Source organism: Mercenaria mercenaria, chromosome 16 (genome assembly GCF_021730395.1).
Source record: "Mercenaria mercenaria strain notata chromosome 16, MADL_Memer_1, whole genome shotgun sequence".
Classification (NCBI taxonomy): Eukaryota; Metazoa; Mollusca; class Bivalvia; order Venerida; family Veneridae; genus Mercenaria; species Mercenaria mercenaria.
In genome coordinates this window covers 6,626,548-6,698,636 of record NC_069376.1, presented here as the reverse complement: position 1 = coordinate 6,698,636, position 72,089 = coordinate 6,626,548, and the positions used below count along the sequence as shown (strand labels likewise).

The window sequence follows — 72,089 nt, the reverse complement described above, 5'->3', positions numbered from 1 at the left end:
AGAGCTCTACCATGGTTCCCAGGTTCGTCTCGGGTACCATGTCGAACATCTGATGAATCAGAATGATTGGTGATAAGATACGTTATGTTACCTTACGGGTAGATAAGGGGAGAAACTCGCATATCTAATTTGTCTTATCAATGGTAAATACAGGGTATTGTCCCTTGATGAAAGAAGACTTTAGTTTGACATGAGGAACATTTTCACAAAATATACTGCATGTCAACACAGCATCTTCTAAATAACGAGACAACATACTAACAGAACGTATTTAAGTTACATCTGTATAGCATATCAGAAGACATTATTAAGTTTGAAAATGTCTGAAGATCTACACTGATCTGAATTCTTTCAAATGCTAATATATCCGGGTGTGCATCCTCACTGTAATTACCTATCATGACAGAAGGATTCCGATATCACACACGGAGAATTACGTTATCTCACGGAAATCCCCCGAATGTCATCACCGGTACACTACTTGATTCATAGAAAGTCTATACAAATAAACCGCCATGTCAATTCCATTGGTATTTGGTGACACGTTTCCGAATCCTGTTGACATCAGTGACGTAAACGTAAAATATAACGCTGTGATGGAATACGTCATTATGCTGGGTCCACTATCTGTAACGTTGGCAACGTAAGTTTCAATGATTCTCGTGGCTGCAGTATCTAACCATCCTAGAATACCAGAAATACGATAAAATCTTTCCATACAAAAACATGAATATATACAAATCAGGCGTCACGATTACGTTTAAAACATTAAGTGCCTTCAACAGTGCACGTTTTGTAGCAACATTCATACTGAAAAACATTTGCCAGTATTCAGATATTTTTTAAACAGAATAAAAATGTTAAAGATATTTTATAAAGCATATCTGACATTCATAAAGCGAGATATCCAAATTATAATTTATTTCATATAAATATTTGATTTAAAAAAAAACAAACAAGTGAAGCCATCTGAAACTGAGCAATAGACTTCTTCTTTAATAAGTTGCCGCATGACCTATAATTATGCCGTTGTGGCGTTATCAACAGTGAACACAAAAAGGAAAAGTGGTATCCATGAATAAAAGCATTTCTCAAAAATAATATCTGATGAGAATAATATCATTAGGTCTTCAAAATCATGTGTTCGTCAGCTAGCTATTAGGCGGGCTACCGACTAGATGTTATTTTTAAAAGCAATTGTCCGTGGAATATCTGACTATAAGATCTATAAGATGTGTGTGTACTGAGGATTGTAACCGAACATGTCTGGTGTAATTAATTTAATTTCAAAACGGAACGGATTTAATACAGAGTTAATAATTTAACTTTACATGAAATACCCACGGTTAATTTAATCCACACCATAAGCATTAAAACTTACCTCATATCGCTGTACCAAATATGTTACTGTAACAATCTCCAATGAACCGCATGCAGATAGAGAGCTGTCAGTATATCACCCGGATGTAGCAATGTGTCACCAGGGGGCGTACTGCATAGATAAGACACGAAGATATCCTGAAAAAAATGTTCTAAGTGGCATTTCATTTCATATTTAAAAGTTAAGAAATATAAAAGCTAAGCTGTTCATATGTTAAGAGGAAAAGTCTTCATTAATAGCAATTTATAGCAAATCAAATATTGCTTTTTCTTTTCAAACAGAAAATGGCGAAAAAAGCTTTTTTTTGTTCAGTTTCTGTAAGAATTACATGTATGATATTTTGTGTGAAAACCTTATCAGTTTTTGAGATAAACAAATAAAGAGTTTCGTGCTTCTATTCTGTTTGAAAGTCACATTTGCTATTGACAGCAATTCGAATATCTCGCCACACGATCAGAGTTTTATAAATGCTAGGACGGGCCTACATGCCCGAGTGGCTACGGTCTCTGTCTTCACTTCCCTCTTGCCGATATAGGTTCTAAACCTCGTTGTGGAGTAGAATTCTTTCATGTGAGGAAAACATTTAGTGGACTTTGTGAATGTGCGAGGTTCTATTAAGTTGTCCACTCATGCACAAAATAATGCTTGGAGTGGGTACCTGGGATATTCCTTCGAGCCGGAAAGTCGCCATATGACCTATACACTTGTCGGTGTGATGTTACAGCTAACACAAAGAAATAACGCTATATTTTTTATAAAAGTACCATCCAGTTGAAGAAAATTTCTTTAATTAAGATGAAGCATTCTTGTCTTTTTCTTTAGTGCTTTTGTAATTAATATCAATACACATATTGCAATCTCTGCTAAAATATACTGAAATACCTGTAAATGCCTTCTGGAACGCTGGGCACTTATTCAGCAGGCCTTTGTTCAAATGAAGTTATATATTTGCTTTAAGGCACTCCGAGAAACTCTGTAAAACCTACAACATAATAATTATGTCTCTAACATATTAGTTAAACGCATTTATAATTACACAAGTTTGATACAAGTTTGATACAAGTTTATTATATTTCATTCCATTAGGCTAAGAAGCCCATGAGGAAAAACATTGCATGGTAGTAATATGACGAACAGTGATATTAACAAATAATATTGAAACTTAATGACAAATGTTCTAAATAGCCGGAGAAGGTTACATGTAATTTTGCTAAATATGCAATTCAAATAACAAAAGTGGTATCTACATAGACACATAATTATATGTAACCATACTACAAGAAACATTCTGCCATGTTCATAAACAATGTCATACCTAGAGAAATATATACATATACATATACATAATTAATCATACCTCAAAAACAAGATCACCGTAAACCTTTCACGAAAGCAAAAAGAAAGGTCCAGATGATTATAACTTTACTGTATAAAATATTCCAATTAGTGTTAACCTTTTCCCAAAAACGAATAAAAGGTTAACATTTTGGAAATATTATATTGATTGAAACATTAACATTTTCAAAATTTGTTTATTTTGTGTTATATTTAATATATTGGCTTAACTACACTGATAAACTTCAAATCGAAGTAATGATAAAAGTAAATGATGATTTTAGTACCTTGGATTCTTATCTAAACAAATAGTCATTTCTTATGGCAAAAGCATTGTGTATAAAAGAACCTAATTTTCTTATGACTGATTTATTTTCGGTTTTTTATAAGTTCAATAAACTTTATCATATTCGGTCGTTTCCAGTATCTTGAACTAATAAATTGTTTCCTTAAATCAACATATAATGGACATTCAATTATAAAGTGATACTCATCTTCAAGTATATTACAACAAATACATTTCCTTTCATTTACTGGTATACGAATTGGTCTTGCCCATCTACCAGATTCAATATTCAATCTATGTGACGATACCCTTAATCTAGCTAATGACTGGCAGAATTTGCTTACAGTGAAATAATCTAAATATGGCTGAAATTGAAAAGATGCAATGTTCCTATAGAATAAAGCTCTACTCGAGCCATTAATTCTACTGTTCCAGTTTTGAACAAACTGATCTGTTATTCTTTGTTTCACTACATGTAAAAATAGATCAACATTACCAACATTTTGTTGGAGCCAAGCATCATAAAAACCTAATGTACATAACAAATTTCTTACTGAAGAGCACCAGTTTACCCGATTCGGGTTATCTTCATAATCATGTTTTAGCATATTATAAACTCGATATACATATTTGTTTTCTTTTGCATGTAGAATTTTTATCCAATACTTAATAACATTGTAATAATGGATACATTTATAGTTTGTTCTACCGATTTCACCATAAATAAAATCATTTTGTGTCGTTTTCTTGACACCTAACAATTTCTTACAAAATTGAAGATGTACTCGTTCGATGGACATATCATTTGCAAAACCACATACTTCACTACAATAATTTAAGATAGGTGTCACCAATTTATCAAATAAATCTAGTTTGTGCTTAGGAGAAATATATGTAAACTTGTATAAATATTTATTTAATCTAAAAATTGCTTTTTGTGCTTGGCCTGACAATGTATTCTGAGTTGTACTAAGTGATCCACCACACGTAAAAACAATTCCTAAATAGGAAAATTTATTTACTATTTCAATTGGCTCACCATCGTAAAAGAATTCAATATTTCTTGGTAATGTACCACCTTTTCTAAAAATCATAACTTTTGTCTTAGAGGTGTTAACTTTCATTCTCCAAGTCTTACAATAATCACTTAAAACATCGATACATTGCTGCAGTTCTTCAGCTGAATTAGCAAATACAACAATATCATCTGCATATAATAGCAAGAAAACTTTAAACATATTAACGTCAATGCCCTTTGTTCCACTTTGTATAAAAACGTCTTCTATATCATTTACGAATAATGAAAAAAGAAAGGGAGATAAACACTCCCCTTGTCTTACCCGAGCATACATGTATATTCTTCGCTAAGTTGATTTAAATACTTTACTCTTGACTTTACAGATTCATACATAGATATAATAATGTCTAACATTTTACCACGTATACCTAATTTTATCATTTTATACCAAAGATTATCTCTTACAACGTAATCAAAAGCCTTGCTAAAATCCACAAAAAGGGTAAAAAAGTTGCTTCCCTTGATTTAAGACATGATTTATCAAACCATTTAATACAAAAACATTGTCAGTAGTGCTCATATTTGGCCTAAAAACCGGCTTGGGCTTCTACATAAACATTATACTTTTCCGCCCAACCTTTAAGCCTGTTATTTAATATACGTGTAAACAGTTTTCCTAAACAACTAAGCAAAGTAATGCCTCGATAATTATCGACATTATTTATACTGCCTTTTTTATGCAAAGGTATAACATATCCTTCAGTCCATTTTTCTGGAAAATATTTCATTTCAAAAATCTTATTGAATAATACAAATAAAACTGGTACAAGTGCATCTTTACCAAACACGAAAAACTCATTTAACATTAAATCAGGACCTCCTGATCTATTATTTTTAAGTTGCTTTATTGCTAAGTGTATTTCATTAATGGAAATCATTTCATTAAGCTCATCAAACATGACTTTAAACTCATCATTCTGATATCTATTATTAAAAAATAAAATATCTTCGTCAGGATTATAAAACCTATCGTTTGGATTGTTTACAACTTTAAAGTATTGTTCAAAAGTTGACATTTGTATATTCGACTGTTTAATACCTGCTGATTCTTTTAACATAGACCAATATAATTTTGCATTTTTAAATCTAGCATTCAAAAGTTTTGTAGTATTTTCCTTATCATAAATGTACCGACATTTTCTGACACATGCCTTATATTCCTTCCTTGATGTAACCATATTTACTCTATTTACATTTGTTGGATTATCACGAAATTTATTCAGTGAGTGAAGAAAATTATATTTCTTTTCGTGACAATCGTCATTAAACCAGGACTTATTGCTGTCAAAAGAAATAGTATTGTCTACATTTCTTACATTAATTTTTTTCTCAAAAATCGGCGCTGCAACATTACTTATTATAGTTTCAAAACTACTCAAACAGCTGTCCATTTCAGAATGAGTACAACATGACAAAATATCATTTGATAAGACATCTAAACTTTGTGACACTTCATTTGCACTCAATCTGTCAATAAATTGCATTTTTAATTCATTTTTCCATACATACTTGGACTTAACGTAGTCTGACTCTATATCTTGTGTCATATCATTGTGTACCGTTACTAATCTATCAAACCTAAAACAACATGATACAAGGCAGTGATCTGATAAAATATTTGGATCATCAACTTCAAAATGATCAATCATATCAAACATTCCTGGTCTACATAATACGTAATCAATCACGCTACAGCCCCGATTATTTACAAACGTGTATTTACCTAAATTCGAGTCTTTACCTACTCTGCCATTCAAAATTCTCAGACCGGTTTGCTTGCAAAAATCTAACAGGAGTAGACCATTATTATTTACATGACCCCGGTCTTGTGATGTACGTGAAATTTCAACATCACTAATATATTCCTCGGGTAGCATAGTCATATGAATACTAGTATCATGTGAAACATAATCAGGAAGAGTAGAAGTGCGTGAATTGTAATCACCAAATAAAGACATATAACAATCATTACAGCTATTCTCTACATGTATAACTGAATCTATCATTCTATCAAATATACAATTTTCAACCACAGTTTGTCTGCTACTATCATCGGGCAGAACATAACACAATCCTAAAAAGAAATCTTTTTCAATGTTTAGTTTCTCAGCAGAGATTCTGATCCAAATGATATCATCTTGGCTAGTAAAAAATAATGTGTTATCAGATACAAGACTGTTTTTAATGTAAATAATAATTCCTCCGGAATTACGTTTACTTGTACTTTTAATACATGTCCTATTTAACACGAAATATTCAAATCCTTCTACATGTAAATCGGAAAAATCATCAGCCCAAGTTTCAGTAAACATAACTACACTATTTCTTTTAAAAACATTATTCAAAAAGTCAGATTTTAACTTATTTGACCTTTTTGTAACTAGTCCTTGAACGTTCAATAACACACCCTGGTACCGGCGCTCCCAAGTACAGGTGGCACTCACACATACAGCGCTCGATAAGCGATTTTGGAGGAGCGGTGGTGTAAGTATTTCTTATTGTATCTCCGGTAATTCAAAAAATTTTGTAAAATGAAAGATATCTGCGCCCTGGTGAATAATTGATGACTATGTTCTGTGAGTGTCACAACATTTCATCTTGAAATAAACAAACTACGGCGAGTTAAACCTGAACGTTTGACTCAAAAATGTCAAATGTCAAAAAAACACATAAAATACTCAGTAAATACACCAAATGTATTCATTTTTGATACAGTATCGTATAATCTTATCTTCCTACAATAACCAGTTCCAATTCCAAGACTTAATTTGTTATATTTAAAGAATTACTCGTGTTTAAAGATGGTAAGGGGTTTCAAAACGGCACTCACATGGCACAGGTGTGTATTTTTTTGACGCTCACCAAGTACAGCTAGAGAAAGGTCTTCAGAAATGTGGAGAAATCGTCAGCTCTAAGGCAACTACAACGGAAAAGAAATGAATCGGACTGGTTAGTTACGTGTGGTAGAGATAACACCACCAAGAACAGTCTGATGTTGGATTAAACAGTAGTTAATGTAACTAGTCATCACGTCTCATGTCTGCTATTAAATCGGAATGACCCACATCAATTCATGAGAGAGCCAAACAAGAACTCATTAATTGATAAATTCTTTGAATTAATAAGATATTAAAATATGAGAGTCTTTTGAACCTAATAGACATTTTAACAAAATTCTTTTATGGCTGATATATGCCATTCCGTCTTTCCGCTAATTTTGGGCGCCGATTTATAACGTAAATATCGACTTTTCGCTCAGCGCCCCCACTAATTATCATGTTTTCAATCCACGCTCCCGCCCTTTCTTATTCCTAGTATTTTCTCTATGGAGAATCGCAGACAAAAGTTTAGATTTAATATGTAAATCGTTGGGGGGAGTCGAGCGAAAACTGGCTGATCAGCGGGCTCCGAGCAAGGAGTTGAGGTTTGAAAGGCATAACATTGGTGGGCACCCGGGCACCCAACCGCTTTACATCTTGAATCTCACTCAACGCCAGCACCCCAGCACCCCAGCCCCCCATCCCCATAATCGTGTTTTCGCTCTGCTTCGAATTTTTGCTCGCTAAACACTCCGCGTTTAACTTTTTTTAATTCTCGTGTTTTCGCTCGACGGGGTCGCGTGGCGAACTGATGAAATGGTATAAATCAGCCACCGTAAAAATCTTCCATTTCTCTGTTATGAGTGTTTACTGCATCTTAAATCTAATAATACAAGTAAAATATTGTTCGTAAGAAGTTCAACATTTATTATACATTCAATGTAGGTGTATGGTAAGTTGTTAAAATTAAAATAAAGAAAAGAATAGAAAACTTGTCAGTCCGTTATAAATGAGTTTTACTAACTCTATAATCAAACATTTATTCCACAACCCAACAAAAAGTATCGATTTGGCTCTCTCTCTATATATATATTTCATACGGATGCTCATAGCATTATACTGGTACTCAAAAACGTTGAGATTGACCTGAAATATTGTTTAGTAACGGCGTTTAACCAAACGCATACGCACGCACAAACGCACGCAAGCACACACATATCTTCTTGCAAACCTTACCGTCCACTGATCCCACTGAGAATGTTTTGAAGCACGTTTTTTATTTTTCAACGACATCCTAGGACATATCAAATTTCAGCATTTATCAGTTTTCAACAAGCTTTTTCATAAAAAACGATGTTAAAATATTGTCGCCGTAAGTTTTAACATAAAAAGGTCGACTTCTAGAGTCAGTTTTTTAACGGTATAAAGATTTATGATTAAACAGACACAACATTGAGAGTAAACAACAACAAGGTCTACATTTCTGAAGACTTTTCTCTAGCTGTACTTGTTGAGCGCCCAAAAAATTAACACCTGTGCCATGTGAGTGCCGTTTTGAAACCCCATACCATCTTTAAACACGAGTCATTCTTTAAATATAACAAATTAAGTCTTGAAATTTGAACTGGTTATTGTAGGAAGACATGACTATACGATACTGTATCAAAAATGAATACATTTGGAGTATTTATTGAGTATTTTACGTGTTTTTTGACATTTGACATTTTTTAGTCAAACGTTCACGTTTACCTCGTCGTATTTTGTTTATTTCAAGATGGAATGTTGTGACACTCACAAAACATAGTCACCAATTATTCATCAGGGCGCAGATATCTTTCATTTTAAGAAAAGTTTTGAATTACCGGAGATACAATAAGAAATACTTACACCACCGCTCCTCCAAAATCGCTTATCGAGCGCTGTATGTGTGAGTGCCACCTGTACTTGGGAGCGCCGGTACCAGGGTGTGAATAAGGCACATTGCAACTGAACCTTCTCCGAGACGTCCTATTTATTAACCGCTTGATCAGCGGAAGTTGGTTTTTCCTTAGTTCTATTTATAGCGACTGGGGAATTCCTATCTTTACTGTGTGATGCACTGCGATATGGACTTGCCGAGACTGATCTCCGTATACTACGGTTGTTTGCACGGGAAACATGTGCAACACCTGCCTGCTTTACTAGTACATTGTGTGTATTCAATTGACTATTATTAGTCAATGATGTGCTTAAAAGTGTGCTGTCTGATTCATTTGTCCTGGAATTACACGGGTCTTTTGGATTTTTATGTTCAGCAGAAAATGAATTTGTCAAGGTAAGAGTTTCTTTAACATACATATTTTCATTGTTCACAGTGTTAGAGCTGGCAGTGGCAAGCATTGCTGTCTCAGAAAGTGACGTAAGTCTTTGCGTTAACGCTGTGTGTTGATCGTTGCTCATAAATGTAGTTCCGTCAGACGACATGATTTGGCTCAGCGTGGCTGATGCATTTCCAGAAGAAGAATCACCGTGTGCGATACTTTCTCCTGGAAATGCATCACCCAGGAATTCCTTCGATACACACATAACACATAAATTTTCGTCAGAATTAGAAAAAAAAATCTGCTTGGCATAGAAGTAAACACTACCTTAAATATAATTTCAAGGAGATGAAAGGAAACGCTTTCACATTAACTACACTGTACATACATAATTCAGGTTTTCATTACTAGTATCTAGTATTTTTGAGAACAGCTGCAATTCGGACTGGCCTCCTTAGTCAAGTCGTTATAATTAAGGTATCTGACTTCGAATCACTAACCCCTCACCGACGCAGACCCTCGTTTAGGATGTAGAACTCTTCTTGCGAGGAAGCAATCCAACTGGCTATCGGAAGATTGGTGACAGAGGCGAGCCCAGGTCATTTTTCCAGGGCGAGGTTGTCCGAATGGGAGTAGGTGTTGGAGTGGGTACAAATTATTGTTCGGGTCAACGGAGAGCGATCTTTGAGCGTTTTAGAGTAAGTAAACAAGAATCTGAGTCCCATCAAAAATGTAATAATAACTTCGAAAATCAGAAATCCAATATTATTTTACAAATTTTCCCATGCTATAAAAACGAGCATACTAAGTGGAGGTACGGAAGAATAAAGGTAGTGCTAGCATTTTTTAAAATTCTTTTCTTGTATTACCAATTTGAAAACATATCGATAAGAACTTCGATCAATGAAATAAGAAACCAAAATTCGATTTATATCAAGTCAAATACGTAATTTTAAACGCAATTGAATTTCTTAAAAGAAAACTACTTGATGAATGATAGAAAATGACATTCATTGATTTACGTTCAGTATACAATTGCAGCGTTATAGAAAGGAATTTCCCATCATGACAGAAGGATGCCGAAATCACACACGGAGAATTACGGAAACACACGGAAATTGCCGATTGTAAAACTAAACAAACTCGGCTCATAGAAACTGTGTATACTATGTACTATACCATGTTCCATTAGTGTACAGCCAGATGTGTTGGAAGGTCTCTTGCAATCAGTGTGCAGGATTCTTCGGAAGATGATGAAAGTTTTTGTTTTTTTTCTTGGTAGTCATCTGTCCGCTGATACATCCGCATCATTTTAAAAGAGACGTTACCGTCGAAGATTGCAGTACTCCGCAGCCCTATAAAATATATTTAGACAAACATATCAACTCTTTTCAAATATTTTTAGTTTTTACTCCGCAAATTAGAAAACGATCATGATGCTATCTATTCATTTTGACATGTTACAGTTTAGACTGAAAATAATAAGAACTGTAGAAAATAATTCAAATCATCTTAAAAAAACATACCGCATATCCGTAGGCTCGTCTACGGCACAATCTGCACCAACTCTAATTGCAATGAAAAAGTATGTTCCGAAATGATCAGAACGTGTGTGGACTATCCGATGTAAATATTTACGAAAAAAATGGATACAAGCCCAAAAAATGGACTCATACCAATGTAACTCTAGAATTTTAAAGCAAATGGTTCAGAAAAGTCAAAGAACTATGGCCTGTTGGCTACATTCCTAGTCTTATTCAACAGTAAGGCTACGTTCCAAGTTTTTGTGTGTGTGTGTTTTTTTTTATATTTGTTTCTCAATTATTGGTGCTATTCAAAGATTAATCTACATTTACGGATACTGTTCAATAGTTGTAGCTAGATTTGTATATTTCCGGATTTGTTCGTTTATCTTGGTAAATCTATTAAAGATAAATCAAAATTTTAATGCTACTTACAACCAAACAGAACAGCAAATATGGAGAGTATTTTCTCGGCGTAGTTATTTGGTGACACGTTCCCTAAGCCTATTGACGTCAGCAACGTAAACGTAAAATGCTGTGATGCAATACGTCTTTATGCTGGGATCACTATTTGTGATGTTGGCAACGTAAGCTTCATCGAAACTTGTGGCTGCACTATCTAACCATCCTAGAACACCAGTAAAAATGATAAAGCATTTCCATACAGCATAAATAGGTAAAAAGCACACGTCGCAATTATGTTAAACAGACTTAGCGCTTTCAAGAGCGCATTTTTGTTGAAAAAGCATATGCCAATATTCAGATCAAGTTTGCACAGAATAACAGTGTTAAAAATACATAATAAAGACTAGTATGTATTCCTTTTCAGATGCCAAACACTATATATTACATTTCAAAAAAAGCGAGATATCCAAATTACAATAATTATTCATCTCATATTAATAATGAATTTTAGAAAGCAGTTACGCCTTCAAAGTTAAAGAAAAATCAAATCAGATTTGTCCGTCCTCTTCAACTGAGCAACAGACGTGATCTATAGTTAGCTGTTGTATGACCTACAATTTTATAGATGTGCCGTTATTAACAAAAAGGGAGAAAAGTAAAGTGGGTATCAGTTTATAAACGTATTTCATTTCAACCAATAATTTGTCTACTACATTTTTGCAACAGTACTGGCGTTTACATTTTATGAGGTTTCATAATTTCTGTTACAGTGTATTCAAAATACTTACTGAAAAAATAACAGAGGAAATCCGAAATCGCATACAAAGATATAAAATATTGCCCGATTATTCTAACGGGTTCCGCAACCTAAAACTCTAAATGTATTATTCTCCATGTTGGCGAAGAAGACTACCAAAAAGTGAACGACTTTAAGAATATGACATACAGTGCTCATTAAAGCTTTTAAAGGCATATTAATTTTGAATAAAATCAGATAATATTTGAGAAACAACATATAGCTGAACCATGTTTTATCATATTTTTACCACGACAAAGATGCTATAGTCCGGGCGAGTGATTTAGTAATATATGATAATTACTCACCTATGGCTTTTGTCCAAGTGTGGTTGCTCCCAGTATGCGATGGCATAATACACAGTAGCTAATGTTCTGTCAGAAAGAACATAACAATTAACAAAAGTAGTACGGCAGCACCACACTCTGTAAATTATTGAATGCGCATTATCACACGGAGTTAGCGTAGTAATCTGGCTGTCTTTAGAATATCTGCTTTCGTCATTGTCTGAAAGAAAAGTAGCAAATGATTAGTAGTTTTAGTTATTACGTTTCCGAAATACTCATTTTTAAAACCTTACTCTTAAAAGCACTTATAGAAACGAATGGCGCATGCGCAATCAGTTATTTGCACGTGGTCTCGAGTTTTTCCAGTATCATGACCAAAACACATTTCATTTTCATTTTTTTTTGGACAGAATTCATGCCACAGAAGAGTGGAATACGTCTGATAATCTCACAGAGGAATATATAACATTTTTATTGATAATATTGTCAATTTCTAATATGTATGGTTTTAAGTTAATGACTTAATGATCTCATTTAATAATGATACAACGTAAGTGGTAGTTCGTTAATTGCTTGCAAGTCTCAATATTCCATTCACAGGTTCTTAAATATAGTTTACTCCATCCCTAGCTCCACGCGAACATGCAAAGTTAAGGTGATGGAAAGTCATTCCTGAACGTGCAATGTTTTAATCATTTTTTGTATGTTTTGCCCTTTAAACTGACTAGTAAGTTGTGGATCTGCCTCTAATGATTCTAGCAGAGAAGATATTGTAAATAAGACATCAAACAAATGTTCATCCTAAAGCATTCTGGTAAAGTGGATTATAGTATCGTTCTGTTGCCAAGAAGACAAGAAGGCAAGAAAACAAGAAGATAAGAAGGCAAGAAGACCAGAAGGCAAGAAGACAAGAAGGCAAAAATGCAAGAAGACAAAAAGGCAAGAAGGCAAGAAGACAAAAAGGCAAGACGGCAAGACGGCAAGAAGACAAGAAAACAAGAAGGCAAGAAGACAAGAAGGCAAAAAGGCAAGAAGACAAGAAGGCAAGAAGGCAAAAAGGCAAGAAGACAAAAAGGCAAGAAGACAAGAAAGTAAAGAGGCAAGAAGGCAAAAAGGCAAGAAGACAAAAAGGCAAGAAGGCAAGAAGACAAAAAGGCAAGAAGACAAGAAGGAAGGAAGACAAAAGGCGAGAAGACAAGAAAGCAAAAAGGCAAGAAGGCAAGAAGACGAGAAGACAAGAAGGCAAGAAGACAAGAAGTCAAGAAGGCAGTAGTTTTGTTTATATGTTGTGTATTGAAAGGTGAACAAACTTGTTCCGACAGAGTGTGTCAGCAAAAACCCTTTTAACGCGAAGTTAAATGTTTTCCTTCCTTCAGCAACGATTCATTAATATTCGTGCATCAAAATATGTCACAGTGTGGCCTTTAAGAGTGCAATGACCACATGGTAAAAGTCAATGACAGCATTGTTCAATGAGCTCGTATCCATGGTGGCATTTTTCTGCCACGAGATAGCTAGGTAGCTAACACGATAATTTGTAAACTTTCCAGGAAATGTCTGCTTTTTTTGTGAATACATTTCAGCAATACATAATATTTTCTAAATAATTTTACTATTTCCTGCAACTGTTTTAGCGCAAAATTTCGCGTTAATGTTAGGAACTGCCACCAGATGCTCGGTAACTATCTGGATAATATTTTTAACTTTCCAGCAAAGTTGTGCATTGTTCTGAAAACATTATCACAATAATTTTTTTTCTCGATATGTTTTCTTTTTCCGGGAAACTTTAGGCTATTAACATAAACTTTTCAGAAAAGTTCGAAATATCAAGATAATTTCTGAAAGTATCGCGAAAGCTTATCTAGCTAGTAAATGGCAGTTGTGGGCACTAACACAAAAGGTTTCGAGAAAATAATGTAAATTATCGCAATAACATTTCCAGGAAACCTTCCACTATTGGGAAAATCTTTTCAGAAAACTTCGCTTTATCAAGATAATTTTTTGAAGTATCGCGATAGCTACCTAGCTATCTCATGGCAGAAATATGCCACCATACGTGTCCTCCGGATTTTTCTTCTTTTCCGGTCACGTGTATATTCCGATAAGGGACTGTATGAAGAGGGCACATTTCTGGACAGTTCAACTCCTTTAAAATACTCACCATTTTTAAAAAGCTGTTACATGTCTCCGTCTTAGTGCACTTGCAACAATGTACCAAAGCTTACACATTACATAACTAGCTTGAATTTCGTTTACTTTTATTTTTTTACAAATTGCGTTCCTTTTTAAAGGGGGACAACTCTTTCAAGAATAGTTTAAGTATCCAATTCTGCGGGACAGAATGTTCAAAATGTCTGTAACATATAGGTTATTTTAAAAAAATGTTGTTCGTTTTCTAAAAGTTTCTGTGTTTTGAGATATATTGTTCAATTTTAATGTAAGGTTTCAGTACAGCTGTGAAATTTCCGTTTCCCACTTCTCTGTCACTTTTATTTTTCTGCACGACATCAGAATTTTTTTGCATAAATCTTTCACGGACTTTAGCACGAAACTTTTATATCATACATGTTTCCCTTCTGTACTACGAAATATATACAAGGAAATAATACATTTTCTTGTGTAGGAAATCGGCGCGCTGTGTATTATACAAAATTAAAAATATTTAACTGCACGTGTTGTGCGAGAAAATCGCGACTATCCTGTGACTTTCTTGGCTGCGTAAAATGTTCATTGTAGGTAGAACTCAACTGTACAAGTGTTCTTCGCGTACTTTGATTCTTATTATGTAAAAACGCACCAGTAGCCATTAAAACAAAAATAATGAATTTCATATTTTATGAATCATGTACATTGATCACGGTAGGGTAGAAGAAAACACGATGCTGTTGAGGAAGGGCACGTGGAAAGGAAGAAAGATTAAGCAGCGTGAAGTTAGCAGCCTGGCAGCCTAGCAGCCTAAACTTTCCTTGTAAATGAGGAACGAGTCTGAGAAAAAAAAATGCCGTTTCAAGTTCCTGCAATAGCTAATGGTTGTTTCGTTTTGAGAAATTTGAACACAAGTACCACCAGACGAGATTTATTTCCCCTCTTTTCGTTTCAAATGGACGAAAATAATTATATAAGTGAACATATATACTACCTCCCATAGTCATAGCAGTGCTGAGGAAGAACTGATCTTGCTAATTTCAGACTTGGCTTTATATTACATATGTTCCTGTGACTAGCTGGCTGAAATAATGATATTGCTATTCAAGCTATGTTCGATCCCGTATTTTGAGAAAATAACGAGTTATAAATCATTCATTGTAAAACTCTTAACGACTTTACATGGAGCAAAATCTCCATACTTGAAACTTGAACATAGTTCGAACTTAATTGACCGTAATTAAACATGTCAGTCTGTGGACCCAGAATACTTGACAATTACAGACCAGCTGGGTATGTACAATAGATATCGAACAACAAACATAATACACGTATCAACAGTTATTCGTCATTTAATGAAACCAAACCGTAACCAATAAAAACGGAAAGTAAACAATGATTTATTTAGTGCCGAGCAGTCGACACTGACATCGAAGATCGAAAATCGAAATTAACTAGCCAGATTTAAATTTCAAGCCGGCTCGCAGATTGAAATTCAACATCAAATATCAACTTTGTGCTCGCTTTGAACTTCGAGCCAGCTCGAAGATCGAAATTCCAAGTCTGGAATTGAATTTTGATCTAGCTCGAAGGTCGGAATTCAGATTATCAAAAAATGAACTAAAATACAAAAAAGCAAAGCATTTACTGCACTAGCTTTGCACTCCAAGGCGAATAAGGTGATAAGGCTGCTTTTCGAAAGAAACGAGATATCATACACTTGATATCTGTGCAAGTTTTGTCAAAATCAAATAATAAATGTTGTCTCTATCGTATTCACAGACAAATGTGAACGGACGGACAGCCGGACGACATATAAAGGGTGATCACAATAGCTTACTTGTCAATTCGTACAATTGACCTAAAACAGGTTACAAATGTGTTTCACAGGTAAAAATGCACTTTTTTGTTCATTTTTACGACCGAAAATGCCATGTTTCAAATGTGATCAGATGTCACATCAAACATCGGCATCGATCACATTCGTCTCAAAAATTGTTACATAAGTGCTTGATTACTTTTACATATGCGATCTCATTTGTTACACCTGTTAAATATGCGATCTCATTTGTTACACCTGTTAAATATGCGATCTCATTTGTTACACCTGTTACATGTGCGATCGCATTTGTGACAAATGTTACAAATGCGATCTGATAAGAACGGAGGCATACATCGCTGGCATGGCGGGAGAAATCCGTTTGATAAATCATTTTTCAATACACATAAAATGAAGTATTTTTTCTAAATGTATAATAAAATACTATAAATGCAGTAAACAGCCAAACTTTACATTTGGCGACACCACGTCTCTTCATTCTAAGAGTTGACGGTAAACAGCTTGCTGGAGAGGTCTATCAATACCTTCCATATATAATATTGTTGGCTTTCAAACTAGGAGGATTTAGACTAATCTACTAATTTTACGGCGTTAGATTTCACTTTCTAGTGCAAATTGCTGTTAGCCAGTCCATAATGCCCCAATGCGCTTATCAAGCCTTGCGCAATCTTCTAAGAGGTATGAATGCATTAAATGCCTCCGCTACTATTTTCTATGTAAAATTAACAACTTATAACATATTTTATCGAGATATCTAGGTTTTCACTTTTTGCGAGACTTCCCTTGGTCTCATGGGGTTGACCATAATGCAGTGAAAGCCTGTGCATCCGCGAAGTCTGGTCAGGATCCATGCTGGTCGCTTTCAAAGCCTACTAGAATTAGAGAAACTGTTAGCGAACAGCATGGATCCTGACCAGACTGCGCTAATGCGCAGGCTGGTCTGGATCCATGCTGGTCGCAAAGCCACTATGTTGGTTTTCTCATGGCGCGGCTCTTATATAGATATGTATTTACTATTCTTTTTTCGCAGTATTCAAAGATATGCATATGAATTGAATCGGTTAAAATGTATTCCGGTCAATTAAATGAATTTATTGTTTAACTAAAAACTAGTTTAAAAGCTGTTAAGCCAGCTTTGTATTCACCTCTTGCTGAATATTAGCCTTAAATATTTTTATACCCAACTCAGAGCTACGTAAACTAAACTAGGTATTGAATAATACAACATCCGATTCCTATCCTGCTGTCATTTGCATCATCTAGTTGATATTATAAATGAAATACCAAATATCAAACTTTTTCTGTAATCACATTATCCGCATATATATATCATACTTACAGAAATCAGTCTAAGCCAATGTCATTAAATGTACATCAACCCAATATGTTGGTTTCATGTTAGCTCTCGTGTTTAGAATACCGTCGATCTTATTTCAATATATTTTGAATCAGAAGTTCTTATACGCGAACTGGCGGGTTTTACTAATACTAGGGACCGGCCATTTTATATTCTGGTTGTGTGTGTTGAGGGGGTGGGGATGGGGGTGGGTGGGGCAGAGGGGCTGTGATATTCTGGAATTGGAGCGTCTTCTGTGTCTCGCACTATCTTGCAACTCACATTCAGTTTAACAGTCTTCTGGAGGAGCTGCTCTTTGCAAACAAGCAAACAGACTAACCGACAACCATATTATCAGTGTACATATTCAAAAGTTTCATCATGTAACCCAACAGAATGCAGAAATTTGCGTTTAATATATAAAAGCTTTTTCCGGGGAAGGACCCCTTTCCCCCATCGGCATGACAGCATGCTCGGATTTCTCTTATCTTTTATGTTTCAATATTTTAATGTTTGTAAATATTATACCGTGTATTCAAACGGTTTCGTGACAAAGTTCAGTTATACATGTTCTTAATGTTTGTTATTTGAAACATAAAAACAGCTGTACAGTCTGATCTAAATCCATAAGGTGGTACACGTCTCTGACACGCCAGTGACATTAATCAGTGGACAATATAATGTATATGTTCTTTAGTATGTTAGGCTGTCATGCCACTACGGGCACTATGCTGTTAGGCCGCTAATCTACTTGGCTGCTAGGCTGCCAAGTTCACGCACATCAACAGACATAATTTCCCGCCAAATTAACATTTTAGGATTTTCCCTGAGGTTTGAAGCAGTTTTATTCACATCTTATTATTTGATGAAAATACCCGTTAAGATAAACTGATTGCTAGTTACGTTTTCAAAATACAGCTCTCATGTAATATCTTCGCATATTACATCCAAATAATGATTTTGATCAAGGGAAAACCACTGTACAGGAACGTAGGAAGCATTTTCAGATTGGGGGAGAGGGGGGCACACATTATGAAAATCAGCTAAAATTTTCTCGCTGTCAAAAAATTGCTAAGGTAATTACCATTATCTATCAAATTATTGGTGGGTGACCGCCCACCTCCAGCCCCCTCCTCCTGTTCCTACGGCCCTGCTGTATGATATCATTTCGGTTCTTACACGATACGAAGGATAACAACTGCCTACATCCACAAGCTTGCAGCGCGCCAGTGTGGCGTTTGATATGGAATGACGGTATATGTAATAGTTACTGACCTCGTAGTTCAGTATTCCTGAATATGAAAAACCTGCGCACGTGAAAAACGTGAAAACCGAGAGCGCGTAGCAGTTTTTACAGATTTTCACGTGCGCAGGTTTTTCATATTCAGGAATACTGAACTACGAGGTCAGTAACCGACTTACACAACTGCGGACAACAACGCGCATGTCATCATGTCTGACAAAGAATTCGATTCGGATCACAGGCTCTGGATATTTTCGATGAGCATGAATGATGAAGCCAACAAAATCTTTCTGACACAGAATACGTACAGGTAAATTGATATAGCATAGCTAATTATTGCATACTTTTAGGACTATGCTATTTTGAAATGTATGAATCAGGTGGGTGGGGAATATGATACTATTTCTGAGGAATTTCAAAGTTACTGTAAAAAAAAAAAATTATTCCAATGTAACAATGCGTTAAAAACTCTTACTTCAAAAAGAAGACTAAAGTTGGAAAAGTTGTCAGTATGTTTGCATCACAATTTTCGGTACAAGAATTATATGTCATCAAGCATAAAATTAATGCAAAAAGTTATAACATACATAATAAAAAACCTCTATAATTGAGCTAAGCGCTAATTCTCTATTTCCATATATTACTTTTCTAAAATCACATCTACAATTAACCACATGTTGGCAAAATGTGTCATTTTTTTGTGCACATGCTTTTACACATTAAAGAATTCCGGACTATATGGTGTGCGAGAAGGGCCTTGAGCGCTTACGTGGAGCGCATTTACACGGATTGTGCTGCTCCAATAAATATACATATAACTTTACCATAAATATAATTTTTTTAAATTTATAAACTCCTTAAGAGCTACAACGGCCACTAGACTGTTTCAAGATCATAATGTCCCAGAACAATTAATAATGGCCCAAACGGGACACCGTAGTACTGCCGTTTATGGTTACAAAATAGAGAGTTTGAGATTTCAACCTTCGCCTTCCCCTTCAACGTCTCTTGCGAAGTTAACGTATGAAGCTGAAGTTCGATTAAAATTCCTTGAGATTTCAAACATTAGAATGAACCTTACTTCTTTTAATCCGCCCATTCAATTTATCCGTAATTATGATCTTTTTTTTTCGTGCATTTTGATACCAATCGTCCGAAAGGGCAGGAATTTTACAAGAGGCTTTAAAAATGAAAAAATGAAAATTAAATAAAAAACATTTCAATTAATATAATCATCGCATGGATATTAGAGCGATTACCAAATAAAAAAACAAACAAACAAAAAAACGATAAACGATAAAACAATGTGAACAATGTAAAAACTCGTTAGTGTTGCTCCAAACATTTAGGTTTTATATAAAATTATGTCAGTATAGTCAGTATACAATGCACGATTGTAAATCATACATGAGAGGAAATAAAAATGATTATTACATACCTAAAATTATTTTCCACTGGGTTTCAGTGGACCGCGATCGTGCAATATTTTTCCATATCATGACGTTGAACGCTTTCATTTCGGACTAGTCCCAATCCGTGATTCTAGTTACCTCCCCTGACGGTCCGTCCATTGTGGATCTCGTTTCTTTAGATTTTTGTTGCTATTGTGTGATTGTTTAATATGTAATTTATGCAACATTTTGTTTACTTTTACATTTTGATTAATCTGACCTATTAGATACTGGCACGTAGTAATTTATCAGACTGAAATGAAATGAAAGTTATAATTACGTCATGAGTTGGACTAATACAGGACGTGGAATGTTTTCTTAACGTTGGTATGGAAATAATCGCGTGACGTCCATGGCGTCCACGCGCACGTTGCGACAACAAGTTGACGTCATTTTCGCGGGAAATATTAATGCGCGTCAGTTTGATTTGTTTATTGCGTTTTCGGAGAATTTTTTTCTGTATTTTTTCCTGTCTTTCGTGACAGAACGATAATTTAGATATAAATTAATCATTTGATAGTGGATATGTAATAAAAAGGTTATCAATTTTTTATGTGGATATATACACTCATTCTTTCGCGGACAATATTGCGCTCCTAAAGTCGCGCAATATTAACGCTGCAGAACTCGTGCATATATCCACATACAAAGTTAATAACCTATAATGATCATATCAACGTGATAATGACACTCTGTATGGCTCTGTATAATGCCAAACTCTCAGACAGCACAATATGATTTTAATATACTATCCAGGAATTTTGGTTAGAGGGACACCAACATTAAAGGGCAGGTCCCCCATTTCAGGGCAGGGGGAGTAGGGTCACACCGAGTTTCAAGACCGACTTTCTTTGTAAAATGTAAGAATCAAAGGGGGAATTAACCCACAATGTCCCTCTGCCAGGCTCTGGTTCCGTGCATTTAAAGAATGGAGTTATCCCATACGGCTAACAGGAAACGTCTCTCATCATGATATCATAGATCTGAAATTGTCTGATACTTCAGAAGAATTTTCCGCCTTACTAGTACCATATTATGTTTATAATTAAAACGCAATTGTCGTATTAAGCGTCCGACAGAAACAGATTGATTTTATTTGGATGTGAAAATAAAATGTTCCACCAAATGATATTCGCGCGTAATTATTTATTTTTCAAGTAAAATGACTGTCATGCCATGTGCCTCCATCCAGATTTCAGTTTTTGATGCCGAGTATGTGGACAGAGTAGATGTAAAAAGAATGAAGTTTCGACTTTCGTGATATCACATCTTCGGACGTTCAAAACTTCACTTCATACGACAAAAAGGCCAATCTGGTTTAATCGATACCGCCTGGGGACACAATATGCCGTAGAAGTTAAAGTTTGAACAAAATCTCAAAGTTTCTCAAAATCAGTTGATAACTTCATACTTCCAGGTTCAATTCAATGTATTTAGTTAAAATCATTAGCCATACAAAACTTTATTATTCTTATACCTATTGATAGTGTTCCGCATCAAATTTAGTCTAATTATATATATGGATAATCAAATAACTTAATAAGCAGAAATCCTGAAACTAAGCTTTTTATTTCGCATAGTAATAAAGAGAAGTCTTAGGCTTACGTGATATTACATGGAAAACTTTAGTAGAAACGTGTGATATAAATAAAATACACGCATATCGGTGACGTTTTACCCAAAATATATATGAGAGACGTTGAAGGGGAAGGCGAAGTTTGAAATCTCAAACTCTCTAATGTCAGATGATGAACGGAAACAGGAGGTTTCAAAATGTTTACAATCTGAGCGCAGCGAGTTCTCAGTCTCTGGTTCGGGTACATCTACATCTTTGGCGATGTCAAAGGTATTTAACATTACAAAATCAGAAATCCATTTAAAAAACTGCAAGCATTGTGAAATATATCACGTAAGTCACGTAAAGTGGAACTTTTGTTTTTCCTCGCACAGCATAGTAACAACATTTGCAGATTTTATTCGGCTGTTTTATGTCCATTTAAAGGAGGGTCCCAGATTTACAACAATTAAATGGTGTGAATAAGTAATAGAAAGAGCATTGAAACTCGAGGGTAAACGATTTGTACGAGGGGGCGTAGCCCCCGAGTTTAAATCGTTTACCCGAGAGTTTTAATGTTCTTTCTGTTTTGTATCATAGCCTTCCATATATGGTAGTTGTAGGCGGTCCACATTGCCATATACAGCAGTTCAGTGAGTACTTAAAATCCTTGCTTTACAAATGTGTAAAGCCCAGGTAAAATAAACCAATGCTAGAGCAGAAAATCAATAAAATACACTTGCTGTCTACTGTTCCAGACAGCTGGCATACTTTCCTATCTAACAGTGCGGTAACTAGCGTGCGGGTATTAAATACCTGCACACTTTTAGTTACCGCACCCTGTACTTGGAGTATACGAATTACCTGCACCAAATTTGTTAAGAAAAAACACCGAGCTATGATACAATAATTTAAACGGATTGGCATCTTATGAAACTATAAAATATGAATTCACGATCACTGCTTGAATTTATCTATATAGATTCACTGTGACCTGTGACATTTGACATTTCAGGGCCATAGGAACAGGAGGGTCCAGGGGGAGATGCCCCCACCCAATAATTTGACCGATTATTGTAATTATCTTAGCAATTTTTTGACAGTTTCATAATGTGTGCCCCCCCCCCCCCCCCCACCCTCAATCAAATCTGAAAATGCTTCCTACGGTCCTGCATTTTCGGAATAGTGTTTATAAATAATATATAATATAAGGTTTTCAAACCAAGTAGAAGCGTCAACTTATTACCTTTTTATTTGACCGGCATCAAAATAATTCATAAATCATGAAATGTGTTGGTTTTTTTTTAATCTGAAAAGGTCAAATCTCACAGATTAGTGTTGTCCTATAGTTTGTAAAATGTAAACAGTTTAATTTTGGTTGACGGAACATGAAAAAACACTTAATTTCTCATTCAATGGTGTTTTCCTGTATCATAACTCTAGCTAAGGTATGAATGCACGTGCACAGGTTAGTAACTAAATATAAAATACATGTGCACGTGCATAGGTTAGTAACCAAATATGAAATACCTGTGCACGTGCATAGGTTAGTAACCAAATACCTGTGCACGTGCATAGGTTAGTAACCAAATATGAAATACCTGTGCATGTGCATAGGTTAGTAACCAAATATGAAATACCTGTGCACGTGCGCAGGTTAGTAACCAAATATGAAATACCTCTGCACGTGCAAACTCGGGTATTTCAAGTGGGTTATTAACCTGGGCCAAACAAAGAAGCAGTTGTGTAAGTGTCGCTTAAGGACACGTCACGGCTGAGATAGTTTAGTATTATTGCAATACACAATAAGTATCAAAATTGTGTTTCCAATACATGTGCTCATCACATAAATCCTCAATATCTATGTAAAAATAAGTGATGTGTTTTGTATGTTTGCAACACTGTCTGTTGCTCTAATTAGTGACAAATGACTGAAAAAATAGGAATTCTTACGTGACTTGGATAGACAAAACGACAATAAGGTAACAATATATTATCTTATTGTTTTAATTTATGAGTTGTAAGCTACAATATAGAAGACCCATTTTTAAGAAAATGAAACTGGAAGTTAGAAATAACAGAAATTTTTTAATTAGATCATGAGTCATCATACAACTATCAAAATTTGTCATTAGTTTTCACGAGTTGTCAAAATTATTTTTATCTCTCCATTCAGCAAATGCATTGTTTTTGTAAGTATCTTGGTAGGACATTGTAGTGTGCAACCTACTTTAACTTTCCACATTGATATGTTTGCTTGAAATTTTTGCTTTGTTGAACTCACTGTTCAAAGTCACGTAAGAATTTTTATTGTTTTAGTTTATTGTCTGTAATAAGGTATCAAACCTCAACATTAAGAAGCCCGCCCGCTTAGCTCAGTAGGTAGAGCGTTGGTATACGGATCGTGGGGTCGCGAGTTCGATCCTCGGGCGGGGCGTATGTTCTCCGTGACTATTTGATAAACGACATTGTGTCTGAATCATTAGTCCTCCACCTCTGATTCATGTGGGGAAGTTGGCAGTTACTTGCGGAGAACAGGTTTGTACTGGTACAGAATCCAGGAATACCGGTTAGGTTAACTGCCGCCGTTACATGACTGAAATACTGTTGAAAAACGGCGTTAAACCCAAAACAAACAAAATCAAAATTAAGATGTAAGAACTGCACCTTTCTGGTAGGCAAAGGAAACTATTTGGTTGAATCATAGGATACCGGTTTTTGGAGAGAGGATACCGGTTTTTGGAGAGAACTGAATATTCTTTGGTTTTTATCATTCACCGGAAATTCAAAATGTAATATCACCTTAAAGTCATTCTGTTATATTCCTTCTTAAAATATCAAAACAGACTATACCTGAATAACACACTACTCATCACAATTAAAGCAAACATGTTGACACAGTAACTCAGGGTCAAAACTTATAGTCTATTTCAATATAACTTTAAGTACTATATAGTCTTTTAACGAAATTATAATTCGGTCACAGTATTATGAGTATAGGTTGTTTCACAGATTATCATTGATTCACGGTGTCAATCCATAACGGATACCTCGTAGCGCAATTTACCTTACCAAGCCCCTCAAAGCGCATGGCACAGGAGCCTCACAGCTCAAAACATGGACTCTGGCGAAAAAAAGAGTTAATAAAAAGGGTAAAACCGTTAAAAACGACAAGTATAATTTATCAAGACTCTTGCCATATCTCGAGGAACTTCTGATATGTATACTTTTGTAGTATGATATGCTTTTAATTCAATGAAGGGCAAGACAACGTTCTGTATCGAAAATAAATTGCCCATACCATGGTGCATTATGTAAAACATTATTTGGTTAAAGTATGGTAGTTGCAGTATAAATAGCTCTTTATACAAAGTAAAATAGTTGAAAATTAGTTCCACGTACAGTCCAAAATGATCATTCAGACAAGTGCTCCACAGAATGAGGAAAAGGCGTAATTTGTAAGGTACCTATATTTTCACAAGCACGGGTGTCCTTTTGGCACCTGCAAATTGTCTAAAATATATAGCACCGGACACCTTTAAGATGTATGACACCGGACACCTTTAAGATGTATGACACAGGACTCCTTTAAACTATAAAACACATAAATAAGTAAAATGTCATGCTTTTGTCTGATTTTAACACTTTGTTGAGAGTCTGTAAAACACGATGTATAGAACTGGGATAAGAAAGTTCGTTCACCTGATATCATTTTGATTTGAGATTATACGTTGCACGGAATTTAGAGTTGCTGGAAATTTCCACATTCAAATCGCTGCATACTTCGAGATGAATGGAAATTGGTTGTAGTTTTAGATTAGAAACATTATGATTTGCGACGCCAAGTCGTCTGCTTGAACTTCTGTGGATGTAGTCCAGCCAGTGTTTGTTGGCAATGAAGAAATTACACTAATTCCCACATCCTGACTTACTTCAGATAACTGGAACTGATACTTTCGTGATTCGATACAGCTGTGCTTGCTTCATTATTTGGACCCGAGTCGTCTGCTGTATTTCCAGTTGTTGTGTTCATACAGGAGTCTGTAGTCGATACAGATACTATTCTGTTCTCGTAAAACTTATCCAGAGTCCAAAACATACCTGACGGTAGAATAGTGACATTGTTGTTTTCGTCACAGCTAGAATCTTCGTCTGACAGCGGGGTCATGCTAAACATCGTCAACCATTTATCGCGCTCCTTGAATAAAAAATAAATAAATAGTTACTACTTAGAAAGAAATGTGGCCTTAGATATACATAATATATTCGATGTCTCCTTCAGGCAAAGCTCGGGGTAAGATGTGCGAAAGAGGGAGAAAGAAATCGGAGAAGATATTCGTTTGTTTCAGTGTGAGACTGAAATATATTTCACAAGTCTGAATACTAGATGCCATATTTCCACGTGTGGCATGTCACTCATGCAAATGTAAGATGTGGTGTTCAGGAGTGAGTGATAATTTCATCTAACATGTGAAACAAACAAACTATCTAACTCTTTCATGTTTCGACACAATTTACCTATCCAATACTGAATTTCGTACCAGTGGAAAATGCATTTGATATATTTCACTTTGAAATTCCAGATATATTTCTCAATAGTATGCCAATAATTCACTGAAAGCATATATTTCCCCTTAAATAATTTTAGGTTTGTTACATTTTTTTCAAATCACTGTGGTATTCTTGCGTTCAGAAATAAAAGACATTGTTCTTTTCGTAACATTTATTACCGCTGTGTTTACCTTAAATTGTGGCGTCTTACACCTTGGAAAACATACTGTAGTTTAAACATCGAGAGAGCGAAACGAACGAGAGAATAAAGTTGGAAACATGCATGCATTTTACCCTAAAACAGGTAGATGTAAAAAATATATACCCCCATCACACCAAGCTCGTTTTCAGTACGTTCTAAAAAATGTAGCCAAACTGGCTCAAACTGTGTGGCAACGAAAAAGACGTAGTAGCGACGTTCTACATTCTGTCTAAGAACTTAATGGGCTGGCTCAAACGGGGTTGAACGGGAATGGTGCTCCAGAACTTTGAGCCTACTCAAAATTTTCTGCCGATCATTCCGTCCTACAGTTACACGGACTGACAACGTTCATAAAACGAGGTGGACCTACTTAGAACTGAACCGCCGTACTTCGATCGTACTAGAGACGTGTTATGACGTAATGCGATCGGGCGTCAATTCCAGTATGTGTGCACACTGACCGGATCCGTTTGGTTTAACCATTTCACAGATAAACAAGTGAGGTGATAAATACACGCTGTTGCCGTACAGGTTCATGATTTTGACACAAGGTTTAGACAAGCTTATGCCTTTGCTTTTTTTTCTTTGGTTTCTGATTCTGTCCTCCTTCATCCCCGGATAGAGGCTTCAGACGGTGCAGGGAATCAATTACTACGCTCATCCTCACAACTTTCAGGGGCTGACTCAGGAGACTCTGTATCGGCTTCTGTCAGACATCGGTCTTTTATTGCTTAACATTTTACACCATGTTTCTGTTTGATACTTGCCTATAGCTGTGGATTCTTTTTTTTTGTATTGAGACAAACAAGAACTGGGCAAAACGTAATGGCTTTTAATAGCTCACGGGCCAGAACGTGATTGCAATTTACGTTCTGAACGTACTAGGGAGAGATAAGGACGTAATCAAAACGAGTTAAACTATCTGTGAACGAGTTGGTCGAGTTATAAACTAGATAGAACGTACTCGGGACGAAATAGGACTAGTTTCGAACTTCTTTAATCTGACTACAGACGGACATGGACTGCCTACAAAAGGTGGTCACGGTGAATGGGCAATTATCTCCGAACTTAACTTACTATAAACGGACTTCAGACGGGATAAAGACGCGATGGACGTATCGAGAACTGTTTATGAACTTACTATAAACGGACTTCAGACGGGATAAAGACGCAGTGGACGTATCGAGAACTGTTTATGAACTTACTATAAACGGACTTCAGACGGGATAAAGACGCGATGGACGTATCGAGAACTGTTTATGAACTTACTATAAACGGACTTCAGACGGGATAAAGACGCAGTGGACGTATCGAGAACTGTTTATGAACTTACTATAAACGGACTTCAGACGGGATAAAGACGCAGTGGACGTATCGAGAACTGTTTATGAACTTACTATAAACGGACTTCAGACGGGATAAAGACGCAGTGGACGTATCGAGAACTGTTTATGAACTAACTACGATTCTAACACGATCCGATTCATTTTCCTATTAAACAAAGAAGGAAGAAAGCAATGAATTATCATACAACAAATCACTGTTCTGACGTCACATTTATTACGTCACGGCGTCAAGCGGCATAGCGGCGCGCTGGAAAAGAAACCGATTGAAAACGGGCAAATATTTAATGCATGTCATCAAGGATGTACTTTAAATCCTTTATAACGTGTTAGAATCGAAATAATATATCTCATTTAGTGATTTGCTCTTGAATAAATCACTGCTTGTCGTTCAGATGCGTATTATTATATCACTCGGGCTACGCCCTCGTGATATAATTCCTTCGCATCTGAACTCCAAGCAGTGATTTATTCAACGACATATCACTGGATGAGATATATTATTTCTTAATTGCATTATGGATATTTTCCGGCCAAAGTACAAACGTTCTAGCCAGATCGCAGTCCGTTTCACAATATTTTAGGACGGGTTGGGACGTTTTGAGAACTCTCTTGGTGTGATTTGGGCTTATAGGATATTAACATGTAGAAAATGTAGGGAAAATTCAGCAACCAACGCTAAACTAAACTGACGCAATGAAATAAGTGTCTTTAGAAGGTGGTATTTTTACTGCGACGAATGTTCGATGGAACTGTTAGTTCAACGAGTATAAAACATATTCAAACATATGAGTCGCGCCTTGAGAAAACCATAGTGCGTTAGCGACCAGCATGGATCCAGACCAGCCTAGGCATTCGCACACTCTAATTGCAATAGGCTTTGAAAGAAAACAATGGAGATGCGCAGGCTGGTCTGGATCCATGCCGGTCGCAAAGCAACTACGTGGGTTTTCTCGTTGCGCGGCTCATATATGAGAGTGGTAAGAAAATTCCATGGATGAGCCTCAGTCAATAGCTTAAAGATCTGCCACATGTGACAATTATCCTAAAAGCTTTCCAATCGGGAAGTAGGAAAAGTCCATAAAATAATTTCCAGAACGGGAAGTTTCCTCCACTGGGTATAATTATGAAATGACAGGCTTTGTCACTCATTTTTCGAGGAAGTTTCTTGCTATGGATTCAAAACATGACCGGACCATGGGGTTTGTCACTAGTGAGTACATACAGAACGTTATTTTTGAAAACAAAATTATATGAAATACACGTCTCCTTTTGACAAGTAACATAGTTCACAAAAATTTCCTTTAGATTACCTTCCCTGATAATTTGTTTTTTAATGAGTTATCTCCCCAAAAACTAGATAAAGTAGTTTCCTACTTTTTCCTATGGCGAATTTTAGATTTCTTTTTGATATTTGTACCAGAATCATATAATCTCAAAATTCAAGTTACGATTCTCATAATCAAAGAAATTGTATATTTCCCATAGGCATCAATGTTAACTTCAATACCGATTATTCCCCCCTAAAAAATGATAAAATTTGAAGAAGAAAAAACTCTCGGAGAAACGTTTTATTTTTGAATTAGATAGTGTCGTATTTAGATAAAGAAGAATGTTACATAGAAACATATGAACTTCGATTATCAATTTGTTGGTAGTGCAAAAGCGACGTTAGAAAGGCAAAGCCCATGATTCAAATATAGCAAGACTGTTTTTTTTTTGTTTTTTTTTGATGAACCTCTTATTTAACACTTACCATTTCAATAACCTCAAACAATCACTGGTCACACTGAAACAAAATAAAAATGCAGTTAGTGCAGAAAGTTTGCAAATATGTTATGATAATGTTGTACCAAGCAGAATTTTTTTAGCTCACACATACTTGTCATTATGCACTGCTCATATATGCAACTTTTCTAAGGACAGGCGACAAACTGGCAGTTTGTCTTTAAACTGTCAAATGTTTGGAGCAAATTAATCTTTTCTTGTTTAAAAGAAACCAAAAATGATAAAAATAGCAACATTGACCGAAATGTCCACAATGTTTTAATAAAATGTATAAATACCACCATTATTAACACACTTAATCATAGACAGCTAAGCTCATTAAACTGGACATCACGCTAAAGGTGCAACACTTTTATAGGACTCCGGTGTCGTTGTACTTTCGTTTGGATTCAATTTGTGTGATGCTGTAGCTCTTCAAGTGACAGCACGGACCGTATATTATTACAGGTAAAATAATATGTATGCCAGGAAGAAGGTTTTAGCACCAATTTCCTTCGCGGGAACGTGATATGTATTTAAATAATGCGGTAAATGTGCATGTTTACGACCACTCAAGCTTACACTTGTCAACTGCTTTCACTATTTTGTGAAATTGCTTTGTTAAATTGTAATTTTTAGCCATGTTATCATAAGAAATATATATAGCAAGTTCCGTGAAGGCAGACTCCCGAACATTTATATAGCAAGTTCCGTGAAGGCAGACCCCCCAACATTTATATAGTAAGTTCCGTGAAGGCAGACTCCCGAACATTTATATAGTAAGTTCCGTGAAGGCAGACTCCCGAACATTTTATAGCAAGTTCCGTGAAGGCAGACTCCCGAACATTTATATAGCAAGTTCCGTGAAGGCAGACACCCGAACATTTATATAGCAAGTTCCGTGAAGGCAGACACCCGCACATTTATATAGCAAGTTCCGTGAAGGCAGACCCCGAACATTTATATAGCAAGTTCCGTGAAGGCAGACCCCCGAACATTTATATAGCAAGTTCCGTGAAGGCAGACCCCCGAACATTTTATAGCAAGTTCCGTGAAGGCAGACCCCCGAACATTTATATAGCAAGTTCCGTGAAGGCAGACTCCCGAACATTTATATAGCAAGTTCCGTGAAGGCAGACCCCCGAACATTTATATAGCAAGTTCCGTGAAGGCAGACCCCCGAACATTTATATAGCAAGTTCCGTGAAGGCAGACCCCCGAACATTTATATAGCAAGTTCCGTGAGGGCAGACACCCGAACATTTATATAGCAAGTTCCGTGAAGGCAGACTCCCGAACATTTATTCTGAAACAACAGCGTACTTTTACTTACTAACTCTGCAGTTATTAAAACTGGCTTGTTTTTAGCTGCGAGGCTCCGTTGCCTACGCTTCGAGGTATTGGGCGCGGTAAATTACGCTACGAGGTATCCGTTATGGACTGACATAGTGTGATTGCGGGATAATTGTAGTAACATTTCCCCAGTCTTTTTTTTTCTTTTTATGTATATTCTGTAATCTAATCACCTTTTGGAATGCTATGCAAAACAGCAACCATGATAATACTATACATGTTATTAGACTTCGTACATGCTAATATCACCATGTCATGTTGAATTGAATGTATCTCTTGCATTGTATACTCAAACAATTGTACAAGTTTTGTGTTCTGTATTGTTCTGTTCTGTCCTGTATCATAAGAACGTCACAATTTCCGCCATCTTCGTGTCTTGGGAAAACAAGTCTGGTCGTGTTATAATATTTCTTAATTTTATAATTTTATGATGACTTCAGTGACAACGTCGATAGAAATGTTACAGAAATGGCGAGACAAATACTTAAAGGTAGCAAAAATTTTTCTAGTGCACCACACGCTTGAACTCTATCACTAAATATATGTATAATCATATCCCATAGTACACTACGAAGATGTACAGGTTTGTACGGTGTCCTATTAGGGCCATTGTAATAGTACGATGGTGATGGAGAGAAATCACGATGACGAAGACGTGAAGGTACGATCACGAAGACACGAAGGTACGATCACGAAGACGCGAAGGTACGAAAACGAAGACACGAAGGTACGATGACGAAGACGCGAAGGTACGATCACGAAAACGCGAAGGTACGATCACGAAGACACGAAGGTACGATGACACGGTTGTGATGCTACGACAGCACGATGACAAACATTCGCTATTACTTCGCGTCTTCGTCTTCGTGCCTTCGCTCCATCATCATCGTGTTGTTGTACTGTCGTGTCATCACCATCGTAAAATATCGCTGTCGTGTTAACGCCTTCCTGCCTGGCATGCGCATACAAAAATGAATAATGGAAGAAAACATGGCTTCCAGTATTATTAGTTACACTGCTTGTTGGTGACAGGATACGGGATATACGCTGTCGAGGAAAAAATCTATATCAGGCGAGAATCTTGATACGTTCAAGAACGTTTTAAATTCAGATGCACTCACCACATTCATCCTCAAACAGTAGTCACATTGAAATCTGACTGGAGGGATGGAGCGAGAGGAATCCTCCGGGAAAGAGACAGAGAAAGACGTAATAGGCATGCCCGGCTAACTTAGTCTAGATGTATAGATGTCAAATGAAGTTTAATTAATATTCAGAAAAATTCTATAACTTGTCTACAGTTTCACGGAACAACAGCCACATTCAAAATAATCATTTTAAAAAAATATCGCATTTCGAAGAAAACCCAGATTCATGTATCAATAATCGTTGCTGGCGCTTTTAACATTTATTGCAATTATTCTAAAAAAAAAAGAACAAAAAAAAAAAACACGGAAAAATAAAACAACAATAATTATAATAATATACATGTATATTGCCTGAAAATCATATTGATGACTGAAAGCTTCGTATGTTTTTTTCTCCCCAGTAGATGTTTCTATATGAGCAAAATTTGCCTCTAGTCGAATAAGGTCTCCGAAATTGGAAACTGCGGCGTCCATTTTGAAAAATTGGCCAAGAAATTCGCTGAGTGGTTTCCAATGCTGCGGCGGGCAGAATTCGTCGCTAAACAACGGTGGATAAGGATGTCTCTGGCTTCTCCGGGTGAATTCATTTTCATGTCATCGATTTAGTGGTCCTAACGAGTTTATATTATTTTTCTTGTTTAGATTGAAACAAATAGCATGAGACAGGGAGCCCAAATATGTACTTTTTCCAGTCACAAAACAGTTGTTCATGGTTCTAGTCTTTGCCATTATGTAAACAATCTTTTTCAGTTGAATGAGGGACTGCTGTTTCTGAAGAACCAAAACAGCATCTGTTAAACGATCCCTGATAAAAATATTGTATGAGAACTAAAAATGTAAAATAATAAAAAAAGAGCAATGCAAAATACACAAACAAAAATAAAGTCATAGGACTTTGAACCCTTAATAATTTATGACTTGATCTTGAAGCAAAGCCATCGAAACACGCGCTCTGCACCATCGTCTTGAATTGTGGTCATGAACATGTGTGCAAGTTTCTTAAAATCCTTCAAGCAGTTCAACAGTTACCGACGGTCACGCATCAGTCTTATGACCTTTGACCCCTAAGTGTGAAACTTGATCTTAAGCAAAGCCACCTGATTCATGCACGTCGTTTCATTGTTGTTGAAAAATTTGCGTGCCAAAGTGTCTTAAGGGGTTCATGATACAGAGCGGACACGAACACTGCTAACGGACGGATGGGCGGACAGGACACGGCGTCCATAACATAATACTCCATTCGGGGTACAAAAATTTTGATTGATGTGATCAGTACTTATTCGCGTACCACAAACTATATCACTAATAAAAATCTAAAAAACTTCGCAATCTGTTCACACGAAAACAGTCTTGATTCAGAATTTCTCATTGTGAAATTCACTGTTTTGAATTATGTTCGAATGCACTATGGAGTGTCGACTGATTGTCTCTCATTAATCTCGGTATGGATACCTATTTTACGATTAGTCTGGTTGTGGTACCCATCACTGGTCGGACTTTCGCTGCTCGCACACGACCATCTCGCCTGGAATAAGTTCCTTCAACAACTGCAAGTTTTCCACAGTAATCACCTGCTCCCCAATGTCGCCTGCTTCGTTTAGTATGCTGATATCAGATTGATGCCTGTTTGCGTATGTCGACGTTTTTCTCGTCATGACGTCATTCAAAAATCTAGTTTGCAGGTTTTTGTGACTCTTTTATGTATTGTTTAGAGTGAAAACTTTGTTCTCTCAAGAATATGTTTGTTGTAAGGGTGGCCTGTGGTATATATATACTCACAATATGTTTGCAAAAAAATAATGTACATTACAAATGTTGTAAGGGAAAATTAAAACCCTTGTATCTTTCAGAGATCTGTAACATAGTTATTGGACGGATTACCCCAAACCGCGAAGTGTCTATTAGTGTTACATGTGAGAAGTAGTCCAAAATGTAGTATTTCCATTGCTATGGATGATATCTGGTCAAATGTGTGACATGAGGAGGTGACAGTTTTAATTTTTTGGCTTTTGGTTATTGCTTATAGTATTGTGAATAGAGCTAGACATTTTGCATTGTAAATTTCTTGAATATAGTTTTTTTCTTTGCGTATTGTCTATCTACGCGTAACTGTACTAACGGCTCGCTTTCATGGGCCATACATTTTTAGAGGGTTGTTTGTTTTCTCAGAACAGAGTATTTTTCCTTATTATACAAACATAACATGTCAATATTTTTCTATTTTTGTAAGAAGACATGTTTTACTAATTGATCCCCCTATAAGGTTTTCATATCATTGATTATGCTCTAAAGTGCATAAAATGAGGTCTGAATGTTTTGTTATTAATATGAAAATAAATAGGAATTTGAAATTGGTAGAATGTTAACCTATTGCAATTACCATTTTATCATATTATTTTACTTTCACACTTTCATGCTCTTCTGTAATTCGTTTTGTAATTAAAAATAGTTTAAAATGGATTTGGATTAACTATACATATTTATTTTTATAGTAGTTTTAAGACATCAGAATTTCTGGAACTGCAAGAAATTACTTATCATTCTAACAGTGAAACACCCAGAAAATTATGAAATTTAAGATCATTTGTACGCGTTTTTAACCCTTTTATGACCATTGCCACTGAGGCGTTGGTAGAGTACATTGTCGGAAGTCATAGTGATTGGTCTGTAATGTGGATCTGAGGAAAATTAAATGTATTACCTGCATAAAAACAATAGTAATAATGAAATTTAAAAGTGGACCTTCATGTAATCAATTCACATTAACGTGAATTTGGAAACTGGAAACAAAACCCAGGGGAATTCCTGTAGTATCAGTCAAGGGATGACTTCCATATCGGTTGTACAAGCCAGAATTCCAAGGATCAGTAATGGACTGACTTACATATCGGAGTACAACCCAGATTTCCGTATCTAGTCTATGGATGACTTCCATATCGGTTGTACCTGCCTAGGTAGTTCCCTAACCTGAAAAAAAGGATCAATGAATACAAAACAACAGGATCCTCGGGTATACAACCTTTTTAGTGTACACTGGCTAGAGAGTTCCCTTAAACCTGGAAGGAACAATGAGAATACATCAACAGGTGATCCTCGGTCATACATACTTTAAGTGTTCACGGCCTAGGAGAGTTGCCTAACCTGAAAAGGAACATTGAATACAACAAACAGTGATCCTCGGTATATACTCCTTTAAGTGTACACTGCTAGAGAGTTGCCTAAACTGAAATGGAACAATGATAAAACAACACCCCCCCCCTGTGATCCTCGTCATACATACTTTAAGTGTATACACTGCCTAGAGAGTTCCTAACCTGAAAGGAACAATGATACATACATACAGTGATCCTGGTCATTCATCCTTCAGTGTACACTGCCTAGAGAGTTGGCCTAACCTGTAAGGAACAATGAATACAAACAACAGTGTCCTCGGTCATACATCCTTTAAGTGTACACTGCCTTGAGAGTCCCTAACCTGGAAGAGTGAACATATGAATACATACAACAGTGATCCTCGGTCTTACATCCTTATAAGTTGTACACTGCCTAGAGAGTTGCCTAACCTGAAATGGATCAATGAATACAAAAACAGTGATCCTCGGGTCATACATCCTGTAATGTGTACAATGCCTAGAGAGTGTCCCTAACGCTGCGAACGGACAATGAATTAGCATACAACAGTTGATCCTACGGTATACATCCTTTTAAGTGTACACTGCCTAGAGATGTTGCCTAACATGAAAAGGAACAACGAATAAAACAACAGTGATCATCGGTCATATTAACCTTAGTGGTCACTGCCAAGGAGAGTTCCTAACCTGGAAAGAGGAATACAATGAACACAAACAACAGTGATCACTCGCGGCATACATCATGTTTTTAAGTGCTTGATTCTTTATATCAATTATTAACCCTTTTCCTGACATACATTTCTATCCATCTTTCAATTTGATTAGTTACCATTTAACTGTTAAATGGGGTGCTTACCAAAAGGTACCTATTGGAAGCAAAAACGTGTTGCAGATCTTGATCAGACTGCACAGAAGGCTCATAATCAATGTGTTTCAGGCATGATAAAAGTGAAAAGACAACGCACACTGTGCTTCCAGTCGATGCACTATAGATGTTGTATTATGCCATGTTTTTAATTCCAATTTTCATCTTTTAGATCACAATCATATTATTTTACTTTTCACAAGGCAAATACACGGTGGGGAAACCAAGAATGCAACGTCATAAAAAAGCAGCGCAAATGAGCTGACCACACACAAATTTACGTCGATTCAGATAAGAAAAGTCTTGTAACTTTTTTATTACTGCAGCTTTCGACTCGGAGGGATAAAAGACACCCGTACCCGGCCTGGAGGATACTATTTCTGCGGTCGTGTTCCATATTGTTTGGATAGCTTGTTTTTTGCTCGAAAAAGCGCGAACAGTTGCAAGAGGGTATGGCTGTCTGTATCACACTTTTGTCTAAGAAAGTGAGTGTTGACCGTTTATTTTTCGTGAAATGAGGACTAGATTGGACGCTCACTTTAATATCGTGATATGCCTTAATAGTCAAACCATTGCGTTATTTTGCAATTTACAAGGATATCTGACGATAGTTTTATGCAAAAACAAACAAACATTATTAAAATGAGAACATCCACACTCTTTATTACCATTATGGCAGTTATGCATTTCCAGAAACTTAGCCAATTTGCTGGCTTATTTGGCGAAATTGTTCCCTTGAAAAAAGTGATCGGGTGTTATCGATTAGTCATTATCGGTCAAATTGACGCCTATTGGAAAACATAGGTAGGAGATAATAATTTTTAACACATCAAATGTCATCAAAAGCATCATCTGACAATAGTTATTAAGTTATTGAAGTAGTAATCTGCAATATTTGCACTTCTTTCAATATTAATTTTTAATAAATAAAATATGATCTTCTTGCTTCCTATGCGTTTTGAAATAAGTAACTAATTTTGATCCCGCAGTCCCATAGACTTCGTAGGAAATGCAGATTTTAAGCTTTAAATGGTCTTTTAAGATGACATATTCCTTTTATTTATTAATCAATCTCACAACATTTATTAGTTATTGAAGTAAACTAGAAAAGTTAATCTTTCTGTCATGATGTTTATTTTTAAATTATTTTTTTGTCTCTTGCTTCCCTAAACAAGTTCCTAAAAGCTGTTTCTTAGGCAGTCAAGTACGTTGTTTCAACAAAAAATGTTCGTTATACATACAATCAGCAGTTCAACCATTTACCGCGAGGCTGTAGACAGTTTTAAAATAGTTCTACCAAATCTATAGCAATGGCTGAGCTATGTATAGGCTAACATTAATCTTTGTGTATAGTGTGGCATAGGACACTGTGTTCAGATTGGATTGCATCTTAGAGGAAAACATTATTTTAAGATAACAAGACAAATTCGCATAAAATGTCCTGCACACAAAGTTTAAAGAAGGCAAAAATAAAGGATTTGGATTAATTATTGTAATGTTATTTTGTTTATAATCTATATCCATCCCAAAGTGCAAAAACACGGCGATAGTGTAGTATTTACTATATTATTATACTGTAAGATATATTCTTAATAGTCTTATTTCAGGCAAATGGACGTCTCCTTCAAATATCAAATAAAATCCAACCTTATACAGAAAGGGGGGCATTATACTTAAGGCTGTGAGTATGCACATTGATTAAACCGGCAAGAACATGGCATACAAATGTTATTATCATTACGTAGACTAAAGCCTGGGTTTGCATACGGAACTGAAATTTATTTATTGAATGGCAATCCCATGACAAAACATTATATTTTAAAGGATTAAAACATCGCTATTAAAATTGTTCAACTTTAAATAGTTCTGAACAGTGATCTTTAAATCACGCTTGAAATGCGCTGATCTCTTAAAATAAGCAACGTCTATAGCCTAGTGGTTAGAGCGTCCGCTTCGGGTGTCCGCGATGTCGATGGTTCGATCCTTGCCGGTATTCCAAAGAGCAGAAAAAGAATAAAGCACATGACACTATCGATTTACATTTGCCAAAAGTTGCAAGTTGATTCTATATTCGGAGAGTTTTAATCCAATTTTAATCAGTTGAAGAAAAAAAAAATGGATCCGAAGCTTGGTAGAACTAACCTTAGCATCACATTACGGGAAGATTTTCATGTGACGCCTTAAACTGTCGCTCAGTATTTAACACCTTTCCACACTCCTAACATCCTTGGTTTCTCCCTCCGATGTGACTGTAAAAGTGTTCCCGCAGAGCAGGTTTTCCGGCTGAAGCTTAGCCTCTAATATCGCACTTTCAATCAAATGCTTGATTATTAAAATAAATTTGCCCATAATTTGAAATTTACTGCAATGCTATTGGACAAAAAATAATTTCCCAACCCCACTAAAATACTGTTACAACTGTATTACTAATGTTATAGTTGCGGACACCTATTCACATTAATCAGATGTTAATAATTTTTATACTGTTTTATAGAGTCTTGAGCCGTAATGTGTTCGTTAAACAGTAGTTTCAGCCCCGGAAATTTGTAAGGGTGTTTAAGTATAGGTTTGTGGATTGGCATAAAGAAGTTTTACATATTTTTGTTATATCGATATGTAATTGGTGCAAAATAATTTAAAATGGGTGGAGAAGTTTTATTGTTCTAATTTTTGGGCTATCTGTTAAGTGTTAAAATTATTTTTTTGTTTACATATGAAGCCTCGCGGACAGTTATGTGACTTACCGGGTTAATAAACGACTGGAAAGTGAATGTTGATTTACAAAACTTAATTTCCCCATAATTCCAAAATATACTGCAATGACAGTGGAGAAAAAAGTAATTCAAACACTAACAGAGTGCCAGAATGTCAAATATACGCCCGTCACAGCAAAAATTTTCTTTACCTTAGACTGTATTTGCACAATGGAATTTTAATTTGTGGGTGTTTAGTACTCTTGTGTATAGTCTTTTGTTTTTAGTCCACAAAAAATCTTACCAGGTAGAGTTGCCTTAAAGACACCTAAATTTGGAAAAAGTAACATCTTTGTTTGTACAATAGAGACGTGGTCTTATCTTTCCTACTCGGTCAGTTATAAAAAAGGTTACAATATAAGTTATTTTATTTATAGTAACCAACTATGGATGTTAATTCTTTAAAAAATCCCCCCCCCCCCACCAACAAAAAAAAAAAATTGTAAGGTCCACCACACAAATCTATACAGGTAGAGATTGGCTCAAATTCACCTACAAATTTGGATGTAGCGTGCTTTTGTTTTACTTACAGAAAAGTGGTCTCGTTTTTTTCCCTACGATAGTAATGAAAAAGTTACAATATAAGCTACTTTATAGTAACAACCAAAGGGAAGTTTATTCTAAAGAAGGAAAACATATGACATTTAGTTATCTTGATGGTGTATAATTGTGCCAAGTAACAACAAAATCCCTCCATGCTATGAAGAAGGAATGTCTCCGGACAAAGTCATTCTTGTATCTGACCTTTGGCCTCTAAGTGTGACCTTGACCTTAGACCAAGGGGACCTGGGGTTCTTGCGCATGACTTCCGTCTCGTGGTGGTGAACATTTGTGCCAAGTTATATCAAAATTCCCTCAGGCAGGAAAGAAGAAATGCTGCCGGACAAGGTTTTCATTCTTGAATCCTTAGACCTCGAAGTGTGACTTGACCTTAGACATAGGTACCTGGTTCTTGCGCGATGACACTCCGCTTTGTGGTGGTAAACATTTGCTGCCAAGTTATATCAAAATTCCCTCCATGCATGAAGAAGATTTGCTCCCGGACAAAGTTTTCTTTCTTGTATCATTTGACTCTAAGTGTGACTTGACCTTAGGACCTAAGGACTGGTTCGTGCATATGACACTTCCGTCTTATGCTGATGATACAATTGTGCCAACTTTCATCAAAATCTCTCCATGCTATGAAGAAAGAAGATATGCTCCGGAACAAAGTCATTCATGAATTTGACCTTCGACCTCCAGTGTGTACATTGACCTTAACGACCTAGGGACCTGTTCTTGCGCATGACACTCGTCTCTTGGTGGTGAAACTAACTGTGCCAAGCTTTCATCATAAACCCTCCATGCATGTAGAAGATTGGTTCCGGACAAGTTGTGGACACAGGACAACCCCCCCCCGCCAGGCGCGCCATATGCCCGAGGGGCATTCCCATTACGTCCCGTTTTCAATCGGGCGTTTAAATGGTGGAGGAAAAAGTATTATTTGTTTTCTTTTCATTTCTATATTATATATTATATTATATATAACTCGGTGTTATTCATGTAGAATCTAACTCTACTGAATATTTATATAGATCAAAGACTATATGGATTGCAACAATATTTTCTAATTGACATTATTAAATTTATGGCAAAAAAAGAAATATATACTGTTATCCGAAACAAATAACGAATGACGCGCAGATTGAATGCAGTGAAACTTATAACTTTTACATTACTTTTTATACATGTCTGATTTTTAAAACACGAACGGTTTTGTCTTAGATTTGCTAAATTAGTGCTTGATATAGTGTGGATGTTCCTCAAACCAAAGTCGGCAGTGTGGATGTTCTCATTTTAATAATGTTGTTTGTTGTGAACAAAAATATCGTCAGTATCTTTTAAAAATAGCAAAATAAAAACCAATGATTGACTATGATGCTAGTCTCTGATAATAAATGAGCGTCAAATCTGTCCTCATTTCACGAAATATCGGTCAAAAAACTCACTTTCTTAGACAAAAGTGTGGTTTAGCTCATACCCTCTTGCTAACTGTTCGCGTTTCAAGCATAAACCAAAGCTATACATACAATAGGGAAACACTACCGCAAATAGTATACTCCAGGGGCCGGGTACGGTGTTCTTTATCTCGAGTCGAAAGCTGCAGTAATAAAAAAGTTACAAGACATTTTTGACCTGAATCGACGTTAAATTTGTGTGTGGTACAGCTCATTTGCGCTGGGTTTTGATGACGTTGGCATTCTTGGTTTCCCTCCGTGAATACTATAATATTTGATAAGGCGTCTGAAAGACAGCTAATTCCCCGCCACTGTTTATGGATATTACACGGGTCAACCTTTGACCTTTAAGACTGTTGACCGTGACCTCTAACTGTACATGACTGACTCATGCGTTCTGCACATGATCATGATGTAGGTGATCATTTCACCAGTGTAATGATAAATCATTCTAGGGGTTGAGGGAGATACAGAGGTTGACACAAAATGAAAGCTCAAAAACCTTTGTGACCTTGACCCTGAGCTGGCATGGCTGACCAAGAGTTCTGCACATTGTCTTGTTGAGTGATCATTTGACCGGGTACATATGAATCCTTCAAGAGATTAGGAGATACAGAAGCAGACACAACCATGGAAGGCTCAAAACCTTTGACCCTGAGTTGTACCTTTGACCTTGACGGCAACTATGGCCGACTCATCATGTCCTTACATCGTCTTGATGGTGCTGATCATTTGGACTATAAGTTTCATGAAAATCCTTCAAGGGTTAAGGAGAGATTCAGAGCGGCACAAAATGGAGGGCTCAACTTTGTGACCTTGACTTGAGTCGGCATGGCTGACTCATAAGTTCTGCACATCCGCCTTGATGAGATGATCATTTGAGAGTTTCATATAAAAATCCTTCAAGGGTTTAAGAGATCTAGACGGACATAAAGTGTTTCAGACAGACGGAAGGAGCAGGATTCTAATACGGGGAGTAGAAACTCCGTTATAAATCAAGTCATTTATCTGTTATTATGCTGTCGTCCATCCTGTAAATATCGACCAGTCGTTAGCGATCGATATTTTGTTTTCGCCACATCGATTAGCGTCCTGTGTAAGACATAGCACTTACCTCATTGTTAATCCATGGATCTATAACACTTATTGTGAATTGGTTTACCAGTCACATGTTAAGTGGCGATAATTAGATGAATCCAGAGATTGATCTTGTAAAGGGATTCTGAAGCACAAACAGCATGGCGACTCATGTGGTGATATGCTTAATTTAAGGATTAACTCGAGCTCAGTTCCCTGAGAAATATTATACCAGTAACTTCAAACCTTTATCAAGGCCAAAGTTTTGTTGGATTTGATAAAAAAATGAAAATTAACAGAAAGTGACACTTTTCTTAATCGTGTTAGAGCAATAATATAATTATTGTTTATAATGTCAGCTTTCTCCATACAGAAACTAACATTCTTCTTGAAACGTAGGAATGTTTCAAACGAAAATTGTTGTTTTATACTCCAAAATTAGTTTTTAATAAATTTAATCTTAAAAATTATGTGTTGAATAAAATACAATGTATTTAAATTAAAATAACAATATTATTGTTAAATAGGCCGACAACGAAGTTACATTTAGTATTCCGACCTTTTAGATAAAACTGCAAGAAAAAACTCATCTAGGTTTACCACACATTTAATTGGTGAAGAACAGAGCAATACATAAACAAATATTTTAGGCAACAGTTTTGTTTTTCACGTGCGATTTTCATTAAAATATGTCCTAATTTTTTTGTTCTAAATACTCTGAATCAACATGGCAAATAGCATGTACAAAATCGACATCTTTCTCTCTGGGTTTAGACATGTCTTGATTTAGCCATTTTCACAGGGCGAAAAGAAAAGTAACATTATGTAGGAGAATTTTCCATTTTTAAAAACAGATGCAGGGCAATAAATTTATGGCAGAACAATTTGTTTCAACAAAAATCACACAAATGCTTTCCCAGATTTTCACTGAAAGGACGAGAAGTTAAACTGTAAGGGTAAGTGTTTGAGTAAGTTAATAGCAGAATTAACCTACGGCTACGCTTCTATTGGAAGACACGCATAAGATAAGAATAAATGCCTGGTTTTCCAGTCCCCGTATAGTTGTTCCAGGAAGGAGGGACAAAAGGACGAACGGATGGAGACCATTTTTATACCCCCCCCCACCGCTAGTGGCGGGGACTTAAAAAGGAATTAACATAAAGTTGTTCCAGTCCAAAGGTCTTTAAGATCAAACGCTAAGTAAAACAAAGCACATACATTACTGAGATATCAGGACTCTGCGGAAAAACAACAATTTGCATAAAATTGCTAGGAGTGGTTTTCAGGGCACAGAAAACAGACGGAACAGAAAGCTTTATAGGAACCTTTCAAAACTATGGCAAATTCAACTAACGTTCCTCCATCTGTAATTGGAAACAAGAGGCCCATGGTGGTCCTGAAGCGCCTCACCTGTCCCCACATGTCAAGTTTTGAATGAGTATGGACGTTTCTTTTTTTATTATTTTTTGACATAGTGACCTAAGTTTTTGAGCACATGTGACCCAGGTTTTGAGCTTGACCTAGACATCATCAAGATAAAAATTCTGACCACTTTTCTGGAAGATCCTGAAAAAATATGGCCCTCCATAGAGTGACAAAAGGTTTTTTTTTTTTATTATTTGACTTACTGACCTTGCTCTTGAAGGAACATGACCCAGTTTGGAAACTTAATATAGGATATCTCAAAGGTGAACATTCTCACCATTTTTCCATGAAGATACATGGAAAGTAGGCTCTAGGGGAAGGTCACCAGGATTTTTATTTGTAGACCTTACTGACCCAGAGTTTGAACCGCATGTATCTAATGTGATAATTTGACCGCACCTACCCCGTTTCAATTGAACTTTGATATCATCAAGGTGACAATCTGACCAATTTTCATGAAGTTCTCATGAAAAGTATGGCCTCTAGAGAGGTCAAAGGTTTTTCTATTATTTGACCTAATGACCTAGTTTTGCTGAGACCGCATTTGACCCAGTTTCGAGCATGAACTAGATATCATCAGAGATGAACGTACTGACCAACTTGCATACATATCCCATGAAACTATGGGCCTAATTTAGAGAGCGTCACAAGGTTTTTCTATTTTTAGACCTACTGACTAGTTTTGATTCGCACGTGACCAGTTTCAAACCTGGACCTAGATATATCAAGGTGAACATTCTCATCATATTTTCATGAAGATCCATTAAAAAAAAGATGGACTCTAGAGAGGTCACAAGGATTTATTTTTTTTAGACCTTCTGACCTAGTTTTTTGACCACACGTAACCCAGTTTCAATCTTGACCAGACATCATCTAGATAAACATTCTGACCAATTTTCATGAAGATCCATTGAAAAATATGGCCTCTATAGAGGTCACAAGGATTTTCTATTTTTTGACCTACTGACCTAGTTTTTAATGCAGTTGACCCAGTTTCATACTGGACGTAGAATATTATCAAGATGAACCTTTTCACCAACTTTCATAAAGAATCCCCGAAAAAGGGGACCTCTAGAGTGGTCACAAGCAAAACGTTTACGCCACGCACGGACGACGGACGCTGCGTGATCACAAAAGCTCACCTTGTCACTATGTGACAGGTGAGCTAAAAAATAAGAGAGAACAACAACATTAATCCAATTTGGAACATATCATTATAGTACGGCCCATTTTGAAAGATAATCTTTGTTTGTTTGTGTTTTGGGGTTAAACGCATTTTTCAAACAAGTATTTCGTTATGTAACGGCGGGCAGTTAACCTAACCGGTGTTCCTGGTTTCTGTTACTGTACAACTGTTCTCGCAAAGTAAATGCCAACTTCCACATGGAATCAGGGGTTGGAGGCTAATGATTTCAGACACATGTCGTTTATCAATGGTCACGGAGACATTGCCCCGCCGAGGATCGAACTCACGACCCTGAGATCTGTAGACCAACATACATACAAAGTAAGCGGCGGTCCTTAAAAGATAATGAATGAACTGGAATATTGTTTAAAATGATGAATTGTATGTTATACAAGTGTTTTAACTCTCACAACAGTGAAAATGTCTGTCATGCATTTGTATATTTATTCTCTTCTTTGGCAATAGGCCTTTTTGTGATACATTTTTGTATCTTCAACTTTTTTTTTTATCATTAATGGGGACCGTTTCCTGAGCAAATCCTGGTCGTTCAAGAACATTCAAGCAAAATAAAATATACAACAATGTCAAGCTTTCTGTGTGCATTATTCAAACAAAGAAGAAAATCTTTAGAATAAAGGAGGCCTGATGCTGCTAATTTACGCTATAAGCAATGCTGGATCTTTCTCTTGTTTGTTCTTTTCTATTTATAACGAACACTGCTAAAAAAGCAAGGGAAGAAAACCTGAATATTGCATTGATCATACCTAAAAAACAAAAGGAATGTGAAAATTATTGTCGTTCTGCATTTAATTTTTGTAAAGTTCATGGGTTGGGCTAAATCGAACGAATAAAATCCAATAAAAAAAGTAACCAATAAATACTTATTCAATTAATTGATCAATAAATCAATCAATTTATGCCATATAAATGTATTCAAAAATTTAAGCCTCTAAGAAGTACAGTAGCAGGCATTTAATTCCATTTGTAATTTTCGTGGGCTTAAATTTTAATCATTTTTTCTGTATGAGAACTTTGAAAATAATCTGTACAGAAAAGAAGAATGGCATGAGCTTATTCAACTTTATTGCCAAAAAAGTCGACATTTTAGGAGGCTTAAAATTGCTACCACTGAAATGTTTAGAAATTTAGAAGTCGATCTTATCACACCAATTATGAAGTATATCATGATATTATTAGTTAAGGATACGTGATATACGCTGTTCAGGGAAAAATCCTTATCAGACGAGAGCACAGCTCGAAGCCGATATAGCTTTTCGAGACAGCGTATATCGGTATCCCGAAAATGGGCACCCATGTGTCAACAAAAGTTGACAAAATTTCACCATTGCAAACATGTTTTAGATTTTGCTATCATGTTTGTACATTAAATTACAGGTCAATCTAGTAAGCATTCATAACGTCAGCAATCATTGTAACAATGCTTACAGCTTTGAAAGGTTTCTAGTAATAGACAAAAGGTATCAAAAAATATATTACATCATTCTAATAGTTTTTTATTTGACTGAGTGGGAAACTGAACAAAAGATGTTCTACAAAATAAGCTACAGAATCCTTTATTAAGACCTTGAAATTGAACAATTGACCCCTTACCTAGACATAAGCAGATTTATCTGGGAAACATAGTAAATAGTCCTTCTTCCTTATGACCTAGTTTTTGAAACACACATGACCCTGGATTCCTACTTGACCTAGAGATATCAAGACAAGTGTTACAAGCTTCTTTTCCTTCAGTTTGACCGAACAGCGACCTAGTTTGTAACCCAAATGACAAGATTCCAACCGACATAAAATTCATCAAGAGAAAACATTCTGCTTAAGAATCGAAAATATTGGGTCACAAATGTGGCCTCTAGAGTGTTCATAAAAAGCTTTTCCTTTGATTAGCCTGCTGCCTAGTTTTTTTGATTCGACCATGTCCCTCTTCAACATTGGCTAGAAAATCATCAAGATTAAAATCAAGACCAAGTTTCATAAAGATTGGGTCACTAGAGCTCCAGATAAGCTGTGTGTATTTTACGCAATTAAAATTTCGAAAACCCATTGAATTCATTCAGTGTGCGTACTTAAAACCGCAATTTACAAATTCCTAAAACACCCAATTTCATAAATATTGCTTGTGCGTATTGCATTTTCTAATCACTAGAAACGCGTTACGAAACTTTTAGGCATGAGTGCAAGACACTAAATTATGTAAATAGCGCAAAAAATGGTTAGAAAAATGGTAGTCGCATAATGGCGGGATACAAATAGTCCTCAGCTATTTTCCTTAATTTTCTTTTCCTAAAATCACATGTCAGATCTATGCTTGAAATGTAGGGTAGCATTTTATTATGAATTAACATTCATGACAATAATTGTTCATGGAAACTTAGTCTTACACCTCCAGTATTAATTTGGGGTCTCATTGTTTTTTTTTTAGTGTTTTTGCAGTTTGTGTATTTGACTGAAATATTTTTCTTGCATCAAACATGACCCCACTTTTTCTACTGATTTTTATTTAGCACTGACAATATTCTCTTAGACAATTGTAAGTTACAGACATTTAAAATGGGTCCTGAGTTGTGTGCGCTGTCATTGGAAATATGTAATTTTTATACAGAATAAAGAAGAACAACTATTGAGTGTGTTATACCTTACTAATGCTAGACAACTGACTGGTTATAGTTTCACAAACAAGGTCGCAGTTTTTTATCGGAAAAATGGCAGTACCATTCAACTGGGATATTGATAATTGATCTCAAACTGCTATAAAGTGAAAAAAAGAAAACAGTATAGAACAAAGTATCTCAAAATACTATTAAAAAATGATTGGAGAAAAAAATATCTTTTAGCACTGTTTACTTAAGATAAACAAAGTCATATTTACCTTCATAAACAGGCATGTAATTACTATATATATTTTTAAAAAGACAGTTATAGAAAGAAGGTGATCAGTAATTATACCATGTATTGTCAAGCAAATAATACTCGGATGTTGTATGTGAGGAATTGGTGAAATACCCAATTCGTTTTAGGCAAATACCCAGTCATTCTGAAAAATTGTAGGTAATGATTTATTTTTACCAAAGTCTGAGTTCAATACTTAATTCAGGCTAAAAATTGATTAGGTAAATACCCAATTGCACCGATAGCTTATCCGGAGCTCTGGGGGTCACAAAATTGGCTTGTGGATGTGTTTACAAGATGGACAATAACCACCCACAATAGTCACCTTGAGCACTTTGTGCTCTGTTGAGCTAAAATAACTCAACACTGTAATCTTGGATATATTTAGAGACATGATAAAGTCACTTCATAAGTTTGAAAAAAATATTTATAACATAAAATATTTTTTATTGGTTTATTTTGAAATAAAACTTGTCTCACTACAGTTATTTTTCCAGAGAATTTCTTGCACATCGGACTGGCGTTTCCGGTGATTTTACCCCATTGCCGGCAAAACTCATCTGGACCCCCCCCCATGCCAGTTGACCTCTCGTGCTGTTAATGACAACTAGTGTAGTATCAAAATAGTACAATCAAACAAAGAAATTTTTATCGAATGAAAGTAGGTTGTTTTCCAATCCATTTGATTATAAATTTCTTTGTACTTTTTTGTTTGATATATGTCTTCTTATCAACCTTTGTTATTTGCATATAGTACTCTTGTTTGTGTATACAATATGAGGAAATAAATTACAGTTTAAACCAACAGTGTGTGGTTTTTCTAGCACTGATAATTATAATTATTTAAAGTACGAAAAAAAAAGCGTGACCTCGAAAGTATCTCACAGTTCCTTATAGTATATTCTTCGATTCAAAATACATTAGTATTACTTCCACCCCCCCCCACTAATAACATAACAGTACGCTACAAACAATTAAACTAAAGTGGAACATTGTTATTGTGCGTAACGCAAAACATCACGACATCACTTATGCTTACGGACGTTAATTTCCTGTGCTTTGTCTTCATTCTGTACTGTAAGAAAGAGTGCTATAAAGAAAGTATTTCTAGCTCTTATCTGTAAAATAAAATCTGCAAGAAATTCTGCCGATGAAAATGGTAGCATGTATATGAAATGCAAGAAATTCTGCCGATTAAAATGGTAGCATGTATATGAAATGCAAGAAATTCTGCCGATTAAAATGGTAGCATGTATATGATATGCAAGAAATTCTGCCGATGAAAATGGTAGCATGTATATGAAATGCAAGAAATTTTGCCGATGAAAATGGTAGCATGTATTCGATATGCAAGAAAAAATATCAGTCATGTATCTTTACAAATCGGTGGATATATCTGTCCCTCGGCCATGCGCATGAGCGGTAATTCGGCAAGCTTCATTACACCCAATGTCGCAAGTGCCCTCTGGAGGGATATTTATAAACGAATATATATTAATGTTAAAAAAAAACAACAACAAAAAAACAAAAATAAAAAACCAAAAAAACAAAAAAACCCCAGAGAAAAAGCTTTGGCCTGAAAACAGTATAATTGTAGTCTTACGTCAATGTCAATTTTTCTTAAATCTTAAAAAAACATTCTAAGATGACTGATGGGTATCTCCCGACTAGAATCTTGGTGCCATGTTACCACTCTTGAACATCTTGCAGCTTGTCTGATTGTGTTGGTCCTATATTTAGAATGGCTGTGGATGTGGATGATACTGCAAATCTGTATCCATGGTGCAGAGTTCTACATGTACTGAAAGGCAATTAATTATTGGTATGCTTATGAAAATTCAACAGAATCATAAAAATATTGTCACTATACAATTTTCTGTTTTCTTGACCGTTTTTACGCAGATTTATGACAATTTTAAAAAGTTCTTTTAAGAACAAACAAGGACTTCCAAGTTTACTATTTATTAATATATTAATAGTTTTCTTGCAAAAATGAAATAGAAAGAATAAGGAAATGAAGATAAATAAATACAAATAGTATCATAATACCACTGAATCTGCCAAAAAAAAAAAACACTTTTAAATGAAATGTTTACATTATTTTTGTAACCTTTTGTGTGGTGTGCACAGACATCTACTGGTGAAAGGCAGAGCACCAGAATGAATATCGTAATTACGTAATATGTAGATTGAACAGTCAGTGAGTGAGTGAGTTGGGTTTTACGGCGAATCAAAAACACAAAATGGTCAATATATCACCGTGCAAGTGAGGTCATAATAACAAGAGGTGTGGTGGGGGTGGGCGGATGGTAGCCACCCCCTATATAATGGTTAAGGTGTCGGTTGATGAACCAGGTCATGGGTTTTTCAGATACCCAGATGGGGTCAAGACCACTTCCTCGACTATGAACATTCAATAATGTGGACACAAGTGTGGTTAAATAAGCTTGAAGATTCTATCACAATTAAAATGAATTAGCGTAACTAACAAGAGCTGTCAGTGGACAGTGCGCTCGACTAATTCTCAGTGCTTGATAGTATAATATAAGCAATGAGTAAAACTTTAACATTACTATAAGCATATTCTAAGTCGAAAAGGGGCCATAATTCAGTCAAAATGCTTGATAGAGTTGCCTCCTCCTTTTTACAAACTGGGGTCATGATGGTAAACAAGTATGCAAAATATGAAAGCAATATCTCAATGGACTTTGAAAATATTTGGGGTGGTACGCAAACTTTCTAACATTTTATTCTAAGTCGAAATGGGGCCTTATTAAGTCAAAATGCTTTGATAGAGTTGCCTCCTCCTTTTTACAGGGGGGGTGGGGGGGGGGGGGAAAAACTGGGGGTAATGATGGTAAACAAGTATGCAAAAAATATATGAAAAGAAATATCTCAATGGAACTTTGAATATATTTGGGGTGGTACGCTAAACTTTAACATTTTGTTGTGACGCTCACGCTGACGCCGGGGCGATTAAGATAGCTTCCCCTATTCTTTGAATAGTCGATCTTAAAAATGAAAACCCTAAAAATTGCGTGCTTGCTGTGACCTTGACTTTTGATGTTAAAATCTGATTCATGTACATAGCAATAATTCCTCATCAGATTTTAATCTGTGTGTAAGCGGTTTCATTGGAATCCCTTTAACTGTTTAAAAGTGATAACTCAAGACACAAGTGTTTATCAAGGATGAATTTATTAACTATTAATAAAGCAGAGTGATTTTCTTTTAGGATAAAACAGTCCTCCATGCCTTCAGTTCCTTTTGTAATGAGAGAATAATCTGTACACAATGTTCTAGCAAAATGTAAAACTCACTTTTCCTGTCTCATGTTAAAACACTACAACTGGGCCTCATCAAATGATCACCAAAAATGTACTGTTTCGTCTCTGATTTCAAATGGCTGAATGTTGTATTATTGTAATGATACATGTTATATATGTGGGAACCCTATTACTGAAAGTGGGAGAAACAGCAAAAAAGGCTTGTTTTTTATGATAGATGTTATGGACTTTAACTTAAAACTTCAATAATCAGTATCAATATTATTTATTATTTAATTATTATGGCAGTGTACACAGGTAGAGCTGGCATCAAGGAAGTCTCTGGGCTTCATGACATTGTGCACAGGTTGAGTTGGTCGCAAGTAAGCACTGGGCTTCATTACTTAGTGCACAGGTAAAGTGGCCCACAAAGAATGTTACTTGGGCTTCTTGACAAAGTTTACACAGACTAAAGCTGGCAGCAGGAAGTCACTCCACGTCATGCAATGTACACAGGAAGAGCTGGAATCAAGAAAGTCAAGGAGCTTCATGACCTGTGTACATGTACACAGGTAAGCTGGCTGCATGAAAGTCACTGAGCTATCATGACAGTGTACACAAGTAGAGCTGGCAGTAAGAAAGTCACTGGGCTTCTATGACATTGCACCACAGGTAAAGCTGGCCTGTGAGAAGTCACTGAGTTCTTGACAGTGTACATTGGTAGATGCTGGCAGAAGATAGTCACTGAGCTTCATGACGTGTACACTGGTAGAGCTGGCAGCAGAAAGTCACTGGGTCATCATGACAGTGTTACACATGTAGAGCTGGCATCAGAAAGTCACTGAGCTTATGACAGTTTACACAAGGTTACAAGCTGGTAGTAAGAAAGTCACTATGGCTTCAATGACATGTACACAGGTAAGCTGGTAGCAAGGAAAATCACTCGGATTCCGGACCGATGTACACAAGTAGAGCTGGTAGCAAGAAAGTACTCGGCTTCATGACAGTTGTACTCAGGTACAGCTTGGAAGTCAAGGATGTCTCTGAAGTTCATGACAGTGTACACAGGTTAGTAGATGGAATCAAGAAGTGAGTTTTGTTGGTTTTACGGCGATATCAACACAAAAAATGGTCAATATATCGCCAAGTGAATCAAGAAAGTCACTCGGCTTCATGCACCAGTGTACTCGGGTGGAGCTGACTGCAAGGAAAGTCACTGAGCTTCATGACAGTGATGTACACAGGTATAGCTGGAAGAAGAGTCACTGAGCTTCACGACAGTGTACACAGGTAGAGCTTGTAGCAAGAAAGTCACTGAGCTTCAGGACAATGTACATAGGTAGAGCTTGTAGCAAGAAAGTCACTGAGCTTCACGACAATGTAAACACGTAGAGCTGGTAGCAAGAAAGTCATAAGTGCTTCATACCAGTGTAAATAGGTAATGATGGCAGAAAGAAAGTCACTGGGCAAGTTTCTATCATGATAAAAGACTCATGCAAGGTTTCATCAATTTATATCAAATACTTTTTGAGCTAGGTGTGTCACGAACTTCGGACGGACGGAAACACGGACAAGACCAAATCTATATATGCCCCCACCACTCATAAACAGGGGACTCATAATAGCTTGTGTTATGTTTCAGTTCAATATTTGCATTGTCTTTGAGAGTGCAATGTATACGCAAACCTTCAAACTTAAAGGGGAAAACTTTTGTTAAAATTTATTTAAGAGTTATAGAACTTTTCTAAGTTAAAACGGGGCATGTATCTCAGGAAATACTGCACTTAGAGTTAAACAATTTGTCACACTAATTAGCAAGTATAACATGCTTCAATTGATTGATTGATTTATTTTGTTGTGTTTAATGTCGCACCCACACAACCATATGTTATATGGCGACTTTCCAGCTTTGATGAAGAACCCTGGTGCCCCTCTGTGGATTATTTCATCACGAGCAGGTACATGTGTAGAACCACTGACCTTCCATAAGCCAACTGGGTGCCTCATGCATATGAAGAATTCAGCGTCCCCAGTGAGGCTTGAACCCACATCCATGAGGGGCAAATGATTTGAGATGTTTCAATTCAACAGAAGATATCTGACTTAATGAAAAAATAACCAGTACAGATATAGACACTAAACTTTCTTATTCTTTGAAGAGTTGAGCTGAAATTCAGCTTTATAATTTTGTACCCTGGACACTATGTTATATTGCAGTATGAAAATATTAACAATTTATATAGATGAAATAAAAGTTGATTCAATGCCTTATATTTGTTATCACACTTACTGATAAAATTAATGCATCCAACATATACCATGATGTTGTTAATTGACAGATTATCAAATTACCTGTTTCAAGAACCTGCTGAACTCTGATGTTTCCATGAATAACAGACATTCTTGTCCTTGGCATCTTGTATCTACTGTAGCTTGTCTTTCCTGGGGCCATTTTCCTTTTCTTTTTCCTGTTAGACAATCTTAAAAGATATAACCAAGAAAGAGTTTAACTGCCAGAACAACATCCAATATACATTTATCACCCTTTATTAAATGTGACATCTTCAAACGTTTAAGCTATTTGCAATAATGTATGAAGCCAAGTTTGTGATTTATATGTGCTTTTTTTTCCACATTGGCAAACTGATATCATTTCTAGACAATATTAATACAAGAGCACTGCCTTGCGGTTGCAGACGCTCATCTGATTTGACCCTGGATCGCTCACCTGAGTAATATGAGCTATATGTTTCAAATGGAAAACTGATGCTAAAATATTAAGAAGGTAGATCAGTAGGTCACATTCATGGTGACTGAAAGTCAGTTTTAAGATCGGTGTGCAAAACTGCACATGTCATCCAAATTTCAAGGCTGTATCTTTAAAAACAAGAAAGTAGGTCAGAACGTTAAGATCACAGTCAAGTGATCCGTAATTGCTTGGGGTCATCAGGTAGTTATCAATAAACAACCTAGGAAATATGATCTGTTAATTTTTGATTTATTTTTTCCTTTATAACTCATAATTTTAAAAAGTGACGCCCAGGGTAGAGCCTCTTTTCACCCATAATTTGAACAAACTTGTTAGAGATTCACCAGGCAATGCTACATACCAAATATCAAAGGCCTAGGCCTTGAACTTTCAGACAAGAAGATCTTTATTTTTTTTCATAAACATGTATAAGTCTATGTCAAACTTGGTACCCCCAGGCCAGGGCCTCTTTTCACCCTAGGGACATAACTTGAATAAATCTTGTAGAGAAACACTAGGAAAGGCAACATACTTCATACTAAAAGCCTAGGCCTTGCGATTTCAGGCAAGAAGACTTTTAAAGTTATTTTTCCTATATAAGTCTATGTAAAACCTGAAACCGCCGGTCAGATCAGTTGAACAAGAGGGCCATGATGGCCCTATATCGCTCACCTGTTATCACTGCACTTGAGGACAAGAAGGTCCTCAAAAAAATATCTAAGTCCAAAGGACAGGAACAACAAAGGAAAGAAATTTAACCAAACAGAAAAAAAAATCTTACAAGGTATAGATATGTTAAAATACACCTAAAAATTGGAGGTACCATCCATGTTGTACCACAGAAAACTGGTCTCGTGTTTTCCCTACGGCCAATAATAAAAAAGTTACTAAAAATAAGCTATTTATAGTAATGTAAAAGGGAAGTAATTAAAAAAAAATATTGTAAGTGGACAAAAGAAGGATCTACCAAATAAATCTGTTGACATAAATGAAATTTCAGATCAGTATCTTCATTAGTTATGGAGATATAACAATTTTAATTTGAAATAAAGGGAGGTAATTTGACATAAAATCAGTTCATAGTTATCTACCCTGATTGTCTCAGTCCAACTAATAACAATAATGAAATTTCAAATAAGTCCTGCAAGTACTTACTGATATAAATCCATTTTGATTACAATCAGGGGAGGTAATCAGATATAAAATAACTGGAACCTATGATTGGATCTGATTTGTCATAGAATCCAAGATTTATTGTTGTTGAAGATATTTTGGAAGTTTGTATCAAATAAAACCATAAATGAAGTCTCTATATGGCTGCAAAAGCCAAAATAGCCAATTTTGGACCTTTAAGGGGCCATAACTGTGGAACCCATGATGGAATCTGGCCAGTTGAAGAAAGGAAGCAAGATCTTGTGGTGATACAAGTTGTGTGCAAGTTTGGTTAAAATCAAATCATAAATGAAGCTGCTATTGTGCAGACAAGGTCAAAATAGCTAATTTTGGCCCTTTCAGGGGCCATAACTCTTGAATCCATTAAGGGATCTGGCCGGTTCAAGAAAGGAACTGAGATCTTATGGTGACACAAGTTGTGTGCAAGTTTGATTAAATTCAAATCATAAATGAAGCTGCTATTGTGCAGACAATGTCAAAATAGCTAATTTTGGCCCTATCAGGGGCCATAACTCTGGAACCCATTATGGGATCTGACCAGTTCAAGAAAGGAATCGAGATCTTATGGTGATACAAGTTGTGTGCAAGTTTGGTTAAAATAAAATCATAAATGAAGCTGCTATTGTGCAGACAAGGTCAAAATAGCTAATTTTGGACCTTTCAGGGGCCATAACTCTGGAACCCATAAAGGAATCTGGCCAGTTCAAGAAAGGAACCAAGATCTTATGGTGATACAAGTTGTGTGCAAGTTTGGTAAAAATCAAATCATAAATAAAGCTGCTATTGTGCAGACAAGGTCAAAATAGCTAATTTTGGCCCTTTCAGGGGCCATAACTCTGGAATCCATAACGGGATCTGGCCAGTTCAAGAAAGTAACCGTGATCTTATGGTGATACAAGTTGTGTGCAAGTTTGGTTAAAATAAAATCATAAATGAAACCACTATCGTGCAGACAAGGAATTGTTGACGCACGCACGCACGCATGGACTGACGACGGACGACGGACGAAGGGTGATCACAAAAGCTCACCTTGTCACTATGTGACAGGTGAGCTAAAAATACAGCCTTTATCACTTACACAAGGTTTTTCTTTGATTTGACCTAGTCACCTAGTTTTTGACCCAAAATGACCCATTTTCAAACTTAGCCTAGATTTCACCAGGGTTAACATTCTGACCAAAATTCATGAAGATCAATTGAAAAATACATTCTTTATCTCATACACAAGGTTTTTCTTTGACTTGAGCTAGTGACCTAGTTTTCTACCCTGGATGACCCATTTTCGAACCTGGCCTAGATTTTAACAAGGCAGAGCTCCAGATAAGGGCCGTTTTTTCGTAATTACGAATTTGATAGGGGTCGGATACGAATTTATTTTAAAATGTGGCCGTATCAATACGAATTTATTTTAAAATGTGGTCGTATCAGTACGACATGTAAACAGTATTACAAATTTCAAAGGAAGATCGAGCCGAATTGCATGTCTGCGCCAAGTTGCGCTAATCAACGCTATCCCGACTGTTGACAATTTGCACGGTCAAATGAGTGTGGAATACACGGAACCAGTAGCATAATGTAAGATCCGCCTACTTCAGGTACTTGCGAGATTTTCCCGAGAAGTGTGAAGCGAATCAAATTATCCGATACACTGCAGTCAATTGTGTTCAGCCAACTGGCGCCACGGTTACGTATTTGACACTTTGTTTAGTTGTCAGCATGTCCGAGAGCAAAAAAAAACAATGTTTTATAACCGTGCGATTAATTAGAATATTGTACACAATTTTTGTCATATATGGTAAAAGAACGACATGTAATGTATTATTATGTTAACTCTAACTGACTTCCATCGATGAATTGATTTGAATATATGTAATTTTAGTTTACACAGTTTTACTTTCAGTTTTTATTCGAGTAGATACTTTTCACTAATGATATGACTTATTCTTATTTTTGTCCGTTCTCTGGAACTACCATTACTAATTTCACAAAATATCAGGTAGTACCGTTACTACTTAGAAAAAATATCGGGTAGTACCGTTACGAATTTCACAGAAAATCTGGTAGTACCGTTACTAACTGCACAAAACCTTATCTGGAGCTCTGACAAGGTATTTATTCTGACAAAATTTCATGAAGATCAGTTGAAAAATACTGCCTCTATTGCATTCACAAGCTAAATGTTGACAGACAGACTGACAACGGATGCTGGACATTGAGCGATCACAAATACTCACCTGAGCAACAGGTGAGTTAAAAAAATTATACAGTCAAACCTGTCTATAAAGACCATCCTTGGGAGAGCCAAAATGTGGTCTTTATTGGGAGGTGGTCTTTATTCGCAGGTTAAAATACACTGTAAATGTTAAAATGGGAATCAATACATGCGGTCTTTAGAGCCAGGTGGTCTCTGTTCAGAGGTGGTCTTTAACACAGGTTTGACTGTACACGCATATAAGGTTTATGTGTAATTTTATTATTGTTTTATATGAACTAATATACCTGTCACCAAGCCAGCTTATCCCCGTTGCACAACGGGTACATCTTTCTATCAGAAGGTTACTGCATCGAATCCTGGGGAAGATGTTTGGCTATCTGTAAGGCAAAACATCAAGGTTAAGTTTACTCCCTAGATCATGTGAAGAAGTTCTCCGAGTTACTTGTAGAAAACAACAAAAACTTGTAGCAAAGGTCCCTGGCTAAGGGACATTTTTCAGAAAACATATTGCATGAAAACACAATGTCTTCTTCTATACTATAGATGTACAAAAATCAAAACTATACATATCAGAAAATTCACACAGACGTTACGTAGTTTGAAAATGTCTGGAAACCTATAATTTGTGAATGCTTTCAAATGCTTATATATGCATGGTAATGGTTTACTGTTTTTTTTTATCTTTAAATAAGAAAAGAAATTAATTAAAATAAAATGAAATATTTTGTCGTATTAAAGGGAGGTAATTAATAAACAAGTGAAATACATGATGTTTATATAGTACTAAACAGTCTATCAATACAAATTATCTTACTTTCATTTTTAAATTACTGGGAAAACTGATATAAATACATATGTATTGTACTTGATCATAAAAAAGGGAAGTAATTTCATGTAAAAACAGAAAAAAGAAATAAACTGGGGTGCCTGTGACCTCAAATTTGTATATGACACCATGTCTTGTAATGGTGAATATTTATACCAACACCACTGCATCAAAAAGTTACAGAGCAGACAAAAATTACCAAAAATCCCAATAGGTGACATTGACCTTGCATTAGATGTCTGAGTCTTCATGCAACAAAATAATTTGTTTTTGTGACTGTTTAAGTCAAGTTAACATCTAACTGTGACCTTGACCGTCGAAACAGGGGCCTGGTCTTGCACATGACACATTGCCTCTTAATGAGGAATATTTGTGCTAAGTGATTTTAAAATTCCTTGACAAATGGCAGAGCAATGGGCAGGACAAGAAGCAAGACCATGTTAACCTTTGACCTCTATGTGTGAACTTGACCTTGGAGCTAGAAGTCTGGATCTTGCATATGATATATCAACGACATGATAGGGAAAATTTGTACCAAATAACTTTAAAATTCCTTTATAAATGGCAGAGCTATGGACTGGAAGGGAAGAGGACCAAGTTAACCTTTGACCTCTATCTGTGACATTGACCTTTGAGCTAGGAATGTTGGTCTACAGAGTGACACATCAACTTATTAAAGGGAACATTTAAATTTGAAAATCCCTTATGGATGACTGGACTAGAAACATGCAATGAGAACACTGAACCTCTAAGTGTGACCTTGTCCTTGGTACTTGAGGTCTGAGTCTTGCACATGACTCATTGCCCCATTACGGTCAAAAAAATTTTGCCAATCAATTTAAAAATCCCTAGAAGAATGGCAGTTATGGATCGGACATGAATCAGACACTATTTACCTCTTGTTAATCTTAAAAGCTACATGTACATGTAGATGTTTGGTTATCCATATAATTCATAAAACAGGATCAATCACACGGCACTTCAAAGCATTATTCATGTGAAAAACAATTATCAAAACTTCAACCCGAAAATTTATTTAATTGAGGGCATGACTGAGGAAAGACGGGTATGAAATTTATGGTCTTAGTTTCATATGATGCATGTGTTATGAGGAATTACTATTTTCAGTGAATTAAGCCATCAAGTAATAACACAGACGAAGTAGAAGTTCAGGAAACTTTCAGCATTTAAACTGAAGACATGAAAGCCGGTGCCAGAGAAACAAGAATAACTCTCTGTATACTTTGTACAGTCAAACCTTAAATATTGATTCGTTTACCTAATTTTTTTCAGCAGGAACATACCATATCCTTACATATTCTGTACCCTTTTTCTATAACTATTCCTTCAACTCCATACATGTGAGACACAAATCTGTGCAACAAATGTGAACTTCTTGTTGCGTTTTTGGAAAACTGCCTTACCTTGAATATATTTCTCTACAAAAGAAGAATATTTCCTAACATGATGTACATAAAAGATAATCATGTTTTTAATGCAAAGAATATATTAAGACATATCTCAGTGTTATATCAGAATTGTGCATTGTAGCAATTGTTAGATCACAAAAGCTCACCTTGTCACGCTCACCTTGTCACTATGTGACAGGTGAGCTAAAAAGTCTTACGTATGTAAAATGTGTCAGCTAATAATTAGCTGTAATCTGACCTAATAATTCCCACTTGGAATACAGCTTACTGTACCAATTATTATGAACAAAATCCTGTCCAATTTCAAAGTAAAAGATTACTAATGTTATTGCACTACCACACATGCTTCAGAATGCATTCATTATAGTAAAACTGGCTGAAATAATGCTATTCCAATATAATTCTAATTTCTACCTGTCTTTCAATTGCCGTTGCAATTTAAACGAAGTCAATTAAATTTTAAAGTATCACGGAAAAGTATTTTTATTAAAAATATTTACAAAGGAATTATTTACCTATTCCCAACACCAAACAATTGTCTTCAGTCAAATCTGAGAAGTTGTAGACTTATATATACATAAAGGCGGTCAATCCCCGTCTATGCGACAAACTTTACACTGTTCAAGCGCTCTCATTTCATGTTTTTGGGTACTGAAAATATAAGAAATCCAACAGAATAAGTAAACATGCAATTCAGGACTGCAAATATGAAGACTTATGCTCAATTTAGCATTTAAGGAAACCCATATTCAAGTCTAGCGTGTGAAAATCTGCCTGTTTTCCTTCCAAATCTATTGAAAAATACCAGTTTTAGGACTGATCTGTTCAATTTCAAGTCCGTAAACTGATTTTTCTTGCAGAGATTATGATTACACATATTTCTCTATTCAGACTGTGTGTACTGTGTAAATTCAAGTATCCAAAAGAGCAATTTAATGTAAACAAGAATAGAAATATATATGAGCCGTGCCATTGGAAACCAACATAGTGGCATCCGCGCAGTCTGGTCAGAATCCATACTGTTCGCTAATGGTTTCTCTAATTGCAGTAGGCTTTAAAAGTGAACAGCATGGATCCTGACTAGACTGCGCTGATGCGCAGGCTGGTCTGGATCCATCCTGATCGCAAACCCACTATGTTGGTTTTGTCATGGCGCGGCTCATATATAATATCCGACTCTAGGTCAGATTTCCTCGGCCGCAGCTCAAATTTCTAAAAATCCATGGCAGCATTTGTAATACACCATTTTGTTTTCCACAAACGGTTTCAAACATAGAACTTATACAAATGCATTTTATGCATGAAAACCTGCAAAATTAGAAAATTTTCAGAAATATGTATGCTGAAAGTAGGATTTTCACATTTTTCAAGCATGTATAGTTTTTACTCAAACTGAAGCTATTTCAGCAATTGTAATAATTAATTCAAGTAATTTCCAGATTTCTATGCCAACCAGTCATTCTCCATCAAAATTACAGCCATGTAGATTGCAAAATAACAAAAATATTGACAATATACTTTCTGAATTTTTCCATTAAATCAGGCCTAAGACCTTGTTACAACTTCCTTATTGTGGACAACCAAGGGCAAGTAACTGTGATCTTGTTCCTATCTGGGCGCAGCCTCTGCACATACCTTGTTTGCATGCTGAACAATGTTAATGTGAAGTTCAAGTAAGATATACGCAATAGTGACAAAGAAAAACAAAATTTGTCGAAAAACTTTAACCACCTCCTAGCAGTCATGAGCTTTAATGAAACAAAATTATTTGAAGGAATTTGGTAAACGGCTATACAAGGAACAATGCTTTGAAATTATTTTCAAATCAAGCCAGATGTTTCAAAGCTGAAGATTTTCAAAGTTTTCTATACATCTATACTGGGAAAACTAGCCTACCCCTGCCCCAGCCGACATGTTTTTTAATGCAAAAGAATTATCTGAAGGAATTTGGGAAATGGTAACGTAAGGAATATTGCTTTGAAATAATTTTCAAATCAAGCCAGATGTTTCAAAGCTGAAGATTTTCAAAGTTTTCTATACATCAATACTGGGAAAACTAACCTACCCCCGCAGCCCTACCCCACATTTTTTTAATGCAAAACTGCTGTGTAATTACTTTAAAACTGGACAAGCAATTTCTGACAAGATCTTCCAAAGTTTTCCATATAACTAAACTAAGAACATTAGCCTGGACCTATGTGTTTTTTTTTTGTTTTGTTTTTTGTATAGGTCACCCAAGGAACATTTCTGGGATAGTATTTCAAAATGTCTTCTGGGAAGAATATTATAATGTTTCTCCATTTAGTTGCCATCGCAACAAGAATTCTGCTATGATAGTCTTAAAATCTGAAATAAGACCTCCAAAGCAAAGAAACAATCCTGTGAAGTTTGGTTGAAATATGCTTAGTAGTTAAAAGGAGATAGAGACATTTTGGATGATATATGGATGACAGACCACCAATGATCCTTAAAGCTCACAATAAGCACTTTGTGCTCAGTTGAACTGAAAAAGACTTTAAACTAATGAAGAACTAGAGCAGGATTTTTGTGTCATATGATATGGGTGATAAGGTGGAACATCTACTTAAAGTTTGAATCAAATCCATTTATAAGTAACAGAGATAGAGGAATTGCATCGAGACTTTAACCTAAAATTCAAGGTAAAAGGTGGGGGGGGGGGGGGGGGGGGGGTATATTGGTACCAGAGTTCTGGACTTTAATTTAAATGATGTGGTGATAAGGTGGAACAACAACATACAGTCTGAATCAAATCCATTCAGTAATGCCTGAGACAGAGTGAAATGGCATCAGAACTCCAGATAAGATGCGTATTTGCGTATATACTTTTTGAAATTTATGAAAAACGCAATTAAAATCAAACCTACGCGTACTGATATGCATTGGAAAAAAAACAGGATACATACTGTAAGTGTCTTAATATTAGCATATTAGCGGAGTACTAATTTTCGTGCTATTCACGGGATCAGGCATGTGCTAGTTCATGTCTAGCGCTGATATTAGACTGAAATGATAGGCTTTCCTTAAAAAAGTGATATTTGTAGTATTGAAATACTGTAATTACAATGAAACAGAGAACAGTGGAATATCTATTTATTGTGTAAATATGACAATAACTGTATTCCTAACTAATATTCTGCAGAAAGCTTTAAATAGAATAATTTAACCTGTTTGAATGTTAGTATAAAAATAACCCCTTATGTAAATTAAGTTGCTTTTTTTCTTCTTGTCCGTAAACATGGTATACAACACCTTCGGAATAGTTACAAGTGTCAACATAACATTTTACTGCTTTGAAAACCAGGTGTAAATTTGAAAACAAACAATAATCGCCATTCTGCACTGTATACATGTACAAATTCACAGTATACAGATTAACACTAATCTAAACGAATGTAGATTTTATGCCATACTGTAGACCTATGCATGTTTATTTGCGTGCCTGGTCGTTTTCATTACGAAGAGCATTCAGCCACCAATTGGCTATTTTAGCGCCGGTGATACTGTGCTAATACAAGTATGCACTAAAAAGTCAAACTACTCAATTTAAGGCATTTGCGCTAAAATTTAGCCGCGCTAATATAAGTACACTTACAGTAGTTTACTCGATTTAAGTGCGTAATCAAATAGAGAACCTCCTTTTTGAAGAGTATTCAATTTCTACCATAAACCTACTTTTACTGCAGTTCTTAGGGGTGCGTAGGTTCAAGCCCTACTGGGACACAAATTTTTTTCCCCTTATTTACTAGTAAGTTTTTACTTCTTTCAAGACTTATTATTGATTTTTTGTACAAAAATGGAAAAAGATGAATCTTATAAGCGATTTCTTGGTGTTCAAAGTGAATATACTACTTAAACAGAAGGGGTAGAGTTACACATCTTTAAAAATATTGAGTTACACGCGGTGAAAGTTCTCTATTTTGCTTTCACTCTTAGATTATATATTGTGGAAGAAATTTAGGTAGGTTTTACATCTTCCCTAAGGTTATTTTTAAATGGAGTAAGTAAAATCCAAAACAAGATTTTTTTTTTTTTTTTCAAGATTCAAGATTTTTATTGGCTCAAACATTTTACAATGTCTATCGCCATACTACAATCGATGGCGGTTATATATACAAAATATGAGAAAAGTATGTTAGTACAAATGTGTGAGAGACATATATAAAATTGACATATAGTAATAGTTAATTCCATTCACACTGAGACTAAGAAACACATATTTTAACAGACAAACAAACACACTAGTATACTGCCTACTGTAATCATTTACAACGTTATTTACAACATTTTATAAATAGTATCTATACTAATTAATTAATGATTCACGTTTGATAGTCGCTAAGTAGATAAACTTAGCTGTTTTGTTCACTAGCTGAACACGCGTTGTATTCATAAGACTTTTGAATTTATTGATATTAGGCCATGCACAATAATAATTAGGTAAACATTCGTATCTGAGTTCTCTATACTTAGGACACACTAAAAGAAAGTGATATTCTGTTTCTATTTGATTCATATTACAATTACTGCATATTCTATTATTTCTTTCAATATTTCTATATCTTCCTTCTTCAATAAACAATTTATGTGCTGAACATCTTAACCTAGTAAAAGCTATTCTATGTTTCTCATTCAATATCAGACTAAGATACCTTTCTACACTAAAATCACATTTAAACATACAATACGTTTCTAATTTTGGAGAATTCCTAATTTCGCTAAACCACTGTTGTAAGTATTGATCATAAACTCTTTGAATAACTGCATTTAACTGTATATTTGTAATATCCTGACTATTCCATAAAAATGCAAAACCTAAACTCTCAAGAAGATCTTTTACTTGAACTGACCACTTGTTTATATGATTTCCATGAGCATCCTTTATATCGAACAACCTGTACATCAATGAATATGGGTTTTTCAAAATTCTGTACCAAAACTTAAGTATGCTTCTTTTTCTCAAAACAATCATGGAAACTCTTCCAAGTTCACCATAGACTGCTAAGTTGGAAGTTTGTTGCCGAACACCTAAAACAGATTTCATAAACTTCAAATGAACTCGTTCAATGTCAGGAGCTTTATGAAAACCCCATACTTCTGAACCGTAATTTAAAATAGGCATAATCATTGAATCAAACAGTTTAATTTTTTCTGATATATCCATGTGCAAATTACCGAACAGTGCATTTAATGAAAATACCGCTTTCATAGCTTGTTTAGACAAACATTTCTGCGACTGAAAAAATGAACCATTTGCTGACAAAGTGACACCCAAGTATGTGAACTTGGTAACAATATTTAACTTATGTTGACCGTAGAACAAATCAACATTTTCTGGTCTATTGCCGTTTTTACATACCATGACAACAGTTTTGTTTATATTGACATTTATACCCCATGTTGTACAATAATGATTCAAGTTATTTAGCATATTTTGCAAACCTTCCTTTGAATATGAAAATAAAACAGTGTCATCTGCAAAAAGCAGTAAAAATAATTGTATATTATCTAAGCTAAAAGCATCTATTGCATCATTCATCAAAAACGCATACATGTCATTTATAAAGAAAATGAAGAGAAGGGGAGACAATGGCTCTCCTTGTTTTACCCCTGAATTACTTTCAAAGAAATCTGATAGACTTCCTTTAATTCTTACACATGATTTAACAGTTTCGTACATAGATCATAACATTTTTACAATTCTAAAAGATGTTCCATATCTAATCAATTTAAGCCAAATACCATTTCTATATACAACATCAAAGGCTTTACGAAAATCTACAAAAGCACAGTAGAGTTTCTTATTTTCATCATTTAAAACTTTATTTATAATTGAATTTAAAACAAAAACACAGTCTATCATGCTTTTTCCTTTGCGAAAACCAAATTGAAATTCTGTCAATAGCTCATTTTCTTCTGCCCATTTTCTTAAGCGTGTATCTAATAATGTTGAAAATATCTTTGAAAATATACTAGTTAATGTTATGCCTCTATAATTATTAACATCGCTCAAATCACCTTTTTTTGGAACAGGAACTATTATACCTTTAGTCCAACTTTTTGGGTAGATACCATTTATAAACATATGGTTAAACAACTTACATAAAATAGGTGATAAAATCGTATTACATTCTGTAAATATTTCTGGAATAAGCTTATCAATACCACCGCTTTTTCCACACTTTAACGAAGAAATAGCTTTTTCAACCTCTTTTGTATCGAACTCTTTATCTAGCTCTTCAACATTATTAGCAGTTAGATAATCATCATGTAAAAGCTCACTTTCTACATCATTATTCACAAATACATTTTCCTCTGCAAACAAGTTTTTGAAATAATTATGAAATTCTTCTTTAGTCAATGTACTTTGTGCAGTTTTTTTTGTTTTTAAATCTTCTTATTTCACTCCAGAATTTTTGCGGATTACTCCTCGCTAAATTATGCAAGTCACCTTTCTGTTTCACTTTAAATTTTGCTTTTGCTTTTCTTTTTACCAATTTATACCTTTTCCAGGCAATTTTTAAAATCTTATAATTTTCTGCATTCTTACAGTGTCTATACCTTTTACTTGTCGCTTTAAACACAACTCCGGCGTTTTCACATTCAGTCGTATACCATGGGCTTTTAAATTCTACAACAGAATTTTAAAACAGAAACGCAGCATTCGACCTTATTTTTTCAATGTTGAAGTATGAATTCTGTCTCATTAAATCCGTTTACTTGAGACACCATGGAAAAAATTACATTGACATTTTTATTTTGTGTTTTATAATTGTTTACCAATAGTTTTATGTTTCTTCTATTGAAATTAATGGTAAAATGAGTTCTCTGCAAACGTTTTGGATAGTGGCTATCACTTTGAAATTTGTCTCTACTTGAGCTTGAGGAGATACCATAAGTTATTCAAAATTTATAAAAAAACGGCATGGTAAAAGTTGTTTAAAATTTGCAAAATAGTGCAACACATGGTTACCTTTCAGAATATACCAAGCAAATGCCATTATGTAAATATTACTATTAGTGACCTAATACCTTAAACTGGGAACTTCAAAATTTCAAAGAACTACTTCCTAGGATACAACGACCCAGAAGTACTTCAATACCGGGGTGACACCTAAATCTACTTTGAATTAAGCCAAATCTTTTACGCATTCTGGTAAATTAGGGTACTGACAGAAATACTCAACAAGGCATTCTCACCGTAAACTAAATTCTGTACAAACATGGGGCTTACTTTGCGGACAAAATGGTTCGGAAACCGGTATTTCAAGTGAAAATATACAAATTAGGAAAATTGTCGTATCTTGAAAAAATTTTGATGGATTTTTATGAAATAAAGTTTGGTGTCACCGGCTGGTCTCGTAAAATCTTTTATACAACAGTATGCCTTATTTTTTCTGTTAACTGATATATCAAATAAGACATTACTAAAAAAATAAGATATTTTTATTAAAAAATACAGAGTTTGCTAGCTGAAATAAAAATAAATTGATATTTTAAAGATTTAACAGTCAGGGGTGTAACTGTTTCAAGTTATCGCAGTTTATAACCCACTTGAGTTATTGGTTAAACTTTCGTAACTTGTTTCGGTTATCATAAAATATTACAAAGCCCTCCTGTGCCAATTCCTCATTTTGAATGTGACTAATGCAATTATTTCCTGAATCCTTGACCTTTTATCTTTCCAGCTATGCAGTAAAATGTTTTACGCAAGGCTGATAAAGTTTTACGCAAAAGCTTTAAAGCTATAAAACTCTTAATATCTCATTATTATCCCATTATGCTTATCAGGTCATGCTCAGAGAATTTGATTAACCTCAGTTTGCTACTAATTTCACTTTAAAGGTCACTTTGTGAGAACAGCAAAAAGACTTTTTTTGAATAACTTACCTGAGTTATCTATATTTTTTAATAATAGTATTGTATAGTATTGTTTTTAATATATTTTCTAACTTTAGAATAATATTAATAACTTTTGTAAAAGTTGAGAATATATCGGCTCTATTTTCCAGCATTTTGATATTTCATTGCCGTTTTATTACCTCCCCTTATTACTGCTTCAAGGTCCCCTTTTCCGCCGTTTGACTGCATTTTGTCTTTAATCGTATTTTAATGAAAGTTTTTTATTTTTTTGATTGTTTCTGTAATTATATATGTGTGGTTAGCTTTTAAATTAATGTTATTTTACTATTTATATAATTATAACGATCTAAGTAGATCTATCGTTAATTCTCGCTTATGCTTCACATGTATACTTCAAAATCTGTCATGTAGATATGTTGGGTTTTATTTTTTCTCTGCTTCATATTGAAGAAATATGTTTTCGATAAATACCCGCCGTATCATTATGATCCGTATCTATATGTACATTAATACAAATATATTCTATATCTGCGCTTTTTGTCACGTTGACGTTCGCATCCAAACGGACCTGACGTCGTTTGTATTGTACGTTGTTATTTCTGACGAAGACATAAAGGTCGAAACTAGTAAAGAATGTGTTGTCTTGGTTATTTTAAATCCTTTTGATCTATATTTTATAACTAAAACAGGTTATAAAATGCTTGAAAAAGTAACTGAAATAGGTTACATAACTTAAAACAGTTACACCCCTGACTGTTTAAAGGACAAAATTCCATGACAAAGACCAATTAGGATTACTGCAACTAATATCTGAAAGTAAAACACACCCGTACACCACACTATTTACTACCAAGAGCTCGTCGAACACAAAATGCCCCCCTTGATGCATTCAGTAATTGCACAAGGAACAGAAATTATATGCTCACTGTAAACAAAAGTTCTACCATTCTGGTTTAATCTGACCTTGACCTTTAACCTATTAACCTAACAAGAGATTACAGAGTGATCTTGGCGCCATCCACTGAGCCATTTTTGAATGTTCCAAATTTCAAGACCAGCTCAAGGTCAAAATCAATGTCAAATTTCATTTCGGTACAAAACAATGTGTATGTGGTCCAAATTTGAAAGCTGTGGCTTGAGAAATGTGAAAGCAGGTCACTAGATCAATTTCAAGGTCAAAGTTCATTTTGGTAGACAGAAATATGCATGTGCTTCAAATTTGAAGGCTGTAGCTTGAGAAATAGGTAGAAGGTAAAAATCAATGTCAAATTTCAATTCAGAACACAAAAATATGCATGCAGTCCAAAGAAGCCTGTAGCTTGAGAAATGTGGAAGTAGGTCACTATGTCAATCTCAAGATCAAAGTTCATTCCGGTACACAAAACTATGCATGTGGTTCAAATTTGAAGGCTGTAGCTTGAGAAATGTGAAAGTCGGTCACCAGGTCAATCTTATGGTCAAATTTTATTTCAGAACACAAAACTATGCAAGTGGTCCAAATTTGAAGCCTGTACCTTCAGAAATGTGAAACTAGGTCACTAGGTCAATCTCAAGATCAAAGCTCATTTCAGTACACAAAACTATGCTTGTGGTTCAAATTTGAAGGCTGTAGCTTGAGAAATGTGAAAGTAGGTCACTAGGTCAAAATCAAGGTCAAATTTTATTTCGGAACACAAAACTATGCAAGTGGTCCAAATTTGAAGCCTGTACCTTCAGAAATGTGAAATTAGGTCACTAGGTCAATCTCAAGATCAAAGTTCATTTCAGTACAAAAAACTATGCTTGTGGTTCAAATTTGAAGGCTGTAGCTTGAGAAATGTGAAAGTAGGTCACTAGGTCAAAATCAAGGTCAAATTTTATTTCGGAACACAAAACTATGCATGTGGTCCAAATTTGAAGCCTGTACCTTCAAAAATGTGAAAGTAGGTCACTAGGTCAATAACAAAGTCAAAGTTGTTTTTCTGTACAGAAACCTATAGATGCATGTGGTCCAAATTTGAAGGCTGTAGCTACATAAATGTGAAAGCAGGTCACTAGGTCAAGATCAAGGTCAACTCATGTCAAGGTTCATCTTACCACTCAAAACTATACATGTGGTCCAAATTTGAATGATGCAATTTATGGACATGAAGGTTCTAAGTTTTTCCCTATATAAGTCTATATGAACCATATGACCCGTGGGGCGGGACCATATTTGACCCTAGAGGGATAACTTGAACAAACTTGGTAGAGAACCACTAAATGATGCTACATTACAAAATATCAAAGCCACAGTCTTTGTGGTTTGGACAAGAAGATTTTCAAACTTTTTTCCAATATAAGTCTATGTAAACCATGTGACTCCCAGGGCGGAGCCATATTTGACCCAAGGGGAATAATTTGAACAATCTTAGTAGAGGACCACTAGATGATGTCATATACAAAATATCAAAGCCCTAGGCCCTGTGGTTTTGGACAAGAGGTTTTTCAAAGTTTTTTCCTATATAAGTCTATATAAACCTTGTGACCCCCAGGCAGGGTCCATATTTGACCCCAGGGATATAATCTGAACAATCTTGGTAGAGGACCACTAGATTTTGCTACATACCAAATATCAAAGCCCTAGGCCCTATGGTTTTGGACAAGAAGATCAGAAACCGTTTTAACTGTTCCTAGCCAATGTGACCTTGACCTTTGACCTAATGACCTCAAAATCAATAGGGGTCATCTGCTGGTCATGGTCAACCTAACTATCAATTTTCCTGACACTAGGCCCAATCATTCTAGAGTTATTGCCTGGAAACCATTTTACTGTTCCTGGTCACTGTGACCTTGACCTTTGACATACTGACCTCAAAATCAATAGGGGTCATCTGCTGGTGATGACCAACCTCCCTATAAACTTTTGTGACACTAGGCCTAAGCGTTCTTGAGTTATCATCTGGAAACCGTTTTACTGTGCAGGGTCACTGTGATCTTGACCTTTTACATACTGACCTCAAAATCAATAGGGGTCATCTGCTGGTCATTACCAACCTCCCTATCAACTTTCATGATCCTAGGCTCAAGTGTTCTTGAGTTATCATCCGGAAACCATTTTATTATTCAGGGTCACTGTGACCTTGACCTTTGCCATACAGACCTCAAAATCAATAGGGTTCATCTGCTGGTGATGACCAACCTCCCTATCAACTTTCATGATCCTAGGCCCCAAGCGTTCTTGAGTTATCATCCGGAAACGGGTTGGTCTACATTCTGACTGACCGACCGACCTACCGACCGACATCTACAAAACAATATATACCCCTCCTTCTTCAAAGGGGGGCATAATAATATCAATTAAGGTCAAAAGTGATTACCTAAGACTTATCACCTCTTAATGATGCATTTCAAATAGACTTTCTGATAGCTGGATTAGCATATATAATCCTTGAAAAAAAAAAACCTGAATGTGTTAATAATGGCACAAAAAAAGACTTCTAGTTACAATATTGCCAGACTTTATGTAGACAGCATCAAAATCTTTCATCAACTGTATAGAATTCAACATGGCAAAGGGAAAACTTAAGTGCCGTACGGCTGGTGGACATTTCAAGCCAGGGAATAAGAAATTACCTGCTTACCTTCTTCCTTCTAAGGCTGCAACCAATCCTGGATGTAGTTCAACTGTAAATGAAGACCAGGTGGATAGGGGCTTCCCAAAGAAACCTGAGCTTCGACCACGACAGCCGGATCTGAAAATGGAATGTGAACCATTGGGAACAGGGTTGTGAATCTGGACCACTAATTTACCTTATGAACAAAAGTGTATCAGCAACATAGTTCTGGAAAGTGTAAACAGTTAAATATTTCACTGCACAAGGAAGAGAAATATGGACTAGGCTCAAAATTGCAGTTCAAGTGTAATTCCTGCCATTTCCTTTCAGATAAAATGGAAACATATAATAGACGCCGGGATGGCAAAGGAGCAGCAATTAACATGTTACTTGCGTCTGCCCTCCAGGATACTGCCATCGGAATAGAAGAAGTGAACTTGCTCTTAACTTCGATGGACATACCACCACCAAGTAGAAGTAACATGCAAACTTTACTGAATGCTGCCAGCCTCAATACTGTCAAGCTGAATGAGGAGGACATGGCAGAAAAAAGGCAGCTAGTCATTCAGCATAACCTCGAACAAGGACATCAGAACCCGCAACTTCTAAACCTGTCCTTTGATGGCCGCTACAATGCAACAAGAATGGTGTCCTCTTACAAACCTGGACAGGCAGCTTCACAAGCCTATGGAGTTGCAATTGAAAACCATACAAGCTACAAGTGCATAGTGGGACTAGCTGTACAAAATAAGCTTTGCTGGACAGGGGCTTATCTGAAGAACAAGGGGATCGACATAACTTGTCCTGGTGGCTATGCTGAATGCACAGCAACAATACCATACATGGAGCCATGAAAGAACAAGAGGACCATGATGGTCCTGAATCGCTCACCTCTTCCCACATGACCCAGTATTGAGTATGACGTCGTTTTTTCTATTATTTGACATAGTGACCTAGTTTTAGAGCTCATGTGACCCAGTTTTGAACTTGACCTAGATATTATCAAGATAAAAATTCTGACCAATTTTCATGAAGATCCATTGAAAAATATGGTCTCTAAGAGAGGTCACAAGGTTTTTCTATTATTTGACTTATTGACCTAGTTTTCGAAGATACGTGACCTGTTTTGAACTTTACCTAGATATCATAAGGTGAAAATTCAGATCAATTTCATGAAGATCCATTGAAAAATATGGCCTCTAGAGAGGTCAAAAGATTTTAATAATTTTAGACCTACTGACCTAGTTTTTGACCGCAGTTGACCCAGTTTCAAATTTGACCTAGATATCATCAAGATGAACATTCAGACCAACTTTCATACAGATCCTTCCTCTATGTATCACAAACAAGTGCAAATAAACAGGAGCCTACATGAGATGTAAACAGGAGAGAGAAGTGGTTTGAAAACACCTGAAAGTCTGCGAGTGTTTCTGCAAGCGTTGCAATCGTCCTATGAAGTTAGACGACTGTAGGTCAAAGCGTTCTTTTG

At 35.7% G+C, this 72,089-nt stretch overlaps 1 protein-coding gene and 3 long non-coding RNA genes across 6 annotated transcripts; 1 reads left to right on the top strand and 3 right to left on the bottom strand.

Annotated features, from left to right (window-relative positions):
• Positions 1-460: 460 nt before the first annotated feature.
• LOC128549441 (uncharacterized) lies at positions 461-2,368 on the bottom strand. Its single transcript, XR_008367635.1, has 3 exons — positions 2,264-2,368; positions 1,382-1,518; positions 461-684 (listed from the first exon to the last, which is right to left on the bottom strand). It is a non-coding gene; the product is annotated as an uncharacterized LOC128549441 (long non-coding RNA).
• An 8,018-nt stretch (positions 2,369-10,386) lies between these two features.
• LOC128549229 (uncharacterized) lies at positions 10,387-12,957 on the bottom strand. The gene is made up of 3 exons (XR_008367526.1): positions 12,232-12,957; positions 11,158-11,350; positions 10,387-10,554 (listed from the first exon to the last, which is right to left on the bottom strand). It is a non-coding gene; the product is annotated as an uncharacterized LOC128549229 (long non-coding RNA).
• Positions 12,958-12,959: 2 nt separating this feature from the next.
• On the top strand, positions 12,960-13,483 carry LOC128549817 (uncharacterized). Its single transcript, XM_053527479.1, has 2 exons — positions 12,960-12,982; positions 13,018-13,483. The coding sequence occupies exons 1-2, from the start codon at positions 12,960-12,962 to the stop codon at positions 13,481-13,483; spliced, it is 489 nt and encodes a 162-aa protein (XP_053383454.1).
• Positions 13,484-52,949: 39,466 nt separating this feature from the next.
• On the bottom strand, positions 52,950-70,744 carry LOC123541396 (uncharacterized). 3 transcript variants are annotated; one of them, XR_008367633.1, is made up of 5 exons: positions 70,628-70,744; positions 59,660-59,795; positions 58,994-59,153; positions 57,173-57,265; positions 52,950-53,231 (listed from the first exon to the last, which is right to left on the bottom strand). It is a non-coding gene; the product is annotated as an uncharacterized LOC123541396 (long non-coding RNA). The 3 variants fall into 3 exon arrangements; XR_008367632.1 differs by having other exon boundaries at positions 52,952-53,231; positions 70,620-70,744; XR_008367634.1 differs by having other exon boundaries at positions 52,955-53,219; positions 70,620-70,744.
• Positions 70,745-72,089: the final 1,345 nt, after the last annotated feature.

Coding starts and splice junctions, on each gene's coding strand:
- LOC128549817 (XM_053527479.1), top strand. CDS start 12,960: ATGATTCTAGCAGAGAAGATATT. Junction 12,983..13,017: donor ATTCTAGCAGAGAAGATATT/GTAAATAAGACA, acceptor TTCATCCTAAAG/CATTCTGGTAAAGTGGATTA.